Below are 65,899 nucleotides of genomic sequence, written 5' to 3'. Positions count from 1 at the left end.
TGGGACCTGATTTGAGAAAACAGCACATATTCATTTGAGAAATGGAAATTAGGTTTACTGTATGCATTGTGTGATAGCCATGGGAAATAAATCCTGTATTTAGAATAAGCCAAAGCTGTCCCCTTTGGTAAACAGTATTTGTTATGTGCTAATGAAAAAAGTAGAGTAACTGAAATCCCTCTCATTTTTCAAAAGGCACTTGGGATTCCTGGGGTCCATTTTGTGAAGCTTTACCTGACTTTGTGTGATAGGCTGTATATCTTTTTTCCTTTGGGGCAGATTGGTAAAAAAAAAAAAAAGTGTCTAACTGTTGTGTGTGGTCCTGATAAAAGAAGATGAAAGGTGCAGGAGACTCTGTCCCAGGGTCTGGAGACATGAGTCTTGCTTTTTTCATTTACTCGCTCTGCAGCCTAAATTAAATTGGACAGCTGATCCTCCAGAGGGAGTAGTTCCAGGGTTTGATTTAACATTATATAAAAAGCAGCGACATTAATTATCCTGCTGGATTTGACCTTCACTTTGAAGTGCACGCGCACACAACACTTCACACATGTAGATGCATGGACACATACACAGAGACACACACAATGTAACACAAAAATCAACTGCATCCCTGTGAGGAGAGGCCAAAACGTCCTCGCTAGACAGTCCTTGCAAGTAAAGCTAAACCTAGCCTCGTGCACGCACACACACACTGTGCCCACAGGGCCCGTTCATCTGTCAAGGAGGTGACATCTTCAGATGAATTATGGGAGACGGTTGTCATCTTCTCCGGGGTCACATACGAAATGGCGAACCCGGGCTGTGGGCTCCCTCTCCTCGCACTATCACACGTCAGCCATTTTAGAGGTTGAAAGCCTCAATGGGGGACCAAAACGACCTCAATTAAACCTCCATTAATATTAATACATTTTGTCGTTTCACGTGAGTTGCCGCTAATTAAATGTGTCCCTGACTGTATAATGGGGGTCAGCTTGGGTCTCTTACATGAAGCTAATTCACCACATTACAGCCACCCAAAACACACTGGGCTGGTCTGGGCTCAAATCCTAAATACAGATAATGAAGAGTGCAGTCTTGTGCACCTTGTTGTTGGTAACAGTTAACACCTATTCAGCAAAAGGAGAGCTTTTTAATTGTGATCAGCCACTTTTTTTTTTTAATGCCCAGTAAGATTTATGATTTTCATTTCTATGCTCTGTTATGTGTGTAGGTGTCGCTGCATGTGTATAAAGGGAACGTATCAGCCCTTAGACGGCCTCCTGTTTGGCGCTGACCCAGTGTTTGTATGCTGCTACATTTCTACAACATCAACATTTATAAGACGTTTATGTAGAGGTTAATAAGTTTGCAGTGGATCAGCTCTTTATGAGCTCCTGGGCCTCAGCTCCATGCACACACATACACACACACACAAACATAATAAACACACCATAATGGGATTGTGGGATTCCTCAGATTGCACTCCCACTGGTGTCAGTCTGTACGAGCTCCAGAGCCGAGTGCTGCCTGGGAGGTTGGATTCTTCTGTTCAATCCTTTAATATCATGAGAGATGATTTGGTGTTGACCCGGGAGGTTAGCCAAACCTGGAGTGGGAGGTCAGATAACTGCCCTAGTTGTCCAATATAATCATATTTATTTTATTGCTTCAGGAAAAGCGTTCACTCCCACAGTGGATTGAGCTCTCTCGTTGCACTGTGAATTAAATTTTTGGACAAAACAAGATATTGAAACTCTGCAAATTGTTTGTGTAACGAGATTTATCCACATTGTTGTGTATTTTGACGATGAAGGTCTAAGCCACGCCACTGCTGGAAATGGCTCAACCGGAGACAGAGGACCGAACTCCATGGTGACCAGCGCCGGCGCCAAAAGGGCAATCCTCCAGAACCACAACAGCCCGGCTCTGATGCACGTGGAAGGAGGCAGTCAATTCGAACTTATCTGCAGAATTCCACGCTGGAAATAAGCGATAGTAATGCCAGAGCTTCTTTGTTTGCATGAAAGAAGCACGGGGACCGGGCAACGAGGAGCTGCAGCCAGTTTGACCTCCTAATGATGGACGGCAGCCAGAGCCCATACAATCACTCAGAGCCGGATTCCCACTGCAGGAGAGAGCAGGCATACTTTCTCTCCAAACACTCGCTCGCATTGCACATGTTCAGCCCAAACAAAGAGCCGCGCAGCTCTCTGCAGTAGCTGAGCCATTATTGTTAGTTTAGTCCAGCTGCACTTGGAATGACAGCGACCCGGAGCTATGGGGAGGATTAAAGACTGCGTTGATTCCTATACACCGTGTACCAGCTGCCAGAGAGGCTGCACAGCCGTCCCTTTCTCTCCTGCTCCCCCCTCATTCTCCGTTCATACGTCAGCCACATAAACATCCTGCCTTTTCCTCCTGTCTTACATAAAGGCCCCTCTCTGATTGCTCATCTCTCTTACACTTTCTGCTCTCCTTGCTGCTTTCTGCATGCTCTGTTCTCCCTCCAGACGATCGCCTGTGGCTCTCGCTGTCCAGGGAAATTATTATTTTTTTAATGCCCTGGCCTTGAGGGGTCAAAGTTGAAGCTCACCGGACTGTATATACGAGACCGGGTAAAAGCTGCTCCCTCTCCTCTGCGTGCTCGGCCAAGGGCAGGGAATGATATTTATACCGGCCCTGCAGTCTCCGTCCCCTGCACACCTACCTGCCACTGCGGAGGAAGGAGCATATTTGTGTGCTCATACATGTGTAAGGCAGACCCCGAGTGCCTGCAGATTGAATTAGGCTGCAGATCACAGTTGACAGGGCTGAGGCGGTCGTTGAGGGGCGGGGAACAGGCTGCTTTATGGGGTCACGGTCCTGTGGTTGGTGTAGGCAAGTGGTGGAAATGTCCTCTAGTTATAGATTGGCCTGTGGATGGAGGTGCAGAAACCTGGAGGGCAAAGTTCCCACACAAATTGTCAGAAAAAGAGTGTTTCTTAGAGGAATTGTGTGGCTGCGTTTCAAAATCATTACCGTGGATGTCATTTGAAAGAATTAATTAAAGTGCGAAAAGTTTTTTTTTTTAAATACTTGTTAATAAAGTGATAGAGCGAGAAACATGACAAATGATATGCAGTGACAACCAAAACAGTCAGGTCTGTAAAAATGAAATATTTTAATTGGTGGCTTGATGATTCATTTTTGCAATCATAAGAAAAACAAACCCAGAATGATGCATACAGAAGGAGCCAGAGACAGACTGCACACCAATCCGGAAAAAAAACAAAGTCTCTATCACACAGTTTTTAACACCTCTTTTAAAAAATAATATAACAAAAGGGAAAAATAAAAAAGGGGATGATGTTAGCGACACCTGGGTTGTTTCATTGTCACAAAGGAAACGCTGTTAAGACATCAGATATACATAGTGATGAGACATAAAATATTTGAGTATAGCTTTACAGCATCAATTCCTGGAAGAATTTCAGTGAAAGGATTTAGTTTTTCTTTCACACACTGTTCAGGTTATGGGGACTTCTATTTTTTAAGGACTGCTTCATGTCTGATGGTCGCTTAAAACTGAAACGCTGAAAATAAATCACTCTGAAGATAGAGAATCAGTTTTGTACATCTTTAACCACTAAAGCAGAGCCAGATATTGGTTTGGAGCCCAAGCGCAAGTCTGACTTTGAAAAAAAAGAGGTTGTGGGCAAAATGCCCGGAGCTGCAGTGATTTCAAAACTCCAGTTTCAAGAATACAATGAGGGGAAGTTAATACGAAACAAAAAAAAGGGAGATCTCTCGTCCCATATCCATTTGCGTTACTTTGAAGGCTACACAAAAAGCAGCATATTGACTCTGGATGCATCCCAATACCTTTCATCATCATCCCCCCCCTTGTTCTTCTCTCCTTCCCTTCATGAATCATCCCTGATTTGAAAAGAAGCTGATCAAATGGAGAGACACTGAGGATGCAGGGTGATTAGTTGAGGGTGGTGGGCGGCTAGATTGTTGGTTTCTCCTTCCTTCAGACGTAAAAAAAAAAAAAAAAAAAAAAAAAAAAAATCAAACAAAATCAATTGTTAACAGGATGCAACATATTAATTATCTTATTTAAAGGAGGCTTGCATCCTCCCATTGCCTCCCTGGATGACAACAAACCTGGACTACATTCATTTTAATTAACTCACGCTGTGACACGTCTTTTCCCACCTTTTACATTCTCCTCTCCGGCTTCTCATTCTTGGTTTTCCCTTTTATTGCTCTGATTTTTCTGCTTGTAGATAAGGTTGGAGTTCAATGACATTTCATGGAATATGAATTCAGTATTAAATTTGCAAATCCAATCTGAATCCTTTTTTGAATCCCTTATTGAAATATCCGTCTGTTTAGAGTCATAATGAACTCGAACTCAAAGATCTGTTATCACCTTTTGTTAGCCGAGTTGGCAGAAACACTTTACAAAGTGCACCTAACATGAGATTAATGTAAAAACAATTGAAATGTTGATTAAATGTATCTGGCACATTGAAATAAACAGTGGAGCTTATATACTTTAAAACCCATGTTTTGCAAGCAACTTGCTCCAAATGCTGGAAGTCCTGATACAGAACTATTAAAAGGATAATTTTGAAATACCATGGAAAAGTTGAAATGAACGTGATGAAATAATAGCAGATTCTCTAGAGAAGAAAACACTTTGTTGGTTTTGTTGAACTACAACCCACACAGTCCAATCGCAATTAAGGTGTTTTTTCTTTTCTCCAACAAACTATCTTTGGTTGAGTACAGACCAACTTAAGTTTTAGCCAAAAGGGAATTAATATTTCTTGGATACATCTTGTATAATTTATAATATGAGATCTCAGCACTCTGTACGTTACTTAATGAATCATTCAGAGAGTGCTTCCTAAATAAATCTAAAGGGAAAAGTCAGAGGGTTATTTTTTTTCTACAGTTATCCAGCAGCAGGTTTGCGTCTCCAAAGTGATTTTCTGACTGATAAAATGTTAACCTGGGCGCAAACCAGCATTTGAATCTGATATTTTCCACAGACTTCCTCTATAAATCAGTTGCTCAGGTCATGCCATCACAATTTATGAAAATATAGGATTTAAATGTTATTTTTTTCCTTAGCGGACACCTGTAGTGTCACAAAAATCCCTGCAGTTGCTGCTGGATAACTAATAAAAAAAAAACAAGGTTTGTGTAGGGATTGCTGTTTAACCGCATCACAGAGTAACGTACAGCTATTGAGGTCTCAAATGGGTCTACTTTCTGTTTGTCTTTATAACAGCCGAAAGATATACATGTGTTCTACAGAGCAGGAGGAGAGACAATACATTCAATGAGAGATTAGGTTAGGATCAGAGCTAAGCGAATGTGGGTATTTTACCAAGCGAGAATCAGCTTTTATTCCAATTATATAAAAAATAAAAAAGAAGCGTGAACTGAGCACTTGACAAATTAAAAATACCAAAGTCAAAATTACTGATTGGGTAACAAAACATGGTGTAAATGGATGAGCCGGCTGTCGTAACCCAACCCTACTAGTAGAATTTGCTGTCATGGGTAAAAAGACGTGTCACATGTGCAGTCCTTTTGCGCAACTACGTCATTGGGAGGAGACAAGAAAAACGGGAGAAGTAAAATGTTAAAGGAAAGGGCAGAGGGGAGTATTATTGGCTTGCATCTCTGCGACGGTCACACTGCTGTGACACGCTGTCGGAAGGGACTTTGTTGCCCCGCCCCTCCACCACCACCACCCAAAACAAAATGGCAAGATAATTGGTCATGGAACCTGTCATTCACAAAACTCATCAGGCATCCCTCTCTCAGTCAGGCACACTATTTACAAAGGCATACACATACGCCAATCAAAGGCATACTGTACATACTATTTACACGCACACGCACACACACACACACGAGTAGTCAGAGAAATTACTGTAGTATAATGCAGACGTAATATCTGGCAATAATTATGTTAACTATGATCCCAGTACATAGAGGCACTGCTACTTCGCCCCGCTCATTCTTCTGGGTAAAACCCGCCGCACTGATGAACTACCGGTCACCGCCGCTGTGTGTGTGTGTGTGTGTGTGTGTGTTTGTTGCCCTTTCAGCAGGTGGGAAGGAGGCTCGTTGTCGGCTCTTGGTCAGAAAACCCCCCTGAGAAATTGAAAATGCCACCCACTACATTAAAGGGCTCACTATCGCCATGGTGACCAGTAGTTCCACAACTCCCATCTCAAGCGTTTTATTTTTCTGAGTTTAGGTTTCCGAAGTGTTTGTCCCTCACACAGCACGGCTCCTGGCAACAACCCTGCAACAGACTCCCTCCTCCCCCCCTCTCCCTCCTCTCCCCGCCTTTTGATTTCTTCACACCTATGTGAGATTCGACTCTGTAATTGGCTGTCACTCTCTGCAGGACCGAGACACAAAAAAAAAAAAAAAAAAAAAGAGGAGGGAGAGGAGAGAAAAATGAAGTTGTTAAGCGACAGGCTCTTTGAGAACCTTCAACAGAGAAACAGGCAACGTCTCCCACCCAAGATGCAAGGCTTCAGTAATGGCTATGGTCCATTGTACATCAATCCGATCCATTAGCTTTGACTTATAAAAAAACAATAAAAATAAAGAAATAAAAGGAATCACTTTTCTTTAGGCAGCAATATTGGTCTCAGTGTTATTACAATTCCGCTTTAAAAAAGCATAAAACAAAAAGGAAAAATACAAATAAATCATCCTAAAATGAGAATGAGTCATTATTTCATGACCAAAAGCGTGTTCATGGGTAAAATGGCAGATTTTTTTTTAGTTTTTTTTTTTTAAGCAGAAAGCTTTATTACACGACTCAGTCCAACTTTTCTTTGCTTCTTTCTCTCAGGTTCAGTCTCTGCTGTTCTCCAAACGCTTTCTTTGTTCTCAGCCATTAGCATACTTTTATAGCAGTCCCAGTTCTTCTGAAACTGGAGTATCCAGGAAGTAGACTGGTCCTTTTGCGAAGAGTTTGTGGGAATTCACAGACTTAATTTTTATTTTTTCTCATGCTCCATATTAGGCCACAGAGAACGAGAGGAATAAAACAGGAGGCGGGAGAGATGCATGAGACGCTCGGCTGTCAGCAGTTCTTAAAAATATCTCTCCTCCACTCATTAATGATGACAGGAGAGACGGAGAAACTCAGAGGGGAAGGGAGGGAGAAAGGGCAAGCGGGTGCTAATAACAACTGGGCAAACCTCAATAATGTGAGCTGATGCAATCGACCAAGCCCAGGTCTCTATAGCAACCACTGCGACTCTCATTCCCGTAGCCCAACTCTCCAGTAAAGTCTGTTTGTCAGTCGTTTGGGTCTTTTGATGCAGGCGCCGCTCTGTGTGTGTGTGTGTGTGTGTGTGTGTGTGTGTGTGTGTGTGTGTGTGTGTGTGTGTGTGTGTGTGTGTGTGTGTATTTCACATTACATATGCGTGTCCGTGTGTTTGTTCTCATTCTGCTGCTACCAGCGGTTGATGATCTGGTTCATGTAGTCCTCTGTGGGGAGCCTGCTGCCCGCCTCCTCCGTTCTGCCTCCCTCCTCACCCTCCTCCCGCTCCTCCCTCTCCCCCTCGCCGTCCTCCAGTGTCGACACCGAGCTCTGCCGGCCGTGGGAGGGCCACAGGCTGACGCCCAGGCCGAGGCCTTGGTGGCTCTGCTGCATGTGGTTCTTGATGCGCTGCTGCCGCCTCTCCTGCTGCCTGGTGTACTGGTAGCGCTGCTGGAACAGGTCTCTGGCGTAGTCGTAGAGCTCCATGTCCAGTTCATTCAGCTCCTCTATACGCTGGACCTAACGAGGAGGGGAACAGATGAAATGTTTGGGTTTAGAAGAGGTAGAAGTCATGAAGGAACATGAAAGATAGGTGAGAAAAGAACAAAGTTTTAGCCATTTGAGACCAAATAGTTTCAGAATCTATGGAACTAAACTGAGGAACTAAAGTCTAAAGTCATATTCAAATGAATGAGAGGGCTAAAGTAGATCTGAACATGGCTTTAGAGAGTACAACCCAAAGGGCAGCCTCTTTAGAACCTGCGTGCGTTTATTGTATAGGAAGACACCTAGGGATCCTGAATTCCTCATAAGGGTCTTGGCTCCCTGGGGAACGTTCCTGCTGTGGCGCGCTCCTAATACATGACATTTGTTGTACAAAAGCTTTATAGGACTTCAAACATGAGAAAAGGGAACAGAGAAAGAAAGTGTGTTGGCAATATGAGGAGCAAGATAACAGAAACGTGTTTGATGTTCGGTGCGATGCGATGCAGCTGGGTCTATTGGCGTGTATCATCCGCTGTGTGTGTGTGGACTCAACATGGAGGGGGAAATGTGTTTAATTAAGACAATCCCTTTGAAATCTGTGATGGAGTGTTGGATTTCATTTATGAGACATGTGTGCCTCATCAGAGGGAAACGGCGTGCTGCAACAGTGCTGGAAAATTAGAGATGTTTGATCGGCAGCACGGGGGGACAGCGGCACGAAGCGAGGAAGACTGAACGGAGCTCAAGTCGTCACAAAGGCTTCATGTATCAGAGAAAAGGCGTCACATAATTTGGAAACCAGTTTCGATCAAAAATGACTCACTGGGACCTCGATGTGAAAGGGTATAAATGAGCTTTCAACCGTTTTGCAGGGGAGAGTAAAGTCAATATTCTTCTATTTACCTAAGAAATAATTAAATACTGTCATAGTTTCATGCAGTTCCTTTGGAAGCATATTATTTGAGCGCCAATTTTAAAAAACAAGTTTTCACTCAAAATGCCACACACAGCCTCCCCAACCTGTCAGACTTTTACAGAGTGATATTTTCTCATTTTTTGTAATAATAACCGCATAACCTTTCCACAGTGTCTGTCAGCAGGGGATATTTTATTTCTCTGGTTTTGATGTTTAAATCACCAGTCTGCTGTGTGCTGGAGGATTTTTTTTCTTTTGCTGGGAATTGAGCCTAAGAACTCCCACACTGGACCAATCAAAGTGTGAAGAACGTGTTTGAAGCTGCTGTTTTGTTTTCGTTTTTTTTAATGGTGACAGTCATCCCAACTCATTTCACAGTAATATAAAACCACTGTGTTCCTCTCTGTCTCTCATTTTCTAGTTTTCTTCTCTCAGATTATTTTCCATTTTCGAATATTCTTTCAATTTTCTAGTCTGTGAGTGAATGTGCCTAGGCTGCCATGTTTATTTTTTTAGAAAGTTGTTGGTTATAACATAGTATAAGAACTTGTTCTGCTTAGTGGTCCTAGTGGTTCCCAGTCATAAACTACCTGGTTCCCAACCTTTTTGTAAGGAATCAGTCAAAAAGGTTGGGATATACTGGTTTAATCTTCAATAATGCATTGGATTATATAAACATATTGTGGTTTTTTTTGTAAGATTTTACTATGTACAGTAACTAGTAAATATGTTTCAAATGGAGTAGTGGAGTAGAAGTATAAAGCATTAAAAAAGGAAATTCTCACGTAAAAAAAGACCTTTAATTTGTATTTAGTGTATGTACCTTGATACTTTCTTCCACTGACTTTCTAATCCATCCTTTCCTGTTGAATGGTTTTTTTTTCCTGCCCACAGAACTAAATCTACATGAGTTGACTGAGCAGCAGCACTAACCGTAGCGTTGTCCAAGTCCACCCCTGCAGCTCTGGTGCTGTTGTACTGCATGAAAGGCCTGATGAAGCGCAACCTGAAGGTCCGTTCGAACAGGAACTGGGTTTTCCTCTGGTACTCCGTCAGACCAAAGAAGGCCATGTCTCGTAGGTTCTTCTTGGCCGACTCCAGGAGAAGCTGGGCCCTCTTCTTCTCTGGAACCGTGGACATGTTGTAGCAGCCGACGAGGCTCAGGTCAGCTAGCATACGCACCTGTGGATAGGAACAGGAAGTGAAGGAGGTTATAGAAATGGGTGGATGTTTGTGTGAACGACCTTTTAATCAAGGACTTGTGTTTGAACTTCAGCGTCAGAAAGGCTTTATGAAAAGATTATAGAGCAGAACGTTTAAAAAAGGGACAATCAAACAATCAGGTGTTGCGTTGATGCTAAATAGAGCTGAAATGATGAAGAACAAAAAATGAACAGATAACTGATAATCATCTAACTAGGGCTGCAACTAACAATTATTTTCATTATCCTTTGTTATTTTACATTACATTCTCAATTAATCATTAATCATATCTACTAAAATAATCCATTCAATTTTACTTCTTTTCATATTACTATTTCATATTCTATCTTCTCCCATTAATGTCAAAGAAAATGTGTGTAAAAAAACAGCCACATTTGAGAAGCTGGAGCACAAAAACTTTTTTGGCCTTTTGTGCTTTAATTATGACTGAAAAAATGAATCAATTGAATAATTGAGTTGAAGCTCTAAATCTTACCAAGTTATCAAATAAAACACATTATGTAAAAATACAGATTCTCCATCATTTAATGTGATTTTATTTATTGATTTGTTTTATTATTAGTATTGGCCAAAAATAATTCACATTTTATTTTAAATAATAAGGAATTTTAATTAATCACCTTTCATGCACAGAATGCATAAAAAACAAAAATAAAGAGCAGATAATTTAAACAGTTAGAAGAAGTAAAAATGTTACACTTCACTTTGAGTTTGTTATTATGGATGTTTGTCTTTTTGCATTTACAATAATTTATTCATATCATTAACCACTCGCCTTACAGATTCCTTGATCAGGCATTGTACTAAAGCAGTTTTAACTCTGGTACATTTGTTCCAAAATGAGACATCACTTCATCACTGAGTGTATATTCTGTAGCTGTTGGACTACAGCGCAGGAGCAGCGACTGCATACTGATTTGGATTCACAAGAGTTCAACAGGAAGCCTCAAGAGTGAGTGTGTGTGTGTGTGTGTGTGTGTGTGTGTGTGTGTGTGTGTGTGTGTGTGTGTGTGTACCACATGTATAAGCCATGGGACCCTGAGTAATAACAGCCCCAGGCTCAGGTGAGATAAGCTGGCCAACACATTTAGTTGGGAGACTGAGAAAGCCATCAGAAAAGCAGGTGTGAATTTGAGGTGTTTATGGCCAGCAGGTGAACTCCTGACTGCATGCATGTAGCGCGTGCGAGAGAGAGAGAGAGAGAGAGAGAGAGAGAGAGAGAGAGAGAGAGAGAGAGAGAGAGAGAGAGAGAGAGAGAGAGAGAGAGAAAGAGAGAAAGAGTAAACTTGCATGTGTTCATCTCATCTTATACTTTTCACATTTTTTTGAGTGCAGTAAGTCTGAATTTAAGAAATGAAAATACAAGAACTTGTTTTGTTGAGAAATTAATATACATAGAATTAAATGGTTTACGAGTGTGTGGCTTTTCCATTCTCATTCATTATCTATGTGTTACATTTTGATTTCTTGTAGGAAAAATTCAGCTAGGACGCTAGGAATCCATTTCCTCTGCAGAGATATATTCCCTGTGGTGGTATTTTCCAATGGGCTTGGATGTGTGACAATGTCGGTGCTATGATCTGTTTGGTGAACAGAACAAAACTGTCAAGCAGGAGAGGAGTCAGGTCAGGCAAGGTGTTAGCAAGGTGGCTGTGATGATTGGCAGCATGATGGCTGAAATCAGCTGCTCTTTGATGTGTTACAGAGTCTTTGTACAAATAGCCAGGAGAAGCCCAAAACCAAAGTTGAATGGTTTAGGATCCGTGGCCAATTCTGTCTCATTTTTTTTTTTTTTTTTTAAACACAACTGCACTGGCTTCAGTTCAGAGGATTGTCAACAGGACAACCCTGCAGAATAATTTGAAGCTTATCGTGTGAGGTTTTTTATTGTTAAGTATCATAGCTACCGGTGTGGTTATATTGAGGTAAAGCAGTTTTCTCTGTACCTGTCTGTTGTTGGCCAGGTTGTAGGGACAGTCCATGAACTGCTGCAGGGTGCACCCCGACCAGTCGGAGCCCTCGTAGCAGGAGGGCAGCTCCTCGGGCGTCGGGGTCCGTCCATCGCACATGTGCAGGGAGGTTTTCCACGTGGCTCCCCGCTGCACATGCCGCCACTCGCTGAGGTATCGAGACACCGGGTCCCTCAGCAGAGTGATGTAGTAGAACTTCCTGTTGGGACGAAGAAAGAAGGAAAAGAAGAGAAGGGAAAGGAAAGTAGGGAGGTACAGAAGATGAGAAAGAGAGGAAATATTCACGTTAACAAATTATTGCGTGACTTAAAAAAGTTTCTTTGATATAAGCCTGATTAATTCATTTAAAATGCAAGAAAACATAGAATCCAGCCGGAAAGCAACCTATAAAAACAAGTTCATGTGTTAAATAAATCCTATTGCCTTTTTATTTTTTGTTTTCCTTTGGGAATGAGTCATTTCTTGATTGTTCAGATCAAGTGAAACATAGATGAGAGGAGTTAAAAGCTAAAAGTGCAGAGATAGTTCTTTCAAAAACACTGCATAATCTGTCATTCCTCTGTCGACCATGTGGTGGCACTGTTTACAACGCTTTACTGCAGCAGTTCAGTCTACATCCACAGAACTCAGTCGGAGGAAGAGGTAAAGACTGAGGATGACAAACTCAATACCATATTATCTGCATTTACTGGAAGCAGTTCTGTGATGCACAAAGTAAAATCCGGTCAGCTGACAGGAAGTCAAACTAGAAATAAGGAAGCAGAGGTGATGTCAGGCGGAGGGTCGGGTCAGTGTTTTCGGTCACGCGTTGCAGGAAAAGAAACTGCTGGCACAAGCACATCTCACTCTGCAACACACATCTCCACAACGCAAACATCCTAATGCCTCAGATTCTGAAACACACACACACACACACACACACACACACACACACACACACACACACACACACACACCACACACACACACACACACACACACACACACACACACACACACACACACACACACACACACACACACACACACACACACACACACACACACACACACCCTTCCTCTAAGTCTTAGGTTTGCTGTGAGAGATGACTCATTCTGCATATAAGATTTGGATGGGACTGTTTCATTTCAGAAGTGTGTGTGTGTGTGTGTGTGTGTGTGTGTGTGTGTGTGTGTGTGTGTGTGTGTGTGTGTGTGTGTGTGTGTGTGTGTGTGTGTGTGTGTGTGTAACGGTGCATAGCCCAGTTCAATGTCTCTCCAGAGGGGACACTCCCACCAGAGCGGAGACCTTTCCAGGCCTTCACACTCCAGCTAATTACTGCAGTCTAATCAATCAACACATCCTCATTAACAACACACACAGAACTTGTGTGTGTGTGTGTGTGTGTGTGTGTGTGTGTGTGTGTGTGTGTGTGTGTGTGTGTGTGTGTGTGTGTGTGTGTGTGTGTGTGTGTGTGTGTGTGTTATGTGCCTGCAGTGTGTCTGGCAGCGATGGTATGGATCTGTCTGGGCAACAGACACATGCCGCCGGTCAAAAATACACAAAGGCCCACACGCTGCCCTCCTCTCCTGGGCCTGCATCACGTCAGAGGAATGTTTTCAGGGAGAATTTTGTGTGCTGACAGGACTCCACGAAATGGCCCCGGTCCACACAATCCTCCTCACATATACACACAGACTCTCTGCTTCCATCTCTAAATCTTTGGCTTCACACTACAAAGCTCACCCAGTGAGAGAGGAGGGGTTGCTGGGTGAATACAAAGCCCCAAGTGTCACACAAACTAGCGGCAGTGTCTGGATATTAAAAAGAAGTGGCTAAACCCCCACCAAAAAAAAAACATAAGTCAGTGGCAACAGGGAGATCCTGGACAACAAAACAACTAAACCCCCTAAATCTAGCAACAGCTGAGAGAAGCACAATAAAACAACAAAACTCTAAATCCAGCAACGGCAAGCAGATCCTGACCTGGACAATAAAACAAACTAACCCCCAAAACAAATGTCATCTGGGAGATCCTGCGCAACAAAACAACCACACCCTGAATGTAGCTGCAGCGCGGAGAGATCCCTTCAAATGAAACAAATCGAGTAGCAGCAGAGGGATCATGGACAATGAAACGACTAAACCCTAAATCCAGTGGCAGCTGGGAGATCCCAGGCGATGAACCGAACAGACCCTCAATCCTGGGACAGCGGGGGGATCACAGCCATAGAAACAAGTATCTAAACTCCAAATCCCATCAACCTAAACCTCAAATCTCATCCCTGATCTAATCAAAATCAGGAGAGGGGAGAGGCACAGTCCAACTGGAGCCGGCAGAGACCGGGGTACATTATGGAGATTCCTATGATGACATTATCAGGATTCCTAACACTCCCCAGAGTGCAGTGTGCATTTTTTGGTGTGTGTGTGTGTGTGTGTGTGTGTGTGTGTGTGTGTGTGTGTGTGTGTGTGTGTGTGTGTGTGTGTGTGTGTGTGTGTGTGTGTACGCCTATTAAATCAGTGATGACATTTTCCCCCTCTTGGCTTCTTTTCTACTGAAATAACAGCGAACGGTTTGGCCCTCGCAACAGAGACGGGAGGAGAGAAGGAGGGAAAGGGTGAAAAAAAGAAAGGGGGAGAAAGAGAGGGAGAAAGAGAGGGGGCGGAAGAGAATTTCAATTAGTTTTCTAATACTGTGAAAGCAGTGAGGGCCCCGAGCCCAAGTGATTTATCAAAGTTATGGCTGCAGCTATAATGAAGGCTCAGGCATATTACCAGGGAAAATAAATAAATAACATGCACATAAACACACACACACACACACACAAATAAATGATCTTAAACGGCATGCCTGCCTGTCGTGTCTGCTGGGTCAGGCAGACTGCAGAACTGGTGCCGTGGAGACTTTCTCGCCTTAAAGCCTAATGATGTCTGGCCGTGTACTCAGATCCCTAGGTAATGATGATTCAACACACACACACACACACACACACACACACACACACACACACACACACACACACACACACACACACACACACACACACACACACACACACACACACACACACACACACACACACACACACACACACACACACACACACACACACACACACACACACACACACGCACACACACACGCGCTCCCTGCCTCTGAGCGGCACTTTTCTTTTTTCTTCACAGGTGATATTGCTTATAGTTGACGCATACGTGCACTTTTTCAAATTAACTTCAAAGCCAATACACAGCACTCAATCTCTCGCCGTCGAGGTTTCACACACACACATCGTCCTCCGGCTGAATGCAGGAATTTGCAGTCTGGGAGCAGCAGCTTGACGGTGGCCCTCTTGCAGACTACGTGTGATATATTTTTTACAAAACTTCCCCATAATGCCTTTTTTTTGTGTTTAATAGAAGAATACCTCTCAAACACCCATGCAATAAAACACTCAAAACCGCATTTATCCGGTGTCACACATTATGCCAACGGAATCTGTGCCGTTTAGAGAAGGATGATAAAAAAAAAAAAGCTAGTGTTTGGCAGGAAGAGGTGTGACGAAGCTTTTATCTGGACCACTGTGGGATTCGGACTGAACAAGGACAGTTTTGTCTTTTTTCTCTCTCGTTGTTTTATATTTATTAATTTTATTTTATCCCAATCACTATAACTGAGTAAAAAACTGAGGCTGTAAGGGGTATTTTTTTAAGAGGGTCTTTTCTCACTTTACCCGGTTTTTTTCTCGCCATCTCCATCATCTCTCGTGCACATCTGTGTGTTTACACGCTCTGTTAATAAGTGAGAATGAGCCACTCGGAGTGCTTTTTCATCTTGCCAAGAGCACAATTAATTAAGAGACAATACTTCTAGTAAAAATAGTTCTTCACCATTTTTTTTTTGGTATGACCATTGTCAAACTTAAAGGATAACGGAATAAACATCAGCAGCTTCAACCCCATAATGACCAGTTTTGTCCCTAAACAAAACCCTGGTGAGTAAGTGTGAGCTTGCTGAGCGTTATCAGGAGGAAACACATAGCGCCTGTGCCTGTTATGGTCCCTCAGAGCTCCGGGTAAATGAGCCCTTTGGCCTGCTTCCTGTGGGCCACAAATCACCGCTTTTGCAACCTCCACCTTCCCTCCATAACCTCTCTTCCCTTTCTGTTTAAATCTTTTCCCTTTCTGTCCCTTCCCCTACTTCAGCCCATCTCTTATTCTCGCCCCCGTCCATAGGTGTGTCTCCGCCTGATTACAATGCGTTCGCCCTTCTAGGAGGTGGTTTTGTTAAACTCTCAAACCAGAGCCGTTGAGTAACGGCCTTGACGGTGCACCGCAAATTGGGGAATGGTGAGGTTAAGGTCGTTCTGAGTTTTAGTTAGTGTTGTTGAAAAGTTAAAAACAGGAGAATGATTAATATGGGTTAGGTCTACAATTTCACATCCTCCGCTTACCATTTTTAGTAAAGGTTTCATGCAAAATTAAGAGTGTTTTTGGAAGCTTTCTTTATAAGAGAGGGAAGCAATAAGGGCAGAAGAAGTAATAGAGGCGGTTTGTGGCTGCAATACACACTAGAGATAGTTTTTTGAAAATGTTTAGATGTCGTGTTAAAATATAAGGTTGTGCTCATAGTATGATTTACCTTCCCAGAAAACACAAACACGGTGACGCGAACAGCATCCCTCTGTGCAGAGCAGCCATGATTTATTAATAGTTCACGGATGTTTGTTGAAACCAGATCCACTCAACAACACCGCTCTTTCCCACCTCTAAAAATGGCCCTGAACGCGTACAGCTTAAGCGTAAAAAAAGAAGAAAAAGAAACTCCACCTCAGACGTAAGGAGACCTGAGAAAGTTTAAACACACACACAGAGATGCACAGTGCTAGGAAAGTGAGACGGAATTAACCAGATGACGGAATCAAATAAAATAAAAAAAGATTACAAAAATAAGGTTTAAGGTTTGTGGCAGGATGTCTGTGTGTTTCACGGGTTGGTTTAATAAATTACTGCCGGATGCAAACAAACCATAACCACAGACATTTTCTCACATTTCTAAAAGGGGTCTGGGTCAGTGCGTGGTATTGAGAATCAGTTCTGAATTGGAAAATAAATAAATAAAACCAAAGGATTTGTGGAGAAATGCCTTTACTTCTTCTTAAATGTGATGGTGGTGTTGGTCAGAAAAATAAGTGGCTTAATATTCGTCTTCATTGTTGTCAATAAACATGTATGGCGTCTGTCACAATGGTGGACCGGAGCTAGCACGCAAGAAGTGAAAGTCCTAAATCTACAGTTTCTTTAACAGATTAAAAATGTTTTAAGTTAACTGGTCGTGGCAACCGTGATAAATGAAAATGACATTGGTGGGATGCAAACCCCATTCGATGCTGAATGATTTTATATACAACAGAATTCTATTCCAAACCCAACACTTTTCCTTGGAGTACAGCATCAGTGTGTGTTTCTATGTGTGTGTGTGTGTGTGTGTGTGTGTGTGTGTGTGTGTGTGTGTGTGTGTGTGTGTGTGTGTGTGTGTGTGTGTGTGTGTGTGTCGTTTAACTTTCAGGGAAAGCCCTGGAAGTCCTGACCAGTGTGCCCTCACTCCCTTTGCTTTCAGAGGAATGTCCCTGTGGAATGTGCTAGCTGTAAATGCAAAGGAACCGTGTGTGTTTGTGTGTGTATGTGTGTTTAGAGAAGGGAGAGTGAGGAGCAACAACATGTCAGGACTTGAATCTCAATAGACTTCCACTGAGTCCTTCGTGTTCCATTTTAGCTGTTACACACGTCATCATTTGGCCACTTGATTGCACACACACACACACACACACACACACACACACACACACACACACACACACACACACACACACACACACACACACACACACACACACACACACACACACACACACACACACACACACACACACACACACACACACACACACACGTTGCACCGGCCTCCTGCATTAGACAAACAATCAGACATGGTTGTGAGTGAGTTGAGCCGAGTTGTTATTCTGTCCCTCCGTCTGCAGCACAAAAATCAACGGTGACCTCTGGAGACTAGACTTCACCCTTCGTCCTTCCTCCTAATCCTGTTCTCCTCTCCTCATCTCTACATTCGTCATCTCATCCTGTGTCCACTGTGTCTTTTGTTAATGACGCATTAAGACAGACAAAAATAGACCCTCCAGGTTCAGCCATGCTCTCAAGGCATCTTCTCTTCCTGCCCTGGCTCACTATCTCTCTCCCCCTCTCTCTCTCTCTCTCTCTTTGTTAGTCGATCAATAACAGCCTCAGGATTCAGACAGCCGGCCTTGGTAGTTTTGGACTTTAAACACAGAAGACGTACGAGAGACAAGTGAAAAAACAGAGAGTAAGAGAGAAGACAGTGGCGACTGTGTTGGAAAAAGAGGGGACACAGAGGGGCCACGCTGGAGAGAAGCAGACATCCAGGAGATTGTGGTTCAATACGAGAAAACTTGTGGAAATTCTTTGTTCTGCCTCAGCAAAGAGAAATCATGTTGTGCCAAGAAGTTATGGTTTCCAATTCTTTTCCATTGCAAGTGTTCACATTTTCTATATATCATAACACCCTGACGCAGATTTGCAGACTTCTGGATGCAATTTCATATGCTCTGTGCTGATGTGGCCGAGCAATGGGACTGGGACAAGAGGGCCAAGTCTCGTTTTTACAATGAAAGGAAATAATATGCAACAATTACAACTGGGGCTGCAAATTATAACTTTTATTATTGAATAGTCTATCAAATGTAAAGTAAAAAGAAACTATGCTAATCACAGTTTTCCTGAACCAAAAGTGACTCAAATTGCTTTTTTTGTCCAACTGAAAGTTAAAAACCAAAAGCTATTTAAAAGCAGAAAATCACCACTATTAAAAAGCTGCCATCTGGGAATATTGACTGAAACTATCAATAAATCATCAAAGCGGTTGCTGAATAATTTTCTGTTAAAAGAAATGTTTGGTTTTTTCTTCATTTTATGCAACTTGAAGATATCCCTGTGGTTCAGGGAAAAAGTAATGGGCATTTTTGCTGTTTTGACATTTTAATTTACACATAATGGTGAATTGATTATTGGAAAAACAAAATGCTGCCATTTTCATTCCAACAGTCAGTCAGCAGGGACAGATTAAATAAAGCAACTGTCAACATACAAGACAGTTTACAATGTTATATCTGTTTATAATGTTATATCTGTTTATAATGGGCAGGTGAAGGCTGTTCCAGTCAATGTTAATGTTGGAATCCTGCTTAATGGACTCAAATAGCAGTGTGGCATGATTTATGATTTACATGCGGCAGCAAGTAACATATTCAATCATTAATGAATCTGAAGATTATTGTCTTGATTGATGGCTTGGTCTATAAAATGTCAGACATGTGTGAAAAATCTTTTATTTTTATGATCATAAATTCGAAGCTCACGTCTTTAAATGTCTTGTTTTGTTATTCAGCTCACTATCATGGAACACGATGAAAAGCAGCTAATTCTCACATTAAAATAGATGGAACTAGATGAGTTTGCAAACTTATCATCAGGTTTAGATTGAAACAGCATCAAGTCAAGTTTCTTAAATTCTGGTAAAGACCCAAAAGAGGAGCTTGTTATTGTGGCTGTGTACAGCACAATTTCTTCAGCATGTCTCAGAGCCCATGCAGATTCTGTCAAAGTATTCAGGCAGAATATCGCATGCAGGCGAGCTCCTCTCTGCATGCAAGGTGCTTTCCGCAAAAAATGCAAGTTGGCAATGCAAATGAGAGTTTCTGTTCTCCCGTCACTAAAGGAACGTGTGAAAACTTAGCTTTCACCGTGAGTGCAAAATATCGCATGGCTCACTGCATTTCAGCAGAAACAAAACCTGCGTTCTTTCCGTGATAACCCGACAAAGATAAGAAGCAAACGGGGGAGAAGAAGAGTGACTCGGATGGAAGTGGCCCAGCTCGAGTTGGACATTACAGTACAGGAATGGACAAAAACAAAGAGAGGGCAGAGGGAGAGAGACACGGGGAGGGAATCCCCTGAGTGCAAAGCTATGTTCAGCAGGAATGTTCTGCCGCCTGTTCTCTCATGTAACTTGACTGGCAACAGCCCAGAGAGCTGTCTGACACCGACAGAGAAGGAGGGAGAGATGTGTTGAAAAAAAAAAAAAAAAGATGGATTGGGTGAGAGGGAGACGGGTGGGAGACAGGAAGGATTGCGCAAGTAACCACAGATCATTTTTCATGTTTTCACAATTTTAAAGTTATGTATCCCTGACAGTATTGGGTGATATGACGACATAAGATGCACTGCCAGGAGATGTACATTTTTCTGCTGTCAAGAGATGTTGCAGTGGTATTCGTGGTTCATATCTCGTTATCTTCTCTGAATGTATTTGGCCGTCGTTGGCCAAGCTGAAAATCGATGAACAGGACTGCTTCTGTGGCGATTTTTATTGGATTTTAATTTCTAACTATCAAATATTGTACTGATTGTTTTCTTGATTATTCAATGAGTTGTTTTGACTGTAAAATGTTAGAAAACAGTATGAAAGCCCTAGGTAAAATCTTAAAATTGCTACAATCCAAAATCCAAAATGTTCACTTTAAAATCATGTATAACAAAGTAAACCATCAAATCCTGAAACCAGAAATTGTTTGATGCTTTTTGCTTGGAAACACGACTAAACTTTGTAACTAATTCTGAGAGAAGTTGCCGATTCATTTTATGTTGATTCTTCTGCTTCCAATGGATTAACTGGCTAATCGCTTCAGCACTGTACTTTCTCATATTTTATATCCCTGACATATGAAACATTTTTGGTTTCAAGCTTTTTGATTCTTTGCCTTTATAGTGTAGCTGCGTCCCAAAGTAATAAAGGAGCCATTATGAACCAGATTTGTACATAAGGACTATAATAAGAGTGTTAAGACTGTGTGAAAAAAGGAGTCTTGGCAACTTAAAGAAACACTGCACTGAGACAAATACAGTAAAAATGTATGCAAAATACCATCTGCTGTAGTTTCCTAAGACAAACAGTCCCGGTTGGAAGTGTGAACCCGGTTGCACGAAATCCAACAGTAACCAGCAGAGTCCATTTTCATAATCATGCAGCTCGAAAAAAGGAGATGAGATACGAGCCAGAAAATGAGAGAAATGGAGGTGGAGCTTTAGGTTGTTCAAGGTAAGACAAATCAACCTGCCAGCTGCGTGTGTGTGCACGTTTGTGTATGTGTACAAATTCCCTTCCACTCTGAGTCATATCCATGTGCCTCCTTGATACCGAGGTCAAAGCAATCACTTTGTTAATGTGCTGACATATGGACATGCTGCACTCGCATTACCCCACCCAATCCCAGCACACACACACGCACCTGCACAGTATGACATAATCCCTGCTGTATGACGATGATGTCAGATTATTGATACGTCCCAAAAGGTCATTTAACACAATGAAGAGAAATCATCAAGAGTGAAGAAGGGGGAGGAGGAAGAAGAGGGGAGAAAAAGGAGGAGGAGGAGGAGGAGGAGGACATGGAGCAGGGTTTGGGGGCAATTAAAGGGCTGGGTAACGAGGCTAATGAGTAGACAGGTGGCCCCATTACAGCAGCAGCCGCACACATTCATTAGCACACACGCACTTGCAAAACCTCCCCTCTGGCTGGGATTAGTGTGTGATCGCGAGTGTGCGTGCGTGTGTGTGTGTGTATGACCCCCCCACCCCGTTTCCCCGTTAATCAGTCGTCACATACGAGAGCGGAGGCAACAGCGTGTTTCTGTGTGCATGTATTGTGTGCGTGTGTGACTGGAGGCGAGAGTGTGAAATCGGAGTGATAAGGCAGTTAACATTCAAACCTCCCCACCTGCCCTGTGCAACCCCACTGACACACACACACACACACACACACACACACACACACACACACACACACACACACACACACACACACACACACACACACACACACACACACACACACACACACACACACACACACACCTCGATGCTAGTTTCTTTCACTCTTCTCTTCGCTCTCCACTCCAGCGCTACATCTGTATATTATGTGTGTATGTGTGTGTCAAAAAGAAGGCATTTGTTTGTATGAACAGGATAATGCGATATCGCTGAGCCAGTGGTGGCAGAGAATAGTATCTGTGTGTGTGTGTGTGTGTGTGTGTGTGTGTGTGTGTAAGAGGGAGAGAAAAAGGCAGGAGGCAGAAGCAAGTCTCTGATTTTTGTTTAAAGAAAAATACTCTTTCAAGGTAGTGTCAAGTGTTTGCCCAGGTAAGGAAAAGGGGGAAAAAAAAAAACAGGCTGATGTGGCTGTAATTACACAGACGGTATGGTGATGATTCACGTTTACCCAGAGAGCTCAGCAGATGCAGAAAACAAACACAAAGCAGCAGAGTCACATGAGGATAACTCTCAGTCTCTGGGTATCCTTGAAAAGTGGAGAAAAGTCCTAGAGGTAGGTTAGAATAATTCTTGAGCAACCAAGACACAAAGAAGCACAAAGAGTCTGGTTGGGAGAGAGCCAGCGAGGGAGAGAAACAAGAAGAATGGAAGACAGCGAGGTGGTGGAGAGGTGGAGGCGAGGTGAGGACCTGGGGAAAAAAAGCAAGCAAGAAGCTGCTAAAACTGACATTTAGGGGGGGGGGATACGTCTGCATATCAATGGAGCTAGCATGGGTAGTGGTGGTGCTTATTATCTATTGACAGGGAAGGGAGAGAGGGGGAGACAGAGAGACAGCGCCAGGAGGCCAGTCAGTCACTCAGTCAGTCAGTCAGTCAGGCCCAGAGACAGGCCTGGGGCTGGATTTACACTCTCCGGTCCAGGAACTGCAACCTCACCCTTTGGGGAATAGGAAGGGAGACAATTGGCTCTTTAAGAATGGAGGGAAAACGTGTGAAGGGAGAATGAGGAGGGGTGAGTATGAGTGATGCATGTGTGTGTGTGTGTGTGTGTGTGTGTGTGTGTGTGTGTGTGTGTGTGGGGGGGGGTGTGAGGGGTCCTCCAAGCCCAATTAAGCCTTACTGCATGTCGGAGGGCTGTGCCAAACATGCCCCACCTGTTTAGAGGGGGCCACGGGGCTAATGAGCACTGCCTGGAGGGGAGAATGGTATGAGAGCGAAAGAGAGGGAGAAAAATGGGAAAGAAAATTCCAGGGAATTAAAGAATAACGCTGACATTCCCCAGTTTTTTGGTCCCCGTGCCTTCTCCCTCTCATTATGCGGCCGCAACTCAAGAGACACAATGTCAGAGGGATTTCACAGCTAAAATTAGCCTTTGTTATCATATGCAATCATATGGTACAGGCTGGATACATGTGACAGGGCGTTGCACCAACACACACAGAGAGAGAGAGAGAGAGAGAGAGAGAGAGAGAGAGAGAGAGAGAGAGAGAGAGAGAGAGAGAGAGAGAGAGAGAGAGAGAGAGAGGCTCTAATCAGTCAGAAAAAAAACAAGCAGCCAAGTAAATGAAAAAGCAGAAATGGGTAGAGGCAGGAGAGCAGGAAGAAGGGGGCATAATGAAATAATAAGAGCCAAATATTGTGCAACAGGAGCAACAACAGTTTTTTCGGGACAGAACGTCTCTGTGTTGTGTGTGTGTGTGCGTGCGTGCGTGCGTGCGTGCGTGCGTGTGTGTGTGTGTGTGTGTGCGTATGTGTGTGAGTGAGTAAGTGTGTGTGAGTTGGGTGAAAGAAGCCCATTGTCTCGCAGTGTAATTCAAGCTCACAGCCTCAGCTTTGCCTCAAATGAGCTGAGAGGCTGTGGCATCCATCCTTCCTTCCTTCCTTCCTTCCTTCCTTCCTTCCTTCCTTCCTTCCTTCCTTCCTTCCTTCCTTCCTTCAGTCCTCATTTACTCCTTTCTCTACTCGGTTCACACAGACTCAATTTCTTCTGAAAGGAATAGTTCGACATGATGAAAGATGAAAAGTTGACCACTGTCCTCTCTGTATGTTAACTACGCAGACCCAGCCAGTTATCTTAGCTTAGCATGAAGACGGGATACATGGGAGAACACTTGTCTGGATCTGTCTAAAGATCACTCCGAAAACAAACTAATTAAACACATCCTGTGTTTTTATTGATTCCTTACGGAATAAACAACGCTTTAGAGGTGCTGGAAGGCGCATTTTGTTACTTTGGCGTGAGCAGAGCTAGCCGTTTCTCCTTGTTTCCGGTCTTAATGCTAAACTAAGCTCACCTAATACTGTATGTAGTCTTATATTAACCGAACAGATACGAGAGCGTTAGGAATCAGCAACTCTTTGCAAAAAAGCAAATAAACATATTACCCACAATCTTGAACAGTTCTTCTAATTATCCATTGACCACTGGCTTCAAACAAACTAACATTTACACATTAGGTGACCAGAGCACCGAGAGGAACTTAATTGCTTATTTGATTCTTTCACACTACATCACACAAACACATATATACGCCAGCAATCCACACACACACACACACACGCACACGCACACGCACACGCGCACACACATAATCAACTGGCAGCTGCTAACCCTGAGATTAAGGCCAGTGTGACAGACGAGATTTCAGGCTACATCTGTGACAGAGAGAGAAAGAGAGCAGAACAAACGCTACAACAAACGGAGAGGAACATGCAGCTAACATGCACTGAGCAGCAAATTGTTACTGGCTAGTGGAGAGGAACAAAAAAAAAAAAGGGGGGAAGAAGAAAAGCGATGGAGCCACGCACCATCTGTTGGGTGCATATCGACTGCATTCAGAGATTCAAAAAGACCATTAACTCCACACAAAATCCAGCATAGACGACAGAGGACGAGTTAAATGCTCTTATCAAACAACCTTTTAATAGAAATTAGAAAAGAGGAGATGTTTGACCGGGGATAGATGCAAAGTCCCCTTAATGATTCTCTATTTGGCTGAAAAGAATAAAAAGGGATTTAAAAAAAATGAAAAATCAGATGTTGTGTTTGCATTTGATGCAAGCAGCCTTTTAATAAAGGAACCTGGCCTTTGGTCATAGCTCAAATTGAATTAGATCTCCATTTAGCCTGCCACAAACAGCTCTGCTCCGCCTGCACCCATGTTCCCCTTTGCTCTCAGCTCTCTCCCCCCTTTTCTCTCATCTTCCTCTTCTTCTCTCCTTCTTAAACCATTACGAATGACACCGAAAATAATTGAAATGCCTGCTCAGTCCTCCACAGAACTTCAAAACCTGCTTTTCAAGAAAAAGACATGGGAAAAGGGAAGGGAGAGAGATGGAAGGAGAGGCTGAAAAAGAAAAGTGAGGAGTAGAGGGGAGATCTTTTGGGGGGGATGAGTTGCTCATTGATATGACAATTTGATTTTCTGGGCTCTGGTGTGAAGCAGCTTAAGGGGGCATCCCTCTATTATAAGGCCTGTGGCATCTAGCCTCTCCGGCTCTTCAGCGCACACCCTGCATGTGGGTGTGTGTGTGTGTGTGGGTGATTTGTAAGCTGGTGCATGTGTGCCTCTAAGTATGTGTTTTCCCCCGCATGTGTGTGTGCGTGTGTGGACGTGGATGTGTGTGTGTGTGTGTGTGGCAGACTCTCCCCTGAGTTTTCCAATCTGGGGATCACATGCAGGGGAATGTGAAGTCGGAGCAGCTGTCGGCCTGGCAACGCTCCTCGCCGACCAAGCGGGATAGAAACTTACCAAGCATCAACACCCCGACATTCAACACAGCAGAGGACAGGGTCTGTGCAGGGTGTGTGTGTGTGTCTGTGTGTCAGCTTTAATAACCATTCATGTTGTCAGTAACTATTAGGCATTTAGCTGAAGACCCCACCCAGAATGAATGAGTCAGAATCCAAAAGCAGGATGAATGTAAATGTTGTTATTTTAAGCATTTTTAACATCAATAAATCAGAGCTAAATTAATTTGGAGCCTGGCAGCCTCCGTCGGCATCTACAGTGAGTGCCTTTCACAATTTGTGCCACCTGGTTGGATTTGGCATGAAATATGCTCGTTTTGCCTTATAGAACGAAGCTGGCATAAGGCTGCTGTTCCTCCGGCACAAACTGAGCTCAAGGTTTGGGATGTTCTGGCAATGCAAGACGAATGACATGGAAAAACAACAAGTGAAAGGCTAATGGAAAAAATATACATCACAGCTGACATGTTTATCTTATCCACTAAAAAGAAAGTAAACAGAGGCCGCGGGTCAAAGCCAGACTCTGCTCCTTTGATAGAGGCAAGATATATTGAAATAAAGTCAATAAATATTCCTTTTAATGGTCATCTATAATAGATTATTTCTATTTTTCAGACAGGAACAAAATCAGGTGTATAAAGGGGGCTGGAAAAGGACGCAGCATGTGCTTGTAATGGAAGTCTTTAAAATGTGTGCAAAGTTATAGATCAAAAAGACGTGTGGGAACATTTGGCCTCATAAACAAGGCTAAAGGATATTTCAATAGTTTTGGTTTTTCATAGTATCACATAAAGGAAGTCAGACGGGGTGAGAAACACAAGCAGCCGGGTTTTAAACAAATCCAAAGGTTTGCCATGTTACTGATAATTAAGGCAAATAGTTAACTTCTCTTTACTTTTTCAAAACTGTCTGTTGCAGCACATTTTACAGAGCATGTTGTCCAAAACCAGACACAGTACCGGTTTGATCTGGGTTGATGTGTTTTCTACTTTCAATTTGGCAAAACATCACACGCTGTTTGTGACACCTTGAATCAACGGAAAATACCGCAGAACAAAAGAAGTTTCATGTACACACCGACAGCATCGGCAACAATAGAAACTACAAAAAAAAAAAAAAAAAAAAAGCATATTTAGAAATATCTTCTCATGACTGAATCCAAATGTAAAATGGTTCTTACGTCAACAGTATCTGTCAAGAAAACAAACAAGTTAAACAAATGTAGTAAATGTTGGTTCAGACCCATCGAGGTTCCCAGTAAGCCGTGACATGGAGCGCTCATGCACGATATGATGAACTGTAATGCAGTTGTTTTTAATGGTATTAGTTACACCTGTGAATTCCTGCTAAGACAATTCAAAAGGTCAGCCGTTGCAAGGCTCTATAAAGATTCATCATCATGCCACCTGAGCTCACCAAAACTCAGTGTAAGCGTGTTCCCTGCCCTTGCCCCTATGTTAAACACAGCATGCCAGCACAGCTGATGGAGCAAAAAAAAAAAGACCTACATCGTGGTTAAACTTTGATTTAAACCAAATATTGTTTCTGTAGTTCAGTAAAATTACTATTGATATTATGGGTACGCTTACGTTCAGTTTTACCTCAAATTAGACCTTGTTTCTTTCAATGTCAGGATTTGTGTTGGCATCGTCGGCATGTACCCAGCAATTACCTTGATGAGTACAGTGTTATCACAACACAAGAAAATTATGGCCAAAACTACGCAAATTATACCAAAGTTGTATTGTATCGCACAAAGGGTTGGGCGTTTAGCCATAATAGCAAAGTCACAGAGCAGTCAATGGAATGTCTGCATAACCGTAATACTATGAGTGTATGTATGAGTGGGTGTGTGTGAGATTATGTTGCAGCACATCCTACCCTCAACAAGGCTAACAATACAAGACTCTGTCTCCTTGGAAGATATAAGCGAGTGTTTGGGCAGAGGATGATATGTAATTAAATTCACATGCCCAGCCAGAAGGAAACACGTAGTGACGAGCACATGTGCGCATGCAGGCACACGAAACACACACACCGATAAATGAAAAGGGGAGAATCAGGGTGAATCCGAGTGAATCCCAAACAAATCCATGGATCAGATACTGTGGTAGGGGGCGCCGGAGGGAAAAAAATAAAAAGAGAGAGAGTAGAATGTGTGTGTGTGTGTGTGTGTGTGTGTGTGTGTGTGTGTGTGTGTGTGTGTGTGTGTGTGTGTGTGTGTGTGAGAGAGAGAGGATTGTGTCTCAGGGTCAGAGTTGGAGTGTGGATGTTCTTGCTCTGTGCACTAGAAAGAGACTGAGTATATTATGGCTGAAACTCACAAGAGACCATGTGCCAGGGGAACAATACACTATGCAAATGAAGCTCCTCCATATGGTGGGAGTCAACGGAGCGCTCGTCACACACACACACACACGCACGCACGCACGCACGCACGCACGCACAGAAACATGTCTACACTGAAGAGCCAAGTACTTTCCCTCATTTTCATGATAAATCTGCAAAGCCATGTAACAGCTATCTCTGCGAGGAAGAAAAAAAAAAAAAAAAAAAAAAAAAAAAAAAAAAAAAAAAAGGATGTAGACCAGAGGAAAACAGAATGAGAGGACAGAAGATGGATAGGGTGGGAAGAGGCAGACGCTCAATAGAGGAAATAAGAGAAACCAGCCAATACTGTCTTCTGCTCCTCCCGATTAGCATTCAGTAGGAACCGGAGGAAACAGTTAGCAGTCGGGGCCCTTATCGGAGACGGCCTGCATACCTCCCACACTGGGTCACCGTGCTGAAAGCTCACCGTGTCTTCCCCCCTCCCACATGTCTTCCTACTGCCTATTATCTGTTAATCCACCCACACTGGTTCATCCCAGTGTAACAGGAAACATTATTAACTGCTGTAAAAAAGATCGACCTCGAGACTCGTAGGGAAAGCTAATCGGACAAAAGCCCGCAAGACAAGTCTGTTCATCTAGCCCACGCCGAGTCGTCTCGCCTGATAGTGAGGCCGGTCTACCTACACAGTGCTTTGGTCGCCGACCTCTTAACTTCACAATCCATCTCTAAGGGGAGTGATGGCAGGACGGAGGGATGAGGAAGAAATAAGGATGGAGGAGTAAAATATAGACTCCTGGAGAGGTCAAGCATGGTTCGGTACTGAGAACATGTACCAAAGAGATGCTTCTGTAACAGAGGGAACCCTGTACCCAGTACTATATTTTGTAGTATTTAACCTCCAGTCTATGACCAGCAGCTGGCAGAAGCTTCAAACTTGCAAACATAAATCCTTGTTAAAAGTAAATAAAACCATCTGTTGGAGTTGGAGGTAGCCACCACTCCCCAGCTGGGGGATAAATTCCCCCTTTTAAACTCTTCCCCCCTTGATGGTCGTACAGCGGGAGAATGTTCCACTGGAATTGTGGATTCTGTGTTTGGTTTGTGAAAAAACGGTAAGCAGCAGCGGTGGAATGATGATCCTGTGATTTCCCCCCCGAGGCCACATCTGCCCTCGGTGAGCAGGCCGCCTCGAAAAAAAAAAAAAAAAAAAAAAAAAAAAAAAAAAAAAAAAAAAAAGCCCCGTCTGACATTCCTGGAGCATTCGGCCAGCATTCATCAGCCGCTCCAAGACCCCTCCTCAATACCCCCACACGTCCCTGCTGTGTATGACTCTCCCCCTCCATTGCACTAAGAATCTCTGAAGCTAGATCCAGAAATGTCCAGAATGTGTGCCGTGAGACTTGCCAGAGCCTGAGCCTGAGCGTGATCCTTCCCTCCTTCCCTCCCTCCCTCCCTCCCTGCAGCACCGGGGTCATTGTTCAAATCTCTCTGTTCATTCCTCATCCATAGCTCACTCCATCTCTTCTCTCTTTCCTCTACCTCTGCGGGGATTTGCGGCTCTCTAATAGAGGCATCTACCATGTCCCACTCACTGCTGGAACAGCTGGAGCTGGGATGCGTGTGGAGCGCTGCCCATTGTGTGTGTGTGTGTGTGTGTGTGTGTGTGTGTGTGTGTGTGTGTGTGTGTGTGTGTGTGTGTGTGTGTGTGTGTGTGTGTGTGTGTGTGTGTGTGTGTGTGAGAGATCGGGCGAGCACAGATGAACATCTGTGCTGAGAAGAGCGATGGGAAATGATGGTGCGAGCGCCTAAGCCAGGAATATCTGTCACACTCTGACATATCAACGCGTCCGACTGCATGCGCACACGAGCACGCACGCATGCATGCACGGCTGAGGCTGGCGTCGCTCAGACACGGCGACAGCCACCGAAACACGGCGGCGGCGGCGGCTCCGGGTTTTTATCACACGCCATAAATCACCCATCTTCTAATTGTCCCCGACTTCCCTGGTCTCTGACAATCTGCTCCTTGACAACCTGCCCATATAACTGACAAACGGTGCCCTCGACAACCGTTGTCCTGGGTAACCGAGGGCGTTTATCAGAGGCCGCCATCCCCTTTTTGGAGCGGTTTCTTCTGGCAAACCCCTGAAAGTTTGATAAGGTGGAGGTGGAGACGTAGCTCCATATTTAGCCACAGCTGTCAAACTCTGATTTAGCACCGCAGGTAATTGCACCGAGTCACAGCGGCGCAGGCGGGGAGTGAGTTAGAGGTGTGGGATGGAAAGGCGGGGGGAGGGGGGGAGAGGCTAAATTATGCTGAATAGCGCTGTGGTGATATCCCCCCTTTGCTGTTGAAACAATGCATCGCCGCCAACCACTTTTCATTGAGACAGCAGCATCAAAGCAAGAATAATGGATCCTCGCAGAAACCTCAGCTCGATAGTGGGAGAAACAAAGCTCTCATTGTAATCTTAGGCTCTCTCCCTCCTCTTGTGCATTCATTCCAGTGCTAATCCTTTTCACATTACTTTGACTCTACTGTAGGCCATTAGAGGATGAGAATTAGGATCCTACTGTAGATTTCTAATCTGTTCCTTTGCGTTCGGCTCCCATGTTCAATCAGCGTTTGGCAGGAGAATTAAAAAAAAAAACACGAGAAAACTATAGAGAACTTAGAATGATGCATCAGAGCCATACACGATTGTTTATTGGGAACGAACTATAGCTGAGTTAAATCAAATATCAGACGAGAAAATACGGTATTATTTTGAAGCCTGATGCAATGACACCTATGGCATTTAGATATGCATTTAGTTTCTCTTGCATTTTTGTTAGTTTAAGGTTTAAAGTTAATTCTTTCTCTTGGAAACAGCACTTGACAAAACAATGTCACCTCAAGGTTGAATTTGTTGTTTTGGAGCTATTAATCATATCACATGATCTCAACGCATTCAAAACAAAGGCATGGATTTCCTTTTCCGCTTTAAAACAGTCTGTGCTGCAGGTCTCTGGCATCCAACTGTAATTATTCCTCACATTGTGAGGCCCTGACGTACAGTCTGACTTTTTCCTTTTCTACGTATTCGTAGTGAAAAATCTTTCCAGTAATGGAATTGATTCCTCCTCTAACTGCCCCATGTAGTAGTTGGAGGTCTGTACGGTCGATGGTATGACCAGGGGGTTAAAAAGAAGTGACCACAGACACAAAACTACAGGATGCTATTGAGTACGGCTCTGCAGATCCATAGCCACCGGACTGTAACCGGCATGTTGGGGGAAAAAGGGCCAGCTTCAGTGATGATGATGATGATCATAATGGGTTTTACATGGTTTCCCGCAGAGAGCAGAGGTCCCAAATTAAGCTTTCAGGCAGTGCTCAGGGTTTCCACAATGAGGGGCCAAAGAGCATGTGTGTCTGGTTGTTTGTACAAAGACAATATTGGGAAATCAGACAATAAAAACCTTAAACCAAGACATAATAATCTCTAAGGCCATAACCGATAAGAGAGTCCTGATATGCGTCAGACTGACTGAAGTCCAAACATCCACACCTCTGGTCTGTTCAGCTTATATACTGCTACATTTAAGGACAGCGTAAGGAGAAGAGTCCTCTTAATTTGAATAAAACAAAATTAATTGAATCCTTATCTTGTCTAAAGAAAATGTAATGAACAGTATCAAAGTAGAAACAGACCGTCTGGCAAACGGAAATTGCCATTCAAGGTTTAATTTTGTCTGGATTTTTTTTGTTTTGTTTATAAAGAGCACGGCTGTGCAGGGTCAGCTAGGATTCAGCTGGGCAACATGATACAAATCTGAATTCAACACTGAGCTACAAGGACACCTCAGCCTTGGCAGCAGACATTCAGTCTGAGAATTCAGGCTCCCTTGTCTGTACTAGATGACCACATTACTAATCACCCCTGCAGGAGAGATTCAAAATTCTCTAAACTGTCATGCAGCCTGAAGCTTTTGAGCCGCTGGCATCCATTATGTGATTATGGGGGCATTCACAGTTCTCCGGGGATAGTGGAAGGTCTGTCTCCAAGGCTGCCAGGTATGGCCCAAGATTTGTAATGTGTGATACCCATCTGAGGGGAGTATGAGAATGCCTTAAAGAAGGACTGCCCAGCCAGGGGCTCCTTAGCTTTCCTGGGGGGATATGACCACAGGCCTTTCAGTTAAAGCGAAGTCTTCACAGGCATTATAACTGTGGGCATTTATTCTCTACGAGTTACCTTTTGTATTTGACATTCATAGATTTATTCAACCCATAAATATGTGGTAATTCAAGTTTAGGGTACACACAGACAAATAAGAATCATTCTTTTTATACAGCCAATACATAACGTATTCCATTTATCTAACCAATACACAACTTATTCTATTAATGTAGCCAATACACAACTTAATCAGTGCTAAAAGCTACAGCTGAATCTATTTGTTGACTCGATTGATTTCTCAATCAATACAAAGTTAAAAGAGTACTCCACTGATTTAGCATCGCACTTCCAAAAGCATTGCCGGACTACCAACGGACTGTTGAAAGAAAATGTAAATGGATGCAGCAAAGCCAGAGATATCATCTTTTATTCCTCACATTCTTCGGCCTTGTCAAAACCTGCCGCCTACATAACCCACAATGCAACTTGACCACGGACAGTTGGGTTGGAGAGTTCAGCGTGTGATGCTAGTAGTAGCAGCTAATGTTGCCTCGAGCAGTTAGAGCCTTTAGAAGAGATGAGGAGTGTCTCCAGAGGTCGAGTTAGCCCTCTTCTCCGAACCCCCAGATGTTTGATTTTGTTCTAAAACTTTTAGCAGTTTAGTTGCAGCGGTGTAACAGGCTATTCCACACTAATTGTAAGATTGTTAGAAGTAACTGTACCTCAATAATTACGTTTAACTGTAAGACTAGTAGTGGTGGTGTCTCATTGTCACCGTTACTAGATACTTCAGAAACATGAGCGAGACAACATATACCTAAAAAACAAATACAAAATAGAATCTATTTCCTTCTTGTGCATTGTGTGTTTGTGTGCGTCTTCCTCTCGCTGACACTGAGCTTGTAACTTGAGAAAATAATTGAGCAGACTCTGAGGACCTGGTAGGTGAGGAGAGTGGCAATTTCTGTTTGATTTAGTCGACATATAAGTATAAGAATGTGTTTTCTGTGTTGTTTTTAATTTTGGCCATGCGTATATGAAACAGTTTTGGGGCTTCCTTTCTGTGCTTCCTGTCATTCTTGGGAGCAGTGAAAGATGGTAATCACATTAGATGTTGTACCAATGTGAGGTTGGAACACCGGGACCTTATCTGTGAGAAGCTTATCAGTCCACACAATTTTGTAACATAACATTTGTTTTTACAAAAGAAAAAATTCTCTCTCTGCTATAAAGGCAAACCATTCAATACGACTATGTCTTGTGGCTACATATAAAAGCTCTCAGACGAATAGATTTATCTGTTCCGATCTGCAGGGCACTCACTTCTGAATATAATGTCGGTGTTTTTTAAGTTAGAGCCAATCCTCTACATTCCCACCTCTCCTTTGTACTACTTCTTCAGGTATCTCAGCACAGTCAGCATAAATGGAAATATCCGGGCTCATTTCCCTTCCTTTAAGGGGGAACCATTAGCTGCCATTCAAGTTGGTATAGTTTGAAAAACAGCTTCCAAAGACAGATCTGTGAGAGCAAACATGAAGTCTTAAGTTTTGCAGCTGTTGCTGTGTTATTGTTATTTCACTGGGCCTGGGCTGACTTTTCAGATGACAGCCGCATTACGTTACTCTGCTTTCTGTCAATCCGCTGACACAGAGACAAGTCTCTGCCAGGAGAGAGTCCTGCAAAAACACAGCACCTTACACACTTTAAATCCAGGTTTTCTTGTTCTGGATGTATGTTAACCAAGGCAGCTGTGGATTTAAAGTTGGATTTGTACTTTTTGCTCCTAGAATATAAGGATGAAATTCAGCCTAGCTTTTATTTCCCTAGTTTCTTACAGTTAAATGTCCTCAGATCGCTTGAAACCTACGTGCTTTGGATACCAAATAAGGTGCGGTGAGAATCATCGTGCTCGATGTCGGAAAAATAAAACCCCTCAAAAAAGCCTCTTTGATACCTGTAGCTCTCTCCGGCTCACAGACACACGCCAGCACAGAGTGAGTTGGGTCTGATCCGGTCTGATCCAGTCCCACGCCAGCCCACCGTGCAGTGGAGGTCAAGGACACCCCAGTTGCAACCTCCACCTGTCAGCGGAGGTTGGCAGGGGAGGGATTATGGTGCGACGCAGGGGGACAGATTAAAAGGTGACACAAACAGAGATCTGGAGTGCCAATCTGCCAAGCAGCAGGGGACCCCCCCCACACCCACACACACACACACACACACACACGGGCATGAACGGTCACGTGTACGCATCACGGGCAGATGCTCAAACGAATGCCTTTGTTATTGCACGTCAACGTGTAATTTCATTTGAACCGTTCCTCTCTGTGACGTCCGAGCCTGTTACTTCAGCCCGAGTCCCTGAGTCATGACGAATAGAATCACCAAGTAATGCTGATACAAACTTTGCTATCTTAGCTTTAATGCGCTGCAGTCTGAAGGCACTGCAGCAAGTAATAAGGCTTTGGGCGTCTGGGCTGTGAGGCTTTTGAACATTCTGCCTGAGGAGCTTAGGCTGGAAAAATGAGGGCCACCTTAGGATTCACTTGTTAAAACATATTATCCCTGGGCAGCTTCTGTATAAATATATAAATATATATATATTTTTAATATTGTTTTTTGATTCAGGCTGTATTTTTACATGTTATTGTCCTGCAGTCCTGCTTTTATTAATGTCCACCAGTTTCGTCTTATTATACTATTAAACTTAATGGCCTTCACTCATCACTGTTTTGTAAAGCTCTAAAAATGTTTTGAAAACTGCTATGAATGTGAAGTCTTGCTGCTCAAGTAATTGTCTAAATTGGAATTCATAAATATGGGGGGGGGGGCACACTTTATTTCGCCTCCGCTCGCTGTCTGACAGCTTAGCGCAGCAAAGAGCACAATCAGTGCCGGATGACACAGCATTAATGCCGGTTGTTACGGGGGGGGAGCATTTCAGTGTAACAACTTTCCCTATAAAGGTGATTCTTCGTCCAAATGCTGACATCGGTGGAAAATGTGCACCACACACCCACACACACACTCTTACAACTTGCCACTTGGGGAATGGGAGGAAATGTTTATGTAAAACACACAAACGCAGGAGGAAGTGCGAGCGAGGAAACGAAACCCAGATGAGTTAATAATGCTCTTTAAAAGATACGCACACTGGCATGAGTGAGCATACATCTCCACAAAAATGCTCATGACCACACACACACACACACATTTGAACTCACACATTTAACAAACACACATATGCAGAGACACATGTACACACACTAGCCGTCCCAGACACAGATTCGTTATGTCCTGTGCCCTTATCGTTTAAAATGTCCAGCTGTCAACAGGCCCTCATATTCTCTCTACGTCTCTCTCTCTCATGTTTCTTGTGCTTTCTCTCTATCTCCCTCCGACTGTTTGCCACCATTCAGAAAAGCAAAATGTGAAAAACACTCTCGCTTCCAAACACTGATTTAATTAGCTGATTTAATTAACTGATTACCAAACTTCTATCTCAATGCTACAAACGGCAGCCAGCATTATTAATCTTTGTAGAGACACACTGCTGCACTTCCCACTCGCTGCTGAGGAGGTTGCACTGGGGGAAACAGGACCGCTGCCCTACTTACACACCGCATGCATATATACTTGCAATCAAACCGCTCTGGCATTTAAATGCACCTACTATGATATGTACTTAAGTGAACACGTGCACGCCCGCACGGCACACCAGCGTGCTTTAAGTCTGATGGGACAGATGCTGTGGGAAAAAATTTAAAAACACTTCAGATACTGTCCCAGAGGTGCCCATAAGCTGTCACTTCTGTTCTGCTGCGATTAATTCTGTGACAGTGTGTGTGTGTGTGTGTGAGTAAGTGTGTGTGTGTGTGTGTGTGTGTGTGTGTGTGTGTGTGTGTGTGTGTGTGAGTAAGTGTGTGTGTGTGTGTGTGTGTGTGTGTGTGTGTGTGTGTGTGTGTGTGTGTGTGTGTGTGTGTGTGTGTGTGTGTGCGCGCGTATCCGAGTCTCTATCGTCTGTTGTCTTTCTCTAACAAAGGAGAGAGAGGGTCCCAGTTAAATTAGCAAGTTTCATTCCATCAATGTTCATCATTATTTCATGAACTCCTGAATATTTTATATACTGTGTGTGTGTGTGCGGCTGTGTGTAAGCATGTCTTCCTGGCTTTGTGTGTGTTCATGTGTGTTTATGATCGTGCAAGTTCGCATACTGCAACTGCTGCACTGTGACTGTGTGTGTGAGGTTGTGTGTGTGTGTGTGTGTGTGTGTGTGTGTGTGCTTGCTGGGACATTAAGTATTAACTGAGCTGGGGGCTTGGAGATGAACGTCCGGGTCCTCTACTATCCCAGCATGCTCCGCTGCTCTCCTGTCTCGCCTTTCCAGGATAGGAGCCTGGGGAGCTGTCAAGATGCACTGCACTGCTTTCTGTGTGTGTGTGTGTGTGTGTGTGTGTGTGTGTGTGTGTGTGTGTGTGTGTGTGTGTGTGTGTGCATTTTCTGAGAATGGGAGGCGGCTCATGAAAAACCCAGATGAGTTAATAATGCTGTTTGAGAATCCCTCTTCAAACACACACACATTCTCAGACAGACAAGTGCATCCTCACTCCTCACACACACTCTTCTCACACACACACACACACACAAACAGGGACACTGCCTTGCTCCCTCCCTGCATGCCATGTTCTTGTCTGTCCCCTCGTATTCCCTCGTTATTAAGTTTCACGGGCGGCAGGAAAAGAAGGAAAACGGGAAAAAAACAGAAGAAAAGAAATATTGAGGCGAGAGACAAAGGAGAGGAAAGAATGTGAATGTTTCGACGGATCTCTGACGTGACGCAGGTGTCGCCAGTAAATTTTTCTCGACTGCCATCCCTCCTCCTCCCTTTCACTCAATCCCACTTTTTTTGCGTTTTTTCTTTACCCCCCCCCCCCCCTGTTCCTCCTCATTCGTTCTTTCTATCTGGGTCATCCTTTCTTCTGTTCTCTCGTGTGCAGCAGGTACAGAACAAGGCGAGGAGGAAAAACAAAAAAAAAGGAGGGAATAAAGGGAGCTTCTGACAAAAAAATATCCATGGAGGAGAGTCTGGCACCCCGAGTCTCCACAGCTCACATCATCGACAGTTCTTTGACCAACTCTTGTTATATATCTGTGTGTGTGTTTGGTTGCCAGCCTGAGGAGCAGTGCAGCAGACTCGTAGTGGTGATGGTAGCTAGATTGTTTTAGCTGTTGTCGTTGTGTTGGCCTTCTAGTAAGCTGAAGAAAAAATAAACTGAAGAAATAGAAAAAAGAAGATGACCAAAGGACTTGCTGCTTTCATGCTGGGACCGGGGAGAGATTCACATTAAGTGCACACACCCACACTGTATTCACACAGATGACTATAAACACACTTAGATGTGCAGGAGGAAGCAGGGCACTGGGCTGGAAACACAGATTGTATGACTGAAGACCACTCGGGGGGGGGGGGGTAGATAGAGAGAGACAGAGCGAGAGAAGAAAGACAGAATGATAAAAGAAAATGAATTGCAGAAAACAGACGGGTGGGCATTGGAACGTGGAGAAACACCTTTCCTGACTGCACCAGAGTGTGCGCGCACACACACACACACACACACACACACACACACACACACACACACACACACACACACACACACACACACACACACACACACACACACACACACACACACACACACACACACACACACACACACACACACACACACACACACACACACACACACACACACACACGTTGTTTCTGGGCTTGGCTCCGCTGCAAAAAGGAGATAAGAGACTGGAGGGAGAGGATGGCAGAAAGAAAAAAAAAAAAACAGAAGGAGGGATGGGGAGAATACAGAATGATGGGAAATTAGAAAAGAGGTGCTTCAGAGGCGAGAGAGATCACATGAGACAGCTCACGGAAAGAAAAAAAACATCCTGCAGGTGATCTCACAGAGTGTAAATCACACAAATACTAAACTAGTCCCACAGGCTGCATGTATGGAAGGAAAGAAGAGGCCAATCCCATCTGGGATGGCACAAATGTCCCAACAGAGGGAACAACACACACAAACACACCCGCCCAAGCAACCAAAGTGTAAAGGACAATAAACACAGACACAAAGACCTTCAGACCTTCAAAGTCGAGTTAACATTTAACTAGTTCAGTAAATCAACACCAGAATAGTAAATAAACACTCGTGGAGCTTGTGTGTGCGTGTGACCTGAGATTGTAAGCGCAAGTGAGACTGACAAAGTGTGTGTGTGTGTGTGTGTGTGTGTGTGTGTGTGTGTGTGTGTGTGTCTCAGGGATTGTGCTTGTGTGTGTGGAAAGCCTCATGGACAGTGCAAATTGTTTGATTAACAAACCTGCATGACACAACCGCTTTGAGTCTTTTGACAACAGAACTGATTAAGACAAAAACACACAAAACAGGTCGGATAAAAAAAGTCTTACCTGTTGTAGAAGAGGCCATGTTGAGGAGGAGGATGAGGACGGTCATGAAAAAGAAAAAAAAAAGAGAGAGAGAAGACTGGGTAAACAATGAGTCGCATTGGCACGGAGGCGGCTCGACAGGTCACAACAACAGAGTGACACTGTTGACGCTGTGATGTGACACTGTAAGCATTTGATAACCAAATAAAATCTCTAGGCGATCATAGATCTATATCTCAAAATGCCACTCCTTGGCTCATTTTAAGGGGGGGGCAGAATAATTTGTTTGACAGACTGACACTGTGGGAAACATTGAACAGCAAGACGGGCTGAGTGGCAGGAAGACAGACTGGAAGGAAGGCCAGTTGGAAGGACAAACTGATAGGTGGATGACCTATTTATTTGACAAAAGGAGAGCAATGCGGTCCAGCAAAGAGACAGGCAGAGAAATTGGGAAAAGAGGGAGAATGAGATGGACAAGCAGACATGTTGGCCCAGACAGACACAGTATGCCTGGGGGGGACGGACGACAACGGACGGGAATACCTGACACCTAATTAGAAATGAATGAGAGATGTGTGTTCAACGACGCCGGCTCTCAGGGGAGAAAAACAAATTGTGGAAAAAAAAATCCCCTCCCTGGAGGAGGCGATCATGTGGACAGGTAGAGACAAGGGAGAAAGGGAAGAAGAAGTAGCAGCAGAGGAGTTCTTCTCCAGTTTTTTTTTTTTTCTTTCTTGTTCTGCTTGCAGGGGGCCATGCTTCAGAAAACCCTAATCCAAGTTGGATTCACACTCACTCAAAGAGCAGGTACATTCGGATGGAGACATCACAGGAGAAGGTGACAAACAGAGAGAAAGTGTGAAAAGAGAGAAGATAGAGTGTGTGTGTGTGTGTGTGTGTGTGTGTGTGTGTGTGTGTGTGTGTGTGTGTGTGTGTGTGTGTGTGTGTGTGTGTGTGTGTGTGTGTGTGTGTGTGTGTGTGTGTGTGTGTGTGTGTGTGTGTGTGTGTGTGTGTGTGTGTGTGTGTGTGTGTGTGTGTGTGTGTGCCAGTGCCTGAAATAAGCCTGATGGCAGCTGTCGGCTTCTATCTGATGGAGGGGGAGAGGAAGAGCAGGAGAGGAGATATACACAGAGAGGAAGGCAGAGAGATGACGAGATGACAAGAGAGAGCACAGGTAAGAGTCGGAGAGAGAGAGACACAGAGTAATACTGAGGGAGGGACGGAGTGAGATAGGAGAGGAGGCAGAGATAGCATCCCTTATTCCACAGGGACCACGTCAGGAATACGGGTGGGTGTATGTGTGTTACTTTACCTCACAGTTAAATGAATCAAAAGGGAGATGTTGCAAAGCTGACAGCTAACGTGTGTGTGGTCATACATATGTATAATGCATTAAAATGCAACGTTACTATCAAGCTAACACACAGGTCGGTTGATACAAAGAGTGGGAGGCAAAGGGAGGAGCAAGTGGAGGAGTTTGGATGGTGCCCTTTGAGCTGCTTCCCTTTATTTATTTTAGGATAATTGTGGTTTATTACAACTTGGGTCTTGTTTTTTGCCCACATGTTCCAGGATCTGAAAAGAATCGATCAGTCAAAAGATCACACAGGTTGTAACCGAGGCAACAGTTTAGCCATTTTCAGATCTGAAGCACTTTATTTGGATATGAAACTAAAAGTGAGCGCCACTTGAAATGTTTACAATGATTTTAAACAGATGAAATAAAAAGAATGCGATGACAGAAAGGAAAAACAGATTTGACTCTTTTGATCCTCGTTTCTTTGTTAGTCAGACATTTTCTGGCTGTGGAGGACTTCCTCTACAGCTAAACCAACATGAAGCATCAGCATCTGCTGCGGATGTGGATCACTGCACTGATTACCGCACTCTGCCTGTTGTCTTCTTAATGTACGACAAAGGATATTCCCTCCATTTATGAAATGAGATTCAGAATAATTAACATCCTTTTTTTTTTTGCAGGGTTTACAATATGGTGACTTGAAATGCTAATTCAACCACCGCGACTATTTTCTGAAAGCATTTTCTGCTTCATCCGTACTGCTCAGTGTTTGTGTAGCTGATAGATTGTTGGCGGTCAGATCTCATCCTCACTGCAAACGATTCAGGAGGTGCAGTGAGACGTACAGAGTCCGCCCCGCCTCAACAAGGTCCTGGTCTGATTGTCTTGGTCCCAAGTGAAATTACACGGGCCAATTTCTTACACAGTCCAATAAACTGAAATAAGTGAAAACACATCTAGTTTGAAAAAGCTGCTTGGAGTGATTTAGCTGTAAAAAAAATACCGCGGCTAAAGAGACCGATACAAACGGGCAGTGTTCACATCAGACTAGTGACCCAAGAAATACAGCAATCAGTGAAAAAAATGACAAGTTGGTGCGAAAAAAGGCTGACCAAGTCAATTCAGCATCCAAAATAAAATGCAGGACAAAATAGCTCCTTTTTATGGGGCAAAACAATGTAATGTGCTTCACTTCAGCAATACTGATATATATATAAAATATTATATATATAATAAATATATAATATATATAAAATATATATAATATATATATATAATATATAATATATATAGATATAATATATAAAATATATATAATATATATATAATATATAATAATATATATAATATATATATAATATATATATAATAAATATATAATATATATATATATATATATATATATATATATATATATAGAGAGAGAGAGAGAGAGAGAGAGAGAGAGAGAGAGAGAGAGAGAGAGAGAGAGAGAGAGCTGTTACTGCCCACCTATGCTGGAGGCATCTGAAGTGTAACTTCAGTAATATTTGCATTAAAGTAAGTGTAGCTCAGTGTCAAAAAAACTCCATTAAAGGCTTCATTAACATATTTCTTGGGCCTTAAAGGGTCATTGAAAAAAAGCTGTATACACAACACCAACATATTCAACCCCTTTCAGCAGAACGTATTAGCAGACAATTGCTAATTTACACTTCCAGAAGATATGGAGCAGCATTAGCATTCTTTTGGAGTCGAATTTCTTGCAACCTTAAGAGTGTAAGTCCAAAATATTCGCTCTGCTTTTAGCTCTGCTTTGTTCTTTTACGAACTCCAGAGGGAAACATCCGACTCTTTAGCAGCTAATTACTCGACTATGTTCACCAGCTAGTCGTTCACTTTGTCGGTCAGCTGTTTGGTGCTGAGCAGCAGTGTACAGTGATGAGAGACATGCGAGTGAACCAAAATAGAAAAAAAAAATTGTGTGTTTGGAAACTATAACAATGAGCTGAAAAAGATGCTTAAAGCCTAGATAGAGTGAAAGGGAGTAAGTCTGTAACTATTTCAATAATTGATTCATCTGTATATTATTACTCTGATAAATCAATTATTAATTGAAGAAAAAGCCGTTTTCTTTTCAGCTTATTATACAAAAGGAAAACTGTATTTCTCCTGTTCAATGCTCTTTTATTGCACATTGGGGATGCAGCCTTGGAGAACTAAAGTAAAATGTAACTACTAATCTCTGAAATGTATTATTCTTGATAGTCTGTTTTTTTTTCTTTCTTACTTATATATTTTAACATCTGTCTTTTGTCTATTTGCCCCTGTTTAAATGTGTTACTTTTTAAAAATATACATATTTTTTAAACTGCATAACTTTACGTTAGAGACTGTTTCAACATGTACCAATGATCCATGTTTACTTCCCGTCAGCCGAGTACACATTTGAAAGGTGGTTACAGATGAAATTCAAAACAACATATTTGTAACTGTTTTGTGGTGGAAAAATGTAGCCGAGCATTAACTATTATCAAGTGTTACCTATGAAATATCTTTATCAGAGGCCTGTCTACAGTCATCTATTAAAAAATGGAGAGAAAGCAGGCAGCTGGAATTACTTTCCGTTACGTTTGTTTGAAAATTAAAACCCTGTAATTGAGACTTTGCCTCTGAACTTTCTTCACTGTATTGCCTCTGCCTCAGACACTTTCTAATTGATGAAGGAGAGATGCTGTCATTTCCTGTTATTCATCATATTAGCTACAAAGGCCACTGCATTGGAATGTATATTGCCCCAATAAAGAAGTTGACTCAGTGCGTGTTGTACATGATAACATAGACCTAACTAATTGATTATCAAATTCATTGCCAGCTATTTTTAAAATAAATTTGATTGATTAGCTGTTGCAGCCCTAAACTGCAGTACATAAAAGGTAGTAATTTGATCAATTTCGAGAGCATATTGATAATAGCTTTCATAAATCATTTCTATGAGATTTTTTTGAGTGACCGTCTTTCTTCAGCGTCTCACCACTATGTTTAACACTGGACTGGACAGACAACCTTAGGAAGATTACTTTGACTGGTATCTTATAATTTCTTATAACTGCAACCTTCAAGTCTAAAACCTGCCTCTGTATTGGGACTGCGAGATGAATCATACGGAAAAAAGCCAATTCAATACTGACTGCTGCAATTTTCAAATCACCTGAGGCTGTAATTCTTTTTATCTTTTACTGAAAGCAAAAAAATGTTTCAGACAGCTTCCTACACAATTTTATTTGTTGCTGTGTGGAGTCATCTGGCCAATTAACAAAGACACATGCTAGAGTAAAAGCCGTCAGTTAATTAAAACATTGCAGTCTGGAGACCACACTTTAATTTATACATTGTGTATTCTTTTTTTTTTAAACAGTGACATTTTAATTTAAATGTGGAAAAGCTAACCAAACATGATGCAACTTATGCCAATTTGCACAATTCAAAAGAGAAAAAAATAAAAATAGGATGTTTTTGTCAATAGTGATCAAGCCTTTTCTCTCACCCTGTGGCTACAACTAGCCTGAAATAACCTTGCAGAGAAAAAATAATATGAAATGTACAATGCATTTTAAATCGTTGCCATGCATGACACGTTTTGATTCTATTGGCTGTTTCGTGATCTACAACCCACTGTGTATGCCTGCCAAAGTTAAGCCACTGGCAACAGAATCCCCTCTTTCTTTCAAATGTGTGCAGGGGGGGAAAGGAAGACAGGTATAAACGTTGAAAGTTTGGATTAAAAATCATGAATCCATGCTTTTAAAAAGCTGACAGCTGCTCGCACAAAACACAAACAGAATGTGACAAAAGGGAAGACAACTTGTCAACAAAAGAAGAGGTATCTTATTAGTTTCTAGTAGATAAAAAAAAAAAAAAGTTTTATCTCCAAAACTGGATATTTGATGTGTTTGAATTAAAACCCTTCACGTGGGGGTTTCATTATAATAATAATGCTGTCAGAACTGATGAATCAAAGAGCTGTTTATGGCTGGGAGTGTGTTGTAAAGAAAGTTGTAAAGGGCATTGTAATGGACCCCTGCGTGCAGTTGTTCACTTGAAGCACTTCAGACAAGACTCCAAAAGGCCAGAACACCGCGTCTGACCTTTTCACCCCAACACACACACACACACACAAAAACACACACACACACACACTCTCTCTCTCTCTCCCTGAAACGCCAAAGGGGGCTGACCTCTTTACACTGATTAACATTCCATCGGGGGAGGAGGGGGGAGACGAAGAGATACTTTCCCTCACCTTCTTGCCCTCTTGTTTTCCACCATCTACATCTCTGCTTTCTTTCGACTCTCTTTACCTCCAACTGTTGTCCATCTCACATTTCTCCCCAGACTTTCTTTCCGTTTGCCTACTTGAACGCAATTATCCCTCCGTTCCAATTTCACCCTCCATGGTGCTTTTTTATTTTTTAAAGATATTTTTCTGTCTTTCTACCTCCATGTCCAATTCTCTCCTGCAGTTAACCTGTTCGTCCGTGTGTGTGCGTATGTATTGCTGAGGCATGTCGTGGCAGGCCCGTTGCTCAGCTCGCAGGCTTACAAGAACCCGACTGACTCACCACATTGGATTGAGGGAGTAATTCACACGCTGATTTATTACTTACTTAGATAACGTATTTATTTATATGTACGTAAACCTACTTACACGTGTAGACAAACAACACGTACACACACTATCTCATTCTGCCAATCAGAAAAAAATAAAAAAAAATAAAAATGTGTTTCATTAACTATTCCACACCTCTTCTTTATTAAGACCTGTGACTTGTCGCCACACCTGCTTGACTTGTTAAAGGCTTTTAAGATGCTTATGAGCATTAAATTGTTAAAAGATGGGGAAAAAACAAGATAAAAAAGGGGAACTGTGATTGTTTGGTTTTTTAAGTGCCATGTTAATAACTACTGAGGAACAGGAATGATCTTAAAAAACAGAGCTTTCTGGTATAAACAGACATATGTCTCGATAAGTGTTCTTACATAAAACCATTTTTTTTTTCTCACAATAGATATCATAAAATGCTTGTTGAGCAGGAGAGGCTAACCTGGGTGGAAGATTTGCATACGTACATGCCCACACACATAAACAAGGTGAGTCATTACAGAAATCTCCTCTCCTTCATAGACAAAGAAAACAGCCACAAAAACAAACTGAGGCGAGCGCGGCACAGAGCGTGACAGACTTTCAGTCATGACTTATTACTTGAGGGAGAAAAACAAATAAACGGCAGAATAATGAAGAGTCAAAAGACGGATTGAAAAAAAGCAACCTGGCACACCTGCAAGCAATGCATCTTTACAAGTCAGACATCCGTGTATACAAGACCACACAACCACATCGTCTGTATAAACCACTTACACAAAGAGAGAGTGATGAACAAAAAAAAAACTGAAAACTGTGTGCATATCTGTGTGTGTGTGTGTGTGTGTGTGTGTGTGTGTGTGTGTGTGTGTGTGTGTGTGTGTGTGTGTGTGTGTGTGTGTAGTTGAGTGTGAGCCAGACTCCAGCTGAGAGGGGAAGCAATAGCAATTCCCACTGACCTGAAAACCAGCTTGCCAGCCATCTCAAAATATAGAGGAATGAAAAAAAAAAGAAAAAAAAAAAAAGAGGGAGAATGTCAGTGAGCACGAAGGCGATGAAAATACAGAGGGCGAAATTTAGAAGTGGAGAGTGGCCGCCTTGTAGAAAAGATTTGAAAACACACACACACCCACACACACCCAGGTGCGGTGAAGGATTACGGGAAGGAACAGGCCTCAACACCCCTTTGTACTGCCAGCTCAAGTGAAAAGAATGAAGGAAAGAGGATATAGAAAGACGACAGATCAATAATGCGGCATCTGCACACACACACAAACACCCAACCAGACAGAAACAACACAAAAAAGAAAGAGTGTGTAAGTGTTGAGAGTGGCTCTGTATGGGTGTGTAGATGTGTGGGAGTGTGTCCCCTCTTTGCTTTTGTGACTCCCGAGGTTCCCCGCGGTCAAGAGCGGATCCTCTTTCTCTCTCGTGCCCTCTTTTCATACACTCGTTCACCCTCGTTCTTTTTTCATACACTCACTTCTCGTCCCCTCCCAACTCTTTTAGCGCGGCGCTGAATGGCCCCCTCTCTCTCTCTCTCTCTCTCTCTCTCTCTGATGAGTGACTGATGAATGAAGTAGCTCTTTGAAGTCAAGAGTCACGGCAAGGCTGGTCAAGCGTGAAGAGATGCCGGACAAAAGACGGGCAGAGAGAGAGAGAGAGAGAGAGAGAAGAGGGGAGTGAGGAAGGAAGGGAGGAAAGAAAGAAAGAAGGAAGGAAAAAAAAAAACAGGGCAGGAGGGGGGTATATTCAACAAGGGAAAACGTCAAACAGTGAACATCCATAAAGTCAGTGAGGGATGGAGGTCTGAATGTGTGTGGCAGGAAGAGAGAGAGAGAGAGAGAGAGAGAGAGAGAGAGAGAGAGAGAGAGAGAGAGAGAGAGAGAGAGAGAGAGAGAGAGAGAGAGAGAGAGAGAGAGAGAGGTTTGCATTTTTGCATGAGTGCCTCGGAGTATTTGCTTTGTGCTGCTCAACATGCAAAAGGCCAGCATCACGCAAGTCATGACGGAGCGACATCATCCTGGAACAGGCCTGCCGGACTACAGGGGACAGCCTGGAGGCCTTCGTGCTTTCATCTGCCTCGCATGTTCTCTACTCTCGTTGTCTTTACTGCTATGGACACATACAAACCCCCAGAATGCTTATGGGACATTGAAACATTTACTCTAACTGTGCCACGTCAGAGTCATTGTTTTGGTTTTTCCATCTGCAGATGATTAGCCTTTTTATAAATCGTATGGCCCTGGGGTTGTTTTTTTTTTTGTTTATACGTGTTAACCATGAAATCTAAATATTTCTTTTAAAAGGTCAATCCCATGGCTTCAACATGAGGTCAGCGTTCATGAGAATTTGTTTTTAACTTCATTGGTTAACGAAAAGTTTACACAAAAAGAAAATTACAATTTACTCAGGGAGTCTTTGACTTGGCACCACAGGCCGCATTAACCAAATATTTCTGTCACTGACTCAATTTCTTGTAACACTGACGATAAAAACCTAACCGCCATGTGTCATTTTGACAATTTAGAGCTCGATGTTCTGGTGCTTTAGGCATGTTTAAGAGAGACGGACTGGAAGCCTTGGACCACTGGGGGTCCCAGACGGGTGGAGGCTTTGCCACTGGTGCAGAGGGAAAGCCAGTGCTTGCTGGAATCGGGGGAAATCCTACGTTCAGAGAATAGCTTGCCGACTTCTGATCACTTCACTGGGAGAAATGTTCCCAGACTTCAAAACTTTGGCTGAAGTGGTTTCTGGTAATTCTGGTCTCCAGTGTGGCAGCAGAGCTAAAATCATCCATCTGTTTGGTGTGGTGTTGAAATGAAAAGTGACTGTACGGTCATTGCCCATGTTCATCTTATCCATGCCCTTAAACATAAGCTAAATACTATGAAATATGTCTTATTATCATTTAAAATAAATAAATAAAATGAAGGGTAATAAAAGATTATGACAGAATTTTTACGACCCTGTCCATCAAAATGACGGACAGCAAGAAAGTCCCTGTTAGGAACACCTTTGCTTTTACAATGACACCTCTGGCAGCTTCTCAGTGCTTAAAAGGCTCCTTGGTGGTTGGGTAACATTTGTTGGAAACTTTTTGAGCAACCACCAAGAATTTCTTGGCTATCTGGGAATGATACCAGCCTCTGTGCCCATTTGCTGCAGAGAATATGAAATTTAGATGGCAGCAGTGTGACAGGCAGTTTTAGAGAAGGCTGTTTGATAGTCATTGTTTTGGTTTGATTTTCTGTAATTAGAAAGAGAGATACCCGGCCAAGTCCAATTTCGACAACAAGCACAACCCAAAGACTAAATTATTCAATATCTCTGACTGTTAATCGCCAGTGTGGTAGCTGGCGATTACTGAGATATCCACCAAATCCACCTCATTATAAGGATTTGGGCATTTTGGGTAGGTCTGGAATTCAATCACAGTGAAAATTACATCACCGGCTGAATTTAGCTCTGAGTGAAAAATGAAGCAAGTTGAACATGGCCTAACTTTTTCTGGACCACAAGGTCATTTTGCAAGACACTGTGACAGCTGATCAAATACATGCAAGGGTACATTCTTGATGAATTTCTTTGTAATGCTATATTTCCACTGTCGACCTCTCACACATTACAGCCACAGAAAAATGGTGCATTGATCTGTGATAAACCTTCAAACCCATTGATCTATTACTCAAAAAGGACTGACTGGGTGGTATTTCATATCTCACATCTCACATCTCACATCTCACATCTCACCGGTACATGAAACAACACCCGCCTACCAAAGCAGGGCTGTTTTCAGTCCAACCCCCAGCTCAGAGATAGACTTCCAAAGACCAGCCTTCTCTCTTGCCTCTCATGAGTCTGAAGCTAATGGGCGTATTCAACGCTGAGCATAAAGTTTGCATACTCCGACCGGCCAGGTTCTTTCTTTCATTGCAATGCTTTCTTCCCTTCATTACTGCTGTACGACAAAAGTAGTACATTTCCCTTTCTACATTGTAGATAGTAGCAGTTTGCTTTATTCAAGACCCGTTTGGTTGTTGAAGTTGTATCATATGGAACTTGGAGACATCGGAGATCAGATTTTACTCAATGTTGTAGTTTGAAGCAGTTGAGTGAGGTAGAAAACAAGTGTGCTTCAGTCTGTCTATGCGAACGGGTGTTAAGCTGGTAGGGGTTGCTCAAGAGCACTTCAGCTGTGATAAAGAAAGGGTTTCAACACTTTACCAACAACGTTACCTTGTCTACCATGTACAAAAATAAACACTAAATAATACGTTCAAAAAAAGATTTAAAAAACAGATTTGCTGAAAATATCTGGCTTGGTTTGACATCTATGAGTGGTTGATTTATTTTGGATTTATTTTATGTTGGGTTTTTTTGGCTGGGAAAGAGCACAATTAAAAGTAATTGCACCAGAGTTAGCTTGTATTTGCATCTGTTGCCCCTGCAGGTAGACAAAAAACAACCACAGCAAATACATTACATAAAACAGCATACTACATAAAAGTGATGAATGTGTATTAGCCTAGTTATATACTATAACACACAGTGGCTTTTTAAAATTGAAGACACTACACTGACTACTGAAAATAGTCCAGCCTCAGTGGGATCGGGTTTTCCCTTCTTATTAAACTCTAAACAGCCAAACTATGTACTTGTTAGGACAACCCAAGGCGTAATCTGAAATATTGAAATACTTTGTGTCATTTTCATGTACTAGTCTTCTGACTGAACAACAGTGTTTTTTGCATGCGTAGGCGCTCCTGAAAGTGATCTAATAGATTTCTCTGCATGTATTTGACAGTGTAACATAATGTTAAAAAACAAAATAGGAGCAGGTGGAGGTAAAGAACTGAGTCTTCCTCAAAGACAGTTTGACAGACAACGCAAGGCTGTTTGCAGACATATTACATACTGTGACGGCTCAATCTGGTGATTTGACTGCTACAAGACAACTTCCTAAACTTCTCTTATCTGGTTCCTCAGCAGACTCTCTAGTATTCCCTTTGTAATTTGGCAATCACCCCAAGACCACCGGATTTTTCTATCTGCGTGCACGAAGAACAAGGGGAAAAAAAAGCAGTCGCAGGCAAAAAAAAAAAAAAAGAAACGAGGGCATCTCCATCGTACGGTTCTCTGGGGTGAGAGAGGGAACACCACACTCATCCTGTGTTTATCTCAATCTCACATCAGATCAGATCACTGGCAGATAAAAGCACTTCCTGACACATCACTTCCTCTCTCTGGAGGAAGCTGACACGCGCCGGGAACCCAACACGACAGGGTGGTAGCGGGGAGGATGAAGGAGTAAAACTTTTTTGACAGAGCTAAAGGTAGAAGCGGGGCGGGGAAGTGGAGGGTAAAGCAGAATGGAGTAAAAGAATAAATAAATAAAAAAGGATAGAGGGAAAAAGAGGTGAAAACGACATAATCATGGCCCAGATCCACAGTGATGTGTGGGGTGAAGGAGGTAGAGCAATGAGAGACAAAGCGCTGAAGAGACATTAGGAATAGTGGAACTGGATTAGCTTCAACACCGATCTTTAGTCAGCAAGTTGGCACTCTATTATGTCCTCAAATGATCTTTACTGTTGTTACAGGAGAGGCCTACCTAAACAGCTGCTTATAAAACAGATTTTGTTATGTAAATGTGGGAAAGTGACGTGTGAAAACAACAATTGTTTTCATACCAAAATTTGAACTTAAAATCACAACAATAGACTTTTTATTAATTATTATTAATGTCTTAAGACTTGTACTTTCACTTAAAAAATTAAGTGAAAGTACAGTTGGCAACAATTTTGCCAGCCATGAAGACAACTGTCTGCGGCCAGTTTGGCCAGCTGAAGCTAATTATCATTAATTCCAGTGAATTGGCCAAACTACAAAATAAAAATGCACGGCAGCTGTCTGGTTAATATGTTCTCTGCACGCTCCAGTCCGTACTATTTACGCTCGGCTAAAATTGGTTTCCCCCAAGAAAACACCCATCTGTATCACAGAGAGCCAAAGTAAATCTGGAACTTAAAGATTTGGTTCCAGAAGAAGGAAAATCCTCATTCAAAGACATATTATTTCATAACCACGCTTAAAAGTCAACGTCCAGTCCTGAAACAGAGCCTTTCTCAATGGTACGTTGCATTGTCCACTCCATATGTTCAGATAAGGAAGGCAACAAATGACGTGAGTAACTACACTGCTGTGTTGGTAGATGTTCATGGGTACTGTAGTTTTCAAAGATAATAAATAATGATTTAACTTATTCATTATTTCAATTGTTAAAAATCACGATTCCAACTAATGGCAAGTGAAGTAATGGATGCCAATTTGTATTTGAATATGAAATATGAACCTTAGGAACATGCTTCGGTTTCTCAGGAGGACCAGTGAAAGAAATGCTGAGTGAGAGACTGCATCGAGTTACAGAAGTTAGTAGGACAGAGGTTTGCTTGGATGAAATGTCATGACTTCTGACTTTCTATTCATGTCTAAAAAGAGCGTAGCGTCAATGTCCTTCTGCTTTTTTCATTTTCCATTAATAGCATTACAAAAGGACAACTGTGTAGCTTTTTTCAATCTAATAGAATGATATGTAATGTCGGTCTAATTAATGATACATTTTACACCATAATAAAGTAGTATAACTGTATAGAAAACTAACTATGTTTACTTGTGAGTTGACTTCTCTCCAACGGTCTAGTTTTAAAAATCAAATAGTATATGCCTCCGCAGTTTATATCTATGTCTGTCCTTCATCTGTGCCAAATTTGAAGAAATCCTCTTCAGGGGAGATATTGCGTTCATAAGAATGAAAGTTGAAAAAGACACATTTTCCATACAATTGAGCCCTAGGTATGAAAAGATACAGAACAGCAAAGTAAGCAAAAGTGACACATTTCATCTGCACACACACACAAACTTGCGAACACAGATCACACAGGCCACACATTCACACAGCAAACACCCGGACACATGCAACCCCTGCTTGAATGCACAAATGAAGGTCAGAGGGCACACACACACACACACACACACACACACACACACACACACACACACACACACACACACACACACACACACACACACACACACACACACACACACACACACACACACACACACACACACACACACACACACACACACACACACACACACACACACACACACACACACCTCTGCCCTGAAGCAAAGCAGACAAACCAAGTGTAGCAGAACCAAGAATCTCAGTTTTTTTTTTTTCTTGGCCCTGTCTTTCCATGAATGGCATCAGCATCTTTAGCTCTTCTGGTGGGACGCTCATGGACGCACACATATGCACACAGACAAAAGACACTGAAGTGCTGGGATGGCATGACGGGCCGAGAAATTCAGAGGGGTGAAGAGAAAAAGAAAAGGGTGAGGCGTGGAAGGATGCAGACACAACGCTATCATTCATTCTCTTTTTTGGGGATTTGGTAAAAAGTTAGACTACTGTGTGTGTGTGTGTGTGTGTGTGTGTGTGTGTGTGTGTGTGTGTGTGTGTGTGTGTGTGTGTGTTCCCAAAGACGAGACAGTCCCAATCAGTTAAAACTCCTCCCCCTAATTCAAAGAGGCACTACGGGATTTGCATTTTTCCCACAATTCAATTAACACGCCTGTCAGCGTCTCCTCTCCGTTCACATGCACTCTGTTGGCCATCTCTCGCTCGCACACATACAAAACATGCTCCCAGGGACAATAAATAGATGCATTTATTCATAAACACACGAATGCAGAAAATGTATGCATTCATTTGTTTGTTTGTTTACCAAACAATGAGAGGCGGATGCTCGGGATTGAGAGACAAGGAGAAGCTCCCCGGGTCGCATCCGTGTCTGGACATGTCACATTCAGGGACAGAGAAAAGACAGTGCTGTTAATGGATGCAGAGAGCAGTCCTTGGGGATGTCTCTCTCTCTTTTTGTCTCTGTCCTTCTCCATCTCAGGAGAAGGGATGCAGGAAAGGAGACAGGGAGTGCCATCACAGAATGGGGCACCGTGGGGGTGGGGGGGTGTTAAAGGAAACATAGACACTCAGGGTCGACGTGTAGCAAGATGCCACGCGATGACAGACGAGGCCAAACCAGATTTAGAGAACCAGGAACTAGGATCAGCCACAGACGCACTGACTTTGCCGCGGGGTCGGCTAATGACTTCAGCTAGCCTCTTGTCTGATTAATAGCCTGTAATCCCATTCTCATGGACAGCATACCATAGCATTCCTCTGCACCACTCATTAACCACTATAGAAATGCCCCGCTAATCACTCACTTTGCTTTTAGCTAGCACGGCTAACGCTAGGCTAGGCTAATCAATAGGGATTAATCCTGTTGGCGGAGCCGCTGTAGCGTAGCGCCCCTCATTACCAGCCATAGAAATGTGTGCTAATCATTCGCCGCACGGTTATTTGTCCACAGGACTGCAGAATCACTTTGGTGGTGGCGGTGGGGGTGGGGTAGAGGCTGACATCTGACAGTCGGCAGCAGAGGGTGGAAGAGACAGAGTGACACACAGAGGCACAGAGGCTGTGTAATGATTAAGAAACACATCACTCTTGCTTTTCTTCGGTCGGTGTTGAGGATACGGCCAGATCGGATGTTGGAAGGGCTCTGCTCAATGTCAGCGTCATCCAAGTTTTTTTTAACCGATCAATGAAAAAACAGCTAATCAATAATGAAGGCTCGCAGGCAGAGCGAAGATAACCCTACGCGGACTACCAATAGAGACAGTCGTCAGCGATCAAGCAGATCGTGCTCCCTGTCCTGTCGTTACTGCACCGAGGTGAAACAGCTGGGTCAAATCAATGGGGGCAACAGCCTTAACCCGCCATGACCGTACGGGTTTGCATTCTTGTAAGTTTAATGTGACTTTTAGGAGCGTCTCTACAACGCAAGAATCCATACCATACTCGGGAAATCAGCATTTTGCGCTCAATCGAGCCATTTTGCATCCCCGACCAACTACAGCCACAGTTGTCTGCTTTAAAATGGCTGTGGTCTGTCGGTATGGCATGGAGTCAAACTAAAAGCCCTGCGTGTGTGTGTGTGTGTGTGTGTGTGTGTGTGTGTGTGTGTGTGTGTGTGTGTGTGTGTGTGTGTGTGTGTGTGTGTGTGTGTGTGTGTGTGTGTGTGTGTGTCCAGGGGCCCAGAAGAGGTCCTCGTATCCTGTTGAGCTAAAGTCTCTCAACTCTGAATTGCGATGCCTGGTTATACGTTACGTCGACCCGAGGCTGAACCTGAGGTGAACTCTTGTATTCGAGGGGGGAAGCAGCGTTGTAGCTGAGAGAGGCCTGTCAACACCCGCCTCAAGCTACTGAAGAGCAAAAGCACGTAGGGGCCGTATCTCACTTCCATTATGTGTGAGATTGAGTGCGAGTCGGCCATCCTATCGCTGTAGTGTGAAGAGCAGACAGATTGTGTATTTGATTAAACATTAGACTCACCAGACACAAAACTAAAATTGATTTAGGTTTTAATGATGTTAAAGAGGCTGTAAGCCAAATAAATTTTGTATTTTCACATTAGAAAGACAAAAAATTATTGTCTACTGAAAAGTCCATTAATCCACTAATGGTTCTAGCACTTACTGTGAACACTAAAGCATCATGTTTGCGAATGTATCAATACAAAATGTTCTTTAATGCCTCTGTCTGCATGCCAGTTCCACACCAACTTAAAATCAATCAGGTACAGTAAATTGTTAGGTCCCCAGTAAACCCATTTACAGCCTGGTTCCCACTAAGACGAGGAGACTTGTTCCACAAGTGAAGGTGATGAGCCGAGTAAACAGGTCGGAACTAAACTGGCTGTATGGGATGTGGGAATGTTTGTTGGGATGGGGAATGCAGGGACTCGGTGCATCGCAGTGGCAGGATGAGCCGACGTAACCCGCTTTGGAGCGCCTGGCCGCCAGCACTTAAACCTGGCTAATCTGATTGGATTAACACCAACCTGCCTGGCTCCACACGGACGTGCACAGGCATTCATGTAGACATGGACACCAAAACACACAAACACACACACACACTATATGCCAATCAGTCAGAGCTGCCTCTGCAGCTTCCTGGAGTTCATCTGGATTCTGGGTCGTGCTGGCTGGCTGATGGCACCATGCTGAGCGAACACACGCACACGCATCCGCTCTCACGCCACGCACACGCACACACACATCTTAGTAAGCGCAGTGATTTGTGCTGTGAATCTGAAACAGACCTATTGAAAGAAGAGTAATGCCCAGTGCTTGACAACCGTGCTAATTGACTAGCCCCCTCCCCAGCAATGTAACTAAACGTTTTCACCCCTCCATCTTTTATCTTTTCAATCATTCCCTGACAGCTCTCCTCTTGTCCCATCCTCTTCCTCATATCACTCTTCATCACCTCCATCTCCTTCTCTCTCTCCCACTCTCTCCTTGCCCCCCCTGCTGTCCTCCCCCCATACTCATACATGTAATCATTCATTAGAACCAAGGCAGTTGTCCATTAGGCAAAGCAGCCATTTTGGAAATTGCAGCAAATCTTCCATGAAAAGACATTTCCTCTAATGCGGTAGTCACGCTCGGAGGGAGAGGGAGAGGAAGATGGCAAAGGAGCGAAAGAAAGACGAGTGGGCAGGGATGGAGAGAGGAGGGGGGGGAAAAAAGAGAGGAGGAGAGGGAGGAAAGTGAAGGAGAAAGATAGAGAGTGAGCCCCCCGGCCATAAAGCCACCAAGCGGAAAGCAAGCCTGCTGTTTGATTATAGAGTGACACCATCATGGGGGGAAGGAGGGAGGGAAGGAGGGAGGGAAAGTGTTTTAAAAGGCAAGCAGAGGGGATGAAGAGGAGGCGGGAGGGAAAGAGAGGGAGAGGAAAAAACAGGGGGGGCGATATGAGAGGGGCCGAGAGAGAGGACGTAAAATTAGCCCCATCACTTCACTTACTGAGATGCTCTATGACACACTGGGATTAAAAAACAGACAAACACACGCAGTCATGAGATGTGTGCACAAACACACATGCACAGGACAGATGGTATCCCCCGTCTGAAAGCATGGCTCTAATTTGAGTAAAGTGGTAGATACCTCCTTAACCAATTAGAAGGCCCATATCTAAGGCCTCGAATTAGGGGTTTGACTCACACACTCATTAGTGTGTGTACTACTATGGGTATGTGTGTGTATTAATGTGTCCCATGGGATAGCTGAAGAACATTAAAACTGATAAAAGAGGTGGGTAATGACAAATTCACTCCGAGTGGCGCTCTGCGGAGTATGTGGCTTCTTTTCTCCCACAATGCCACTGTTCATCTCCATCTCATCTCATCAGCGATCAAAGACAGACCTGTCTCTCCTATTACCCACCATTCATCTCGCTGCCGCTCGCTGCTGCTTAATGCGCCTCCCTCTAAAGCTGACACATTTGTCACCAGACCAAACTGAGCGTAATCCATCGTAGCAATTTTTTTTCTTCTTCTCCCATAATTTATGATATACTGAATATGAAAAAAAAAAAAAAAAAAAAAAAAATACTCTATCCAATTCCCTCAATGTCTCGAAAATGGTTTTATGCTCTTTTGAAGATGAAACATTTTTGAAGAAAACTGTGCACAGTGGTACAGACACATCGGTGGAATCAATATATAATACAGCCCTCACAACAGGGCCTGAAAATGTTACACTATCAATACAAAAACAGTTCGATAGTGGCCTTGGACATCCAGAGAAATCACATAAATGTCAGACTGGCTGTCTCTGTTATATAAATGGCACCTGGTGAGCTTACATAGTCATTAAACTCTGCTGACAAAATAAAACACAAGCAGAGCTGAAATAATAGGAACAGTTTGATCAGCTGATCTTTAAATGTTAAATTGCTGAATTTCGCTAATTGGTTAAAGTAATTTATTTTGGCATTCTTTGCTTCCAGGATCACAAATGTGAACATGATTTCTTGGTTTTCTATGATTATAAACTGAATATATTTGAATATTTGAATATATGAATGCCCTTTGGAGTGTTAGTCAGATGAAACGAGCAATTTAATAATGTCAACACACACTGCAAATTTGTGATGTGCACTTTTTGCTATTTTCTGCCTTCCTTCTCGGACGGTTAACCATTAATGAAAATAATTGTTTGTTGCAGGCCAGAATATGTATATTTGCTCCATAAGCATAAACAAATATGACAGTAACTGTCAATTACAACTTGACTAAGAACTGGTATTTATGTGCTTGAATCCAGCAGATGGAAATGGTCCAAATTCACATTATATTTATTGCAGCAGTTAAGACGTTTGTGCAACATTCACTTGACAGCTGGATGAGAACACCACTGCACAGAGATGCTGCAAGTCTTCTAGATAGACGCAGTTTTTCTATTTTCTGCTGCTCACAGTTAGAGCTACAAACCACTTCCTCCACAAAGCTTGTAGATACAAGGTGCGTCAAACATGTATGAGCACTGGCTGGGGCTACAGACTGTTTAACTACCACCACACTGACAATACCGACAGCTGAACATATAGCTCTGCATACGACACTGAGCTAAGAAATCCCTCACCTTCATTCTGTAAACACAGATGATCTTTACCACACTTTCTCTGGCCTATTCACCATACTGCCCACAAGACAAACGTCCCTAAACAAGCATTGCCATAGTGATACAAGAGAGACATACAATAAAAGGGACATAAGGACTTAGACGTATCCAGACTGAAGCCCATGTAGAGAAAAGCAGACGATCTGAAAGAAAAAAGGAACAAAAAACAGGAATGGAAACGGAGAGAGGGATTCTAATGTTTTTTCTTTAAAGCTCCTCATTGCAGCGATTCACTTCTCTTTCCTGTGGAAGTGGAGCCGTGTGTTATATGGAGCAGCGCTGTTTTTCCTTCAGGGTGCTATTAAGCGTGTAGTCCCTTGTTTCTCCTGTCAGGAGTGATAGGATAGTCGATTATACCAGAGGCGAGGGATCCTCTCCCATGCATGCATACCTAGACCTCTCATCTACTCTGCCTTCCCGTCGCTTTCTGCTCCCCGGGCCTCTTCAGGTGCACACAAACACACATAAATGCTCACTTTCACAAAAAAAAGTGATGAAAGGCTATTTATCCTGCTTCCACTGTGATATCTCGGCTCACCATGCAGAATGGCCGGACACATTATCACCTCTGACCAGGGGGGAATCAGGACAGACGCCAGCAGCAAATACCAGCGCTGTGTGTGTGTGTGTGTGTGGTGTGTGTGTGTGTGTGTGTGTGTGTGCGTGTGCGTGTGTGTCCCAGCAGTAATAATCACCCGGATTAGAGCGGAGCCAAACCCCCGCAGGGTTCCCCTCTCTCTCCTCTCTCCTCCTCCCCCCCCACCGACCCAGCCCTGCAGTCCTGATCCCCAGTTTGAGCAGCGGTGGGAAGCAGAGCAGCCGGCCTGACATCTCCATGCGCCAGACAGAGGCGAAAAAAAACACACCTCTTTATTTTCTTTTTTTATTCCCCCACATATTTCCAACTCCCCCCCCCTCCTCCTATGTAGTATTGATCACACACAGCCCAAATAAAATATTGAACTAGCTCAGGCAACACAAAGACACATAACACATTCAACAAGCATAGCCTTTAACCACAAGGGTGCAGTGAAATGGAAGTTGATACAGCCGTCAATATGTCTGAGTGAGGGATGCAATATGTTGGCAACAACAATGGGGAGGCGCGGAGAAGAAATGGGTTAGCCTATAACTTAATAATAATGCATGCCGTGTCTGGATACCTCGCAGTCAACGCAGGGGAATATTACTGTGGCAACGTTGCCTAGGTGTATTAAACTGCCCATGCCTGAAATAAATTCAGCCAGACCTCTGGATAGGATCCTAGACTGGGTGATCCAGTGGAAACGCAGGGCACACTGATATTATTAGCACCCATCAACAATTGTCAGAGCTCCTGTGGCAGCGCAGTGTTCAAATGTCGATAAATGTTTGTCTATCAGCGTCTACTACCAACCCACACCGTCTCAGCAACATGCACTCCATCGTTGACATTCTTCTTATAATTTAAGACCATAGCAACATTGCCCCCCCACAATAAGGAGAACGACCTTTGATTCAAAATAACATAAAGAAAAACAGGTGCACCCATTAAGATCCTGTGGGAACTTTAATGTGTTTGTGGTATTCAGTTATGAGGTTATAATACCACCATTATATAGCCTTCCGTTATTCAATCTCCTCTGGTATCATAAGTACATTTCCATGTCATTAATTGGACCAAAAACAATTGTGAACTCATGTTAAGTTTTAATATAATTTGAGAATAAAAAGGTTTAAAATGTACCATTAAATTAGGCCTATAATTATTCTCTCTCCAGAGGAATAAACCTGCATTAAAGGCTGTTTTTCTTAAACCAGATACATGAGTAAGAAGCAAACCTGTTAAGAGCAGATAGGAATGTTAACAACTTCATTAAGTTAGATTGAATTCAGTTACATTTGATTAGATTATCTTTATCTGATTCTACAGAAACGAAATTTTACAGCTCTGTGAGATTACAGTGACCTTATTGTACCTTCAGAGGAATTGTCCCTACTGTGGCACCACTGCAACACTCGTTATAAACGAAATACAATAACAGTTCCTTAGTTTACAAGTTTTACAGGTAAAACCCTAAATAAATAGCATACTATAGACTACCAATATCTGATGCATATTATGTTATTTCCTAAAAAACAAAAAAAAACACAAATTCTTCATAATCTATAATGAAGAAATGAAACATGTGAGAGGTTTACCTCAGGTTCTTCTGCTTGTTCTCCTTCTTGTTGAGGACCCCCGGCACACAGTTGGTGAGCTCGGTCCAGTCGGCGTGCAAGCCGCAGCTCCAGCCGGTGGAGAACCGAGAGAAGAGCCAGGTCTCCTTGCGGTTCGGCCGGTAGCAGGTACACTTCTTCTGGCCCGGTCTGCAGTCGCAGGGGACCTCCAGGCGGACATTCTGGACCAGGTGCCGGCCGAAGGTAGTCCCGCCGGTTTTCTGGATGTGCAAAAACACAATCACGTCCTCCCCTTTGATTTGGAAATCGATCGTCCTCTCCAAGTCCCTGACGGGGAAGTAGTATTTCTTAACGTAGTGGGGGTCCGGAGTGGGGAAGATGTCCCCCTCGTCTTCCTCCGCGAAATACCCGTGCGGGGAGCCGAAATTGATCACCCCGGGAGCCACGTACTGATAGAGGATCAGCATGAAACACACGGATCCGACGACGATCAACAAGAATTTGCTGCTCCTCTCGACCATGGTCCTTCCAAGTGCGGGTCCCACAGCACGCTACCATTTCCCAGTCAAGCCGACAACAGGGAGCGGGGCGCTCGGCTTCTGCATGCTCGCTCTCTCGCTCTCTCTCTCCTCTCCTCTCCTCTCCTCCCCGCCGCCAAGAAGGTCTCGTTTTCGGGGCTTCAAGAGTGACTCACTCCGCTTGGAGACGACCGGTGAAGTTGTTGGCTCATCGTGAGAGATGCATTGTAACTCGCTTAAAAAAAAAAAAGCCCCCCTCCCCTGTGCAGACGACCCTCCCCCGTTTACTTTACTTTGGTTTCCAGTCTGCACAACAGGCACCCTGAATCACCGTGGAGCTATGTACCCAGGATGCAGCGCGAATCCTACCTTTTCTACGTCTCTCTCTCTTTCTCTCTCTCTCTTTCTCTCTCGGAGCACCGACTGAAAAGGAGAGTCGCTTTAATTTATTGGTTGACACGTCACGACCGCGTCATCCCCGAGCAGCCAATCACTGGAGGCGTCTCCAGAGATGGATGACAACACATTCCTCTCTCTACAAACAAAACCGTGGCTTTAAAAGTAATAAACTACAATTTAGCACACTCCTGTTGTTTTGCTGCTGTAAAGTCACTGCTTGGTCTAGCAGCTTTTGGTGGATAATTTAACTAAACTTTTAATAGATATGTTGCTACATAACTGACATTCCATAGTACATTTTCTGAATATGTGGTTAATTCAATTCAATTCAGTTTACTTTGTATAGCCCAGAATCACAAATTACAAATTTGTTTCAGAGGGCTTTACAATCTGTACACATGCGACATCCTGTGTCCCGGAACCCTCACATCGGCACAGGAAAAACATATAAAACCTACTTAGCACTTATTGTATTCATATTAGTTTGTTGCACTTATTGTATTCGTATTAGTTTGTTGCACTTATTGTATTCATATTAGTTTGTTGCACTTATTGTATTCGTATTAGTTTGTTGCACTTATTGTATTCGTATTAGTTTGTTGCACTTATTGTATTCGTATTAGTTTGTTTCTGCAGTGTACTTTTGCTCTGGTTTATGCTTTTAGATGCTTGTTTAAGAAAGGAGATGCACTTATGACTTCTGGTGACTAGTAGTTCTCTTGAATACCTATGTTAAATACACTTATTGTAAGTCGCTTTGGATAAAAGCGTCTGCTAAATGACTGTAATGTAATGTAATGTAATGTACAATAACTTATTTATCGTTTTGGTGTGTGGTATCTATACTGACAAACATAGGCCATCAGACTAAAGCAATTTCTTTCATATCAAAATCCAATGTATCCAATGTATCTTCCTGCTGTAAGGTGATTAATGATGCAGCTTAAATTTTGGAATGAACTCCATCATTAATAATAATAATAATAATAATAATAATAATAATAACTTTATTTATATAGCACCTTTTAAAAACAAGGCTTACAAAGTGCTTTGACAGACCAGCCAGCAAGACAGTGCATAAGAAACAAAATGAAATAACAAGTGACAATCAAATAAACAAATACACAAACAAAATAAATAAAATAAATAAAATAAATAAAATAAATAAAATAAATAAAATAAATAAAATAAATAAATAAATAAATAAATAAAATAAATAAAATAAATAAAATAAATAAAATAAATAAAATAAAATAAATAAAATCAAGTGATAATGGTAAAATATAGTAAACAAATATAAGATAAAATACCAAGACCAAATGAAAATGAACCAATAAAACGACGACATCACATTAAAGCCAATCTATAAAAATGTGTTTTAAGAAGTGATTTAAAGTGATTTAAGAGAGTTTCAAAAAGATTGTGTGGCAACCCAAGCATGGCCATCATTTAAAACCTGCATTTTCAGAGTTCTTTGATTCCCAATTCAAGACGTCTAATGTTTTGCCTGAGACATGCAACCATGTAGCAAAATCACTATCTCCTTGTCTTTTTAAAATTGGGGGAATATACGTACATTTCAAGGCAAGAAGTACTATTCTATTTTGCATCGTATGTGTTTTTGTGCAGGCTGCATTGACCATTCATTGTTTGTCTTATTTGCTCTATATGCATACAAATCAAACATGGAAAACAAACAAACAAGGTTAGAAATAACTTTAAAATGATAAGGAACTTCTCAAGAAAACGCCTTTCTTAGTCAGAAGGGCCCCCAGAAACAGCTCATTGTACAGAAACACAGATATAGGATGTAAATCATAATAAGTAGCCCTATTTGCAAGAGATTGAATGGAGAACAAACATTATCAGTAAAAGCAAACACACCGCGCTCAGATTATAAAAAGTCATTTGAATGCATGCAAAATAGTGGAAGTTTCTATTAAAAGTCTACTGTATGTGGAACTTGTTGAATTCATAGAGAAAGTAGTCTAATAAAAACACATTTTTAGGTATTGTAATATCTGATTACAAAAAAATCTAAATTGCAAAATAACAGGTAACCCAAACGTAGGCAGCAGTTTGAGTATATTACAAAGCTCCAAACTGATGCGTTTACCAGAAAGCTCAAATGTCCGACAACCATGAGATCAACCGATGCCTGTTTTGTTTCACGTTGCTTCTCGCGTTGCTGCCGCTGGTGGTCAGCACTGAGACCTGCCTCTTCTCCTTTAATGCAGCCCAACAACTTGTCAGGCATATTTATGTTATTCCCAGGGGCGATTACTGTCGAACATATTCTGACTAATCACATTTTATAGCTGAAGAGAGAGACATGCTTCCAATGCTGGATGTTGTTCAGATAAGACTGGCTCACCAAAAACTGACAGTGTAATTCTTCTTTTTTTTTTTTTTTTTTTTTTTTTTTCACCAGTGCCCCTGTGGTTTAGCTGCAATTTCTCAGTCATTTGTTATTGCAGATGTTTATTGTGGTAATAGGGCAGAGCGAAATGAGTGGCTGCGTGTAATGTTAGTAAGCTACCGGGCCTGATTCCCACATGTTTCTTAAATGAAGCTCAATCAGTAAGATCAGCCCAATCAGCAGGCCCGGGGGTGTGAAAGCAGCAGTTGGTTGTGGCTGATGGCAAATGAGGTTGGTAAGGGATGAGGGTATATTTTCACTTTGAGTGGTTTGGGTTGATGATGTGTGATGTGTGTTTAGTCAGGCTGTAATTGCCACTGTGCTTATCCACAGTTTCAACTTCCATGATTTCCCACTTGGATGTGGTCTGTTCTCAAACTCTTCCCAAAAACCTGTCATCATTTATCTCAGGTGATTCTGAGGAGGACCAGGTGTTCACGATTTCCAGATTAGCCGATAATTCAGCCACACTTTGATTACTGTTTGAGTATTTTGAAATGGCACTCATTTCCCTTCTTTTCCTTTTAAAAGTAAAGCGATGAGTTGTCACCCTTTGTAAACTGCTTTGATAACGGTCATACATTAACTAATGCATAACAGATCATTGTTTATGCCTTTTATTTTGTAACAGTGCAGTTATAAACCCATTAACAATGCTTGCTAATAATCCATCAGGTCTGCAGTTATATATGCTAATAGTGGGTTAATAAATGGCTTTTGCCTCAGATTTTTAGTAAGGTATTAAATGGCTAAAATGTTTGGGTTAGGTTTGGAGGAAAATAAAGGAACTTTTCACAACCAGGCACCCCAAAAGTTGTTCTAATTAATTACTCATTGCTGATCTATAAATAATTAGTAAATGATTTATAAGCTACTAATGAAGTCAATAGTTTCAACTTACAAACCCTTTATAAAGGGTGACTTATGAGAAAGCGGTACCAACTTCTCATTAATTGTCTTAGTCATTTATTAAGCTTCAAAACCAGACATTTTGCTGTTACAAAAAGAGAACTCATCAACACAGACTTTAAAAAGACACATTTCTTTAAATAGATGTTTCCGCCTCGAGTCAGATCCCCTTTTTGTTTACTGGAAGATCCAGCCGAGAACAAAAATTGATATGTTTGTTTTGCATGTGGACGTTCCTTTCATAAATGCTGTTTTCCATTGTGTGTGCGTCGCGGGCATGTTTACAGCCTCTGAAATGTGAGGATTCAACGCTCCTCTGTGTTGCATATTGTTGTATATAGAATAATTAGGGATTTTGGAATGATTGTCAGACAAAACAAGCAATTTTAAGATGCAAACTTGGACTTTATATATACGTATAAATATTGATATAAAAGATTTCTCAATAATGAAATGTCATTTCCTCACTGGCTGAAACCTTTTATCCAATATCTTGTTTTTAGCATTTTGCCTTTATTTATTTACTGACAGTTTAAAGCCAATGCTCGATTGCCACCTAAATAAGATCCAGACTTACAGTGGTTCAAATGGGTTGTACTAGTCAAAAAGATTGACAGCAGCGATGTGATTGGCTGATGGAGATTGTGGCAATATCTGGTGGTAGGAATAACTGATTATTTGCTCTATAAAGTGTCTGGATATAATGATTAATGCCACTCATACAATTTCCAGGGCCCAGGATGGCTTCTACAGTTTATTAGTTTTCGTTCAACCAGCAGTTTCAACCCAAAGATGTATGATTAACTGTAATTTACGAAGGAGAGAAGCAGCAAATATTACATTTGGAAAGTTGAAAACAAAATAATTATTCACTTTTGCTTACTCAATCAATTACATATTACATTACATTACAGTCATTTAGCAGACGCTTTTATCCAAAGCGACTTACAGTCAGTAGTATATTACATATCATTCACCCATTCACACACTGATGACAGGCTACCATGCAAGGTGCCACCATCAGACTCTAACTAACAATCATCATCCAGTCCACACCGACGGCAAGCCTTCGGGAGCAACTTGGGGTTAAGTGTCTTGCCCAAGGACACATCGACTGCTGAAGCCGGGTATCGAACCACCGACCCTCTGATTGGAGAACTACCTTGCTCTCCACTACGCCACAGCCGCCCAATTCAACAATGAATCCACTTGTTGCTTCACCTTTCCTTTCCATCTGGTCACATCTCCTCTGAGCTAACCACGGCCTTGTGGCCTCCACATGTGCATCACCATGACTCACATTCATGTCACGTGAGTTAACTACATCTGTTTGGACTGGGTTTTTTTTGCGTCCCTTCCCTTCCTGAGATTATCCCAGCATGACTGGAGCTGAGCGTCTGAGGGCAACCAGCGCGTGTGAGCCGGTTCCTGTCGTGAATAATTCAGCTTCTTATTTACATGTTCTTTACTTACACTTAAGCAGCATCCGCCTGTCACACTGCTGTTAAACACACTCATGATTAGGACTTCTGCCTCGCCCCTGGCATTAACCAGTTGTATTAAATACTGGGAGATCTGTGGGAGTGTGTGTGCGTGTGTGAGCGCATCTCGCTGTGTTTGTAAGACAGAGAGAAAGCGACTGCGAATATTAATACTGCTAACTCGTATGTGTATGTGTGTGTGTGTGTGTGTGTTTATGACGTGATGTTGGTGTGTATGTGTGTGTTTTCCTCTCACCATGCGCAGTGTCATTATGAGCAGCGTTACTTAAAGAAGATGGATGTCACAGAGTGTGTTGCCCTCTGGCTCGGGTATAGAGATATGTCTGTTTATCATCAGAACCAGTTTATTGTTGCTTTTGCATAATGATCCTGTTTAGATGGATATTTTCACACTGTTTCCAGAGGCTTTGAGCTGTGTATTATGTCCTGCCTCAGTGTCTCACATGCACACATTGTGTCTCTTTGTTTCATTTATTCTTATTTTGTTTTTTATCAATAAAGTCTGTCTTGTCGCATATACATTTATAGGAAGAAACACACTGAACGCGTGCCGTGGACAAACACGCATACAAATATTTACATATGTATGAGGCCCATAAAATGCCCCCAATTAAAATGCAATGTTTATTAATAAATAAACAGGTGGTCAGTGGATTAAAGCCGGTTCTCATGTTGACGCAAGCTAAACAGAATTCATTCATGGTGCTTACATCTTTGTCTTGATTTTTAGGAATCCGCTCTAAGCTTGCTAATGTCACACACACACACACACACACACACACACACACACACACACACACACACACACACACACACACACACACACACACACACACACACACACACACACACACACACACACACACACACACACACACACACACAAAACATCATGCTCAGACATGCCCCGTCTGTTTGTGCTTTATTTTTCATTCAGCCAGCGGCAAGGGCTGGATTCCACTGAGGGAAAACACAAAAACAAAAGTCAATAGGGTATT

The 65,899-nt window shown here is 42.7% G+C and overlaps 1 protein-coding gene across 1 annotated transcript; it reads right to left on the bottom strand.

Moving 5' to 3' along the window:
* Positions 1 to 6,420: 6,420 nt before the first annotated feature.
* Positions 6,421 to 60,061, bottom strand: hs6st1a (heparan sulfate 6-O-sulfotransferase 1a). The gene is made up of 4 exons (XM_054614019.1): positions 59,176 to 60,061; positions 11,843 to 12,065; positions 9,606 to 9,854; positions 6,421 to 7,789 (listed from the first exon to the last, which is right to left on the bottom strand). The coding sequence occupies exons 1-4, from the start codon at positions 59,673 to 59,675 to the stop codon at positions 7,463 to 7,465; spliced, it is 1,299 nt and encodes a 432-aa protein (XP_054469994.1). The 5' UTR covers positions 59,676 to 60,061; the 3' UTR covers positions 6,421 to 7,462.
* Between the last annotated feature and the right edge of the window lie 5,838 nt (positions 60,062 to 65,899).

Source organism: Anoplopoma fimbria, chromosome 15, assembly GCF_027596085.1.
Source record: "Anoplopoma fimbria isolate UVic2021 breed Golden Eagle Sablefish chromosome 15, Afim_UVic_2022, whole genome shotgun sequence".
Classification (NCBI taxonomy): Eukaryota; Metazoa; Chordata; class Actinopteri; order Perciformes; family Anoplopomatidae; genus Anoplopoma; species Anoplopoma fimbria.
Note: the sequence above shows the minus strand (reverse complement) of the source record. Positions and strands in the feature narration are given on the sequence as shown.

Coding starts and splice junctions, on each gene's coding strand:
- hs6st1a (XM_054614019.1), bottom strand. CDS start 59,675: ATGGTCGAGAGGAGCAGCAAATTCTTGTTGATCGTCGTCGGATCCGTG. Junction 12,066..59,175: donor AACAAGCAGAAGAACCTGAG/GTAAACCTCTCA, acceptor TCGTCCCAACAG/GAAGTTCTACTACATCACTC. Junction 7,790..9,605: donor TGGACTTGGACAACGCTACG/GTTAGTGCTGCT, acceptor CCTCCTCGTTAG/GTCCAGCGTATAGAGGAGCT.